This window comes from Lepus europaeus, chromosome 12 (genome assembly GCF_033115175.1).
Source record: "Lepus europaeus isolate LE1 chromosome 12, mLepTim1.pri, whole genome shotgun sequence".
NCBI classification, from domain to species: Eukaryota; Metazoa; Chordata; class Mammalia; order Lagomorpha; family Leporidae; genus Lepus; species Lepus europaeus.
The window spans coordinates 51,888,535-51,960,623 of record NC_084838.1 but is presented as its reverse complement, the minus strand read 5'-3'; positions in this window follow the sequence as shown (position 1 = coordinate 51,960,623).

Genomic DNA, 72,089 nt, shown 5'->3' with positions numbered 1-72,089 from the left:
GGATCCATGTAGAGTTGCTTTTCTGTAATATAAACAATAAAAGGAGAGTGGGAGAAGGGCGACATAAACTTAAAGATGAAAAATGAGATTACGATTGATACAACAGAAATACAAAGAACTAGTTTTAATGTCCTGTGATTACTTTAAAATGTACTGTACATGGGTGAGATGGTCATTTTTCCATTCAATTATTGCTTATAGCCAGTGTTTATATTCCCTCTAATATAGGGTCTTTTTACATCTTACTTGTTAAACTTCTTCAGAGAAAAATTAAGCCTTTTTAGTGTAAAGTAAATTTAAAACATGTTGTACAAAAACCAAAAAGACAGAAAGGGAGGATGAAAGAAGGTGGAAGGGAGAGGGGGGAGAGAGGGGTAGAGAAAGGGGATACCATGATGTGCTTAGGATTGCATCTTCAAAGCACACTGAATCTGCTAAGAACTACTTTTTTTTAAAATTTTAAAAACAAAAGCAAAATATTGTTTAAGAAGATAACAATCTGTGTAACTTTCTTTGCTACTAGAATTACTATGTTTGATATATTAGATTTAAGAGTATCATTTATGTTAAAAAAAAAACCTCAAAAACTTCAATACAAAAAAAAATCCTAGGAAATGGACAAGAGATCTTTACAGACTTTATTTTATTTTAAAAACTTATATAAAGAGAACAAATTTCATGCATTTCATATATGCAGTTTTAAGAGCATAATGATACTTCCCACCAAACCATCCAACCCTCCATCCTTCACTCCGTCCCTCTTCCTTATCTTAATTTTTACAATGATATACTTTCAATTTACTTTAAAATCACAAACTTCATCCTCCATTAAATAAAGAATTCAACAAGTAGAAAAAACACTGTTCCGGGCCGGCGCCATGGCTTAACAGGCTAATCCTCCACCTTGCAGCGCCGGCACACCGGGTTCTAGTCCCGGTTGGGGCGCCAGATTCTATCCCGGTTGCCCCTCTTCCAGGCCAGCTCTCTGCTATGGCCCGGGAAGGCAGTGGAGGATGGCCCAAGTCCTTGGGCCCTGCACCCCATGGGAGACCAGGAGAAGCACCTGGCTCCTGGCTTCGGATCAGCGAGATGCGCTGGCCGCAACGGCCATTGGAGGGTGAAACAACGGTAAAGGAAGACCTTTATCTCTCTCTCTCACTGTCCACTCTGCCTGTCAAAAACAAAACAAAACAAAACAAAACAAAACACTGTTCCTCAAGAGTATAGACAAAATCTATAAACAATAATCAAATCTCAATGGGTCAATTTTGCTCATGTACACTACATTTCTTAAGGAAGAAAGGGCCAACAAATACATTAAAAAATGCTGGGTATCACAAGTCATCAGAACAATGCAAACAACATGAAAATGAGGTATCAATTCATTTCAGTTAGGATGACTGCTATCAGAAAGAAAAGAGGAAATGCTGGCAAGGATGTGGAGAAGAGAGAAACCTTCTACACCATTGGTGAGAATGCAAATTAGTACAACCATTATGGAAATGTTTAAGAGTTTCCTCAAAAAGACCCCAAAAATAGGTTTACTAAATAACACAATTATTCCACTTCTGAGTGCATATCTGAAGGAAATGAAATCACTCTGTTAAAAATACCTGAGCTTCTATGTCCATGCACTACCTACAATAGCCAATATCAAGCCAGATATCCACTGATGGGTGAATAAGAAAATATAATGGGATATTATTCAGCTATGAAAAAGAATAGATTTGCAGAAAAAAAAAAGATAGTAGCATGGAGATCATTACATTAAGAGAAATAAGACAGAAATGATCCTTCTCATATAGAAAAATTTTTAAAAGTCCATCTATCTCTCTCTCACTATCTAACTCTGCCTGTCAAAAAAAAGTCCATCCAAAACAAATAATTCATTACTAGAGAACAGGGATGTGCTGAGAGAAGTCGCATTACATATATCAGTATGCAGTCAAAGAGAAGTAACAAATTACCCAAATGGATAGCACAGTCAGGTGAGTACAGATCATAATAATGTATTATGGTCTGTAATTGCATATTTTGTGTTAAACTTTTTAAACAAAAATATTTAAGGAAAAATATAAAATATAAAGAAAAATTGAAAAGATGATATCAATACTGAAAAAGAAACACAACGTAGCTTCCCTTCTAGATAAAGAAGCACCCACTTGAAGATGTTCTTAAGATTTAAATAGTTCAGTTATTTTTAAACGAGGATCTCATTTTTTTGTTGTTGTTGTTTATTTTTGGAGGATAAATGATTATGGTAAAAAATAACAATTCTTTTAGCTCCCTCCAGTTGCCCTTGTCTATATGGTATACTGGGGGAAACATTAACAGACATGAATTCCTGTGAATAAGGTCAGCAAGTTTATTTCTACAAGTGATTATTACTGGCACATGGTGATACTCCTTTAGATACTATATTATGTTCTCATATTTCACAATACCTTGCCATGATATTTTTCTGTTGAGGTTTCCTGGAAGAGTGAGCAGAATTTCAGTAATTTTTTGTTGTTGCTCATTTGATAAACCTTCAAAAATTGTAATTTCTCTAGAAGAAAAATAATTGAATATACTTGATTTTTTCAGGTTTGATTGTGCATTAGAATTACCTTGGTAAACTCAAAGTATTTTTAGTTCAACCTCAAGAAATTCCGATTGAGTAGAAGCAACTCAGATGATTTTTGAGGCCAGAGTTTTCAAGATCTAGAATTGGAGAATTATTGTTTCCTATTTTTGGAATTGCTAGCAGAGAATCAATCAAGTATTTTCTGCACAGTCTGCATGATCCTAGCCACAATGATTCCAGATAAACATTCTTTTCTAATCTTTAACTTAAAAGAAAATGCTCTTAAAAATCAAGTGTCTGAAAATCTAAGAGACTACATGTGCTGGATCCTCTGATACTCAACCTAATATTTAAGCAAATGATCATAATGATGACTGCCTGTTCAACAGTATTTGAGCTTTGGGTCATTATATGACAGATGGATCTTTGTGACTCAAGTACTACCTTCAACTTTCTCCACTGATTATAGAATCAACTCTAACTTATACTTTCAGAAATATTTCCATGAGGCCTTTCCTTTCACCTGCCACTAGAACTGCAGGCTTGTATTGCTGAGAAGTATCATCATAAAAGGATTTTAGAACGGTGTCCCAGAGAGCTTCTTCTCCCATGAAGCCTAAAGAAGCAGAAATAACAATATCTGCTGCTAATGATGGTGAAGTTCAGCAAGACAAAAACATAGGGCTAACAGGAAAATCAGTGACATCATTTTAGTCTTAATGGTGAAAAATATTTTAGAAAATACCTTCCATTCATTCTCTGGGAAGAAAAACACACACATATACACAAGACAGAATGTTTCCATGAAACAAAAACTGCTGGAGATTTTTCATTTTTGGAATAAATTTGATCGTCAGGGGAAACACTGGATAGTAAAAACATTTCTGAATAAATCTAGGTCAGTGAAATAGAAAATAGGCCCATAACTATATCCATATCTAAATCAATCTCTCTATATATATTTATTGCACACACATACATACACTCACACAAGGAGCTTTCAGAAAGTTACTGGAAATACATACAAAAAATTATGCAGACTTCAAAAATTCTTTCGCTCAAAAATACTTTTAATTCTATTTTCCATGAGATTTTTGAATTGTAGATATGTGTATATATATGATGTGTATATTTGTGTATATCTATATACACAGATATATACACATTCATTAAGAAAAATCCATGATTATTCACTTAGACAGGAGTGGGAAACATTGGGTCTGTGGACCCAATTAGGCCCACAAAATCATTTAGTCTGGCCCTCCCAAGGCAACTGTGGCTAGGTTTGAAATTCAGTCTACAATTCAGTCTTCAATTATTTAAGTGGACAATTTTGTATGACCCATGATGATGTTATAAATATCCAAATGGCCCTTGGCAGAAAAAATTTTCCTCACCCCTGACAGAATCTGGAACCCAACTCACAAGAACAGCTTACTAACCATATCACCTCAGGCGAGTTAATTAATGTCCCCAAATTTACTTCTGAATAAGATGGAAATTATAAATCTATTTGACATGACCATTGATAAAAAATAGATTCAAAATTACAAAATGTCTGGTATCTGGCATACAGAAATTTTATTAAATGATAGAAAATTACAAACATAGAGGAGAGAATATTAAAATTTACCACATTTAGGTTAAATTACTAAAAAGATAAAAGCGGAATATGAAAGGTAGTAACAGTTTACTAATTATCTGAAGTTCTTTCCATATTTTAACACTTTTGAAACTTATGCAAAACTCTAAATGCTATTTCACTTTACAGATGAGGATATTGAAACAAAGAAGCAATGCAAACTGGGCTAGCACTGTAGCACAACAGTTTAAGCTGCCTAGGATACCAGCATCTTCTATGAGCCAGACCAAATCCTAGCAGCTTCGCTTCAGATCCAGCTGCCTGATAATGTGCCTGAGAAAGCAGCAGAAGATGGCCCAAGTATCTGGTCCCCTGCCACCCACCTAGGTGATGTGGATGGAGTTGCAGGTTCCTGGCTTTGGCCTGGCCCAACCCCAGCTGTTGGGGACATTTGGGGTGGCAAATGAGTCTGTCTGCCCCTCACCAACTTTTGCTTTCAAATAAATAATTTTTAATGTCTCTCTCTCTCTCTGCCCCCCACCAACTTTCACTTTCAAATAAATAATTTTTAAAAATGTACTTATTTATTTGAGAGGCAGAGTTACAGACAAAGAGGGGGAGAGACAAAGAGGTTTTCTTTTTTTTTTTTTTTTTTGACAGGCAGAGTGGACAGTGAGAGAGAGACAGAGAGAAAGGTCTTCCTTTTGCCGTTGGTTCACCCTCCAATGGCCGCCGCGGTAGCGCGCTGTGGCCGGCGCACCGCGCTGTTCCGATGGCAGGAGCCAGGTGCTTCTCCTGGTCTCCCATGGGGTGCAGGGTCCAAGAACTTGGGCCATCCTCCACTGCACTCCCTGGCCACAGCAGAGAGCTGGCCTGGAAGAGGGGCAACCGGGGACAAAGAGGTTTTCTATCCGCTGGGTCACTCTCTCAGTAGCCTCAACAGCTGGAGCTGAGCTGAGCTGATCTGCAGCCAGGACTCAGGGGCTTCTTATGGATCTCCCACATGGGTGCATCTTCCAATGCTCTCCTGGGCCATAAGCAACTGGGTTGTAAGAGGAGCAGCTGGGACACAAACCAGCACCCATGTGGGATGACAGCACTACAGGTAGTGGCATAATCTATTATGCCACAGTGAAGTCTCCTAAATAAATAATTTGTAAGGGAAAAATTTTGGAAAAATCTGTAATTCATGAAAATAATATTGATGTTAGCATATTGACAAAACAATACCACTACCACCAAAAACACTAACCATAAAAACATTTTCATAGCTTCTAACATAAGAGTAGCTTTGAAAATCTTCATGGACAAACATAACTAATCATAAATTCATTTGTAAAATGGAGAGGCAGCCATATACCATTGAAGTTTCTACAGGTAGAAAATTCACTATTGGTCAAAATTATAAAATCAAGTCCTATTGCTGAAATCAATAAAAATGACCAATAAAAAATGTGTTGCCAAAGAATAGTATGGTGTTATTACACTATTCACTAAGGGTTAGTATATAAATAGCTCCTCAAAAGTATATTGACATTATTCCACTCATTCCTGCTCATGTAATGAAGGCCCTAGGATGCAAAACACATACCTACTCCTACTTTTCCTTGGGATAATCTAGAACAGTGGTTTCTTCTTGAAAGCACATATTTATCCTACAGATCATTTTGTAAACTAAAATTCCATGAGAATGGTTATGTTTTCCACTCATATTTCCTATATTTTGTGAAGGAAATGACCATGTGTCAACAATTTGGTTCAAATCCTGAGACCTGCCAGCACTGCTTCTCAAGCCGAGACCAGAGTCACTGGGCAGAGGCTGTCCTGTAAGGAACATCCACTAAGTTGTGGTTATGTTTCTGTAATGCTTGTGGGACACTCCAGAATACTGCATAATAGCATGGCTTGTATTTCAATGAAAAATTTTATTTTGACATCCTTTATACATATACAATTATCTTCATTTCCACAATCTTAAAATCCATTCAGGTGGATGATGATGCTTTCCCAGTTTAAATTTGCAAATTTGATAGTATTGATTTATTATGCAGGACCCTTGGTATTTAGGGGTTTACATCCAAAGCAGTGTTTAAAGACCATGAGATGGTGCAAAGATTAACTCTGACATAATAACTGTTTTTAGTTCAGCTGGGTAACAGTTTTCATTTTATTTATGAGCCTCATATTTTAAATTGACGTTTATGCTGGGCAATGTGTGAAATTATTTGACTGTGACCAGACTTATTTATAAATTCAATGTGAAGACTGACACATTTCATATGCTATTTGTATCTTAAATGTATTGGAAATGCTACAATATCCGAGCTTAAAGAGAGAAAAGAAGAGATGCAGATCCAGTTAAGAAAAAAAAAATGTTTCAGCACACACATATTTAAAAAGTTATAAAAGGAAAAGATGCAATATGAACTACTTATCTCGGTGCCTGAAAATATTCAGGAAGCAAAAATAAGACCTGCTAAGGCTGGCATATGAAAAGGACTTCATGAAATGTTAACTTAACACATTTGAAACCATATTATAATTAGTATCGTGTGAGCCATAAAATGTTCGTAAAAACACCTAGAATTTGATAAGTTTTTTTCTCCCTCTCTCACTTTCTCACTCTTATGCTCTTGCCCTTGTCATCTTCATATCATCAAGCATCAAGGTCTTAATTGACAATTGTGTTCAATCTTTGTCAAATGGCCAAATGTTACAACCTCAGATGAGATTCTCCTCAGCTTTGGGAGCTGAGTGCACTGGGAAGACCTGGGGTTAGGTTTTGTACTTGATGCTATGCCATTTAATCTGGTGTCTTTCAGATGACCTGATCCCCTGCATACAAGGCTACCACACAAGGGCAGGACTAGATAGTCAAGGGTTTCTAACAATTTCATCTTATAACTCTTATGATTCTGAGGCATCTAGGAAAAAGGAATGATACTATAATTACCAGCAAGAAAAATTCTAACAAGGTACACACAATTTGTTCCTTTATTTGTGACTCAAATTTCTGACTCACATTTAGCATAATTCTTTCCCTTTCAGTGAAAGTGTCACTGCCATTCTTTTCAAAATATTCCTTCTGCAGAATTCCCCTCTGCATTCAGAAATGACATACAATAGTAATAATAGCAATAATTACAGTAATAACAATATCATGTATTTAGTGATTTAGGGGAGAGTGATTGACACCAGAGACAATTATTGCTAGCATATAGTAAAGAAAAACTGATTTGTTGGTAGGTAGAAGCATAAGACACTTGGCAACTAGTGAAATGATGAAATCTGTTATCAAACACATGGCTGACTGGAATCAGGGAGTTCGTTCTGCAGGGAGTCAGGGCAAAGCAGTGTGGATGTCTACCGTGATCATTTGTCTTACTCTAGGTCACATAGAGGTGCTTACTGCATTTACATTTTTTTATGATTTACTTATTTATTTAATAGGCAGAGTTGCAGAAAAGGGAGGAGACAAAAAGACACACACACACACACACACACAGAGACAGACAGAGACAGAGAGACAGAATCTTCCATTTGCTGGTTCACTGCTCAAATGGCCACAACGGCCAATGTCCAGTGCTGAACCAGGTATTTCTTCCTTGTTTCCCATGTGGGTGGCAGGGGTCCAAGGACTTGGGCCATCTTTCACTACTTTCCTAAGTGCATTATCAGGGAGCTAGATTGCAAGTGGAGCAACCAGACCATGAACCAGCACCCATAAGGGATGCTAGCATTGCAAATGGCAGCTTAACTCATATATCACAGCACTAGCCACTTATAGTTGCATTTTACCAGTGGTGAATGCAGAGTAAACTTCTGGGATGATAAGAGTTGTGGGTCTGTGCCGCGGTTCAATAGGTTAATCCTCCACCTGTGGCGCCGGCACACCGGGTTCTAGTCCCGGTTGGGGCGTCGGATTCTGTCCCTGTTGCTCCTCTTCCAGTCCAGCTCTCTGCTGTGGCCCAGGAGTGCAGTGGAGGATGGCCCAAGTGCTTGGGCCCTGCACCTGCATGGGAGACCAGGAGAAGCACCTCGCTCCCGGCTTCAGATCAGCGTGGTGCACCAGCCACAGCATGCCAGCTACAGCAGCCATTGGGGGGTGAATCAATGGAAAAGCAAGACCTTTATCTCTGTCTCTCTCTCACTGTCCACTCTGCCGGTCCAAAAAAAAAAAAAAGAGTTGTGAAATCATTGAGAATTAGGGAATAAATTCTTAAAAATGCTTTGAAAAAGAAACAGGATGGGATAACGGAATCAACCTATACATAAGAACAAGGCTGAGTTAAAGGAGCAGGTCGAAAACTCTGGCAGACAAATCACAGATTAAGATGCATATACAAGGAATCAAATGTTAGGTGAAAAATCCACTCACACTGGCAGTAACTTACCATCACCAGATGCTGAGAAAAACATATGAGAAGGCAAGTGATAGGTAGCATACTATGGTCCAAATATCACTCTACTCTAATATTTAGATATGCAGTCTAAAGGAGGCAGACCATGGCAAAGCCAGAGCTGAGGGTGGAAATGGACACTAGTAATAAGCCACATGGGCCAGCATTGTGGCACAGCCTGTTAAACCACCATCTACAATGACAGCATCCCTTGTGGGCGCTATTCAAGTCTCAGCTGACTTTTTTTTTTTTTTTTTTTTTTTTTTTTTTTTTTTTTTTTACAGGCAGAGTTAGACAGTGAGAGAGAAACAGAGAGAAAGGTCTTCCTTCCTTTGGTTCACCCCCCCCCCCCAAATGGCTGCTACAGCCAGTGCTATGCGAATCCAGGTGCTTCTCCTGGTCTCCCATGTGGGTGCAGGGCCCAAGCACTTGATTCATCCTCCACTGCCCTCCCAGGCCACAGCAGAGAGCTGGACTGGAAGAGGAGCAACAGGAACAGAATCCAGCACCCTGACCGGGAGGATTAGCCTAGTGAGCCACGGTGCCGGCCTGCTGATTCACTTCTGATTCAGCTCCTTACTAACGCATCTGGGAAAGCAAAAGAAGACATAACAGGTCCCTGGGCAGCTGCTTCCACATGGGAGACCTGCTTGTTTTCCCAGTTTCGTGGCTTTAAACTGGCCCCATTGCTGCAGTTTGCACAGTGAACCAGCAGATGTAAGATTTCGCCTTCTCTCTGTAATTCTGCCTTTCAAATAAATAGATCTTTTTAAAAATAAGGCATGACAATATTAACAGAACTAATACCACTACTACACTAATAATTAATAATAATGAAGAAAAAATGAAAGCCATTTGACAGGAACCAAAAAAAACAAAGATTTTCAAATTGTTGTAAAGTTTACTTACACGACTTTTCCTTCTCCTCCGCTGCTGCTGCTACATCTTCTTCATTCTTCTGTATTATCTCCTTCTTTTATTTCTATAAAGAGAACAAATTTTACATATTTTATACATCCAGTTTTAAGAGCACAATACTTCCCACGCTACCCTCTCTCCCTCCCTCACTCCCACCCTCCATTCTCCTTTTCTTACTTTTGATTTTTACAAAGATGCATTATCACTTTTCTTTATAATTGCAAGTTTATCCTCCCACTAAATACAGAATTCAACAAGTAGAAAAATCATTGTTCTTCAAAAATATAGACAAGGGCTTTAAAAATAATAAAATCTCAAAATGTTAATTTGACTTATATACATTGCATTTTTTGTACTCTATATTAGTGACCACAAATCAGGGAAATGTGATATTGTATATTTGGTACTGGATTATTTCAATAATACAATGGTCTCCAGTTGCATCCATTTTACTGGAAAAACAGGAATTCATTCTCTTTTTTACAGCCAAGTAGTATTGGTGTACTTTGTTGAATAGATAATATTACTCTACTGACAAGTTATATAAATAATAAAAGTTACAGTAGCAGACATTCAGTCTAGCAATTGGGACACCCATATCCCACATGGTTCTTTTCTCAGCTTGGTCTGTAATTTCCGGCTTCATGTCATTGCATTCTCTGGAAGGCAGCAGTAATGGCTGAAGTACTTTGTTCAAGAGACTTGGGTTTTATGTTACCAATTTCCAGCTTCAAGAACTTGCCCTGGCCATTCCAGGATTTGGAGAGGACAAACTAATGAGTGGGAGTTCTGTCTGTTTCTCTGCCTCTAAAATAAATAAAAATACTGTTCTAAAAATCAGTAATAACAAATATGGTAAAATTTATGCTACCCTTTTCTTTCATTAGTAATCTAATATCTATAATAATTAACTTGATAAAATTTCCCTGAACTATTGAATCATAACTAGTGTCATCAAGTTTATCTTCATACACGACATTTAGAATTCTGAAACTAGTAGGCATTCCATGCAGAAAAGGGGAAAGTGGTGCCCTAAGTGTGAGCTCCAATTCCCTTGAATGAAGGAAACAGGGGAGAGAGAAGGGGAAGAAAGGCAATGGTGATAAAAAGATGAACAAGTGTGAGGATAGACTGATCTTTGCATACAGCAATCTCTTCTGACGGACCACACAAGCCATATGATTTCATTAGCAATAAGTAGCTGCTCTCTCCAATTCATTAAGAATCAATAATAACAACAAAGACGACCTAGAGTCATTTAACAGTGGTGTTAATATTTTTCAGAGATAGACAGGCTGGCATTGTGGGGTAGTGGGCAAAACTGCTGCCTGCAGTGCTGGCAGCCCGTATGAGCACTGGTTCATTTCCTAGCTGTTCCACTTCTGATTCAGCTCCCTGCTAATGTGCCTGAGAAAGCAGTGGAGGATTGCCCAAGTACTTGGGCCCCTGAAGACCCAGAAGAAGCTCCTGGCTCCTGGTTTCAGTCTGGTCCAGCCCTAGCCATTGCAGCCATTTTTGGGTGAACCAGCATATGGAAGACTACTCTTCGTGTGTTGTGTCTCTCTGTCTCTCTCTCTCCCTCCCCTCCCACTCTGCTTTTCAAATAAATTAATCTTTAAAAACATTTTTGTCAAAGATCACAAAATATCCAAGTCCATATACAAAGGGAAGATGCTATAATTTTCTTTAATCTTTCCTCTCTGCATTGCCATTTACTGGAATGCCCTCATCCTTTACGCATCTTATTTAGTGCTCAAAATGTTGCTTTACCATCTTCAGCAATCAAATTATTTTCCTAAGGTTGTATACTCTACTCAGGGATTAGAGGGAGGGAGGGAGAGAGAAAAAGAGAGAAAGAATGCCGGCGCCGTGGCTCAATAGGCTAATCCTCCACCTTGTGGCGCCGGCACATCAGGTTCTAGTCCCAGTCAGAGTGCCGGATTCTGTCCCAGTTGCCCCTCTTCCAGGCCAGCTCTCTGCTTGGCCCGGGAGTGCAGTGGCAGATGGCCCAAGTGATTGGGCCCTGCACCCCATGGGAGACCAGAAGAAGCACCTGGCTCCTGGCTTTGGATCAGCGCAGTGCGCCGGCGACAGTGGCGGCCATTGGAGGGTGAACCAACAGCAAAGGAAGACCTTTCTGTCTCTCTCTCTCACTGTCCACTCTGCCTGTCAAAAAAAAAAAAAAAAGAGAGAGAGAGAGAGAGAGAGAGAGAGAGAGAGAGAGAGAGAGAAAGAAAAAAGAGAAAGAAAGTAAAAGAGACAGAAAAAAAAGAAAGGAAGGAAGGAAGAAAGAAAAAGAGGGGCCGGTGCTGTGGCGCAGTGGGTTAAAGCCCTGGCCTGAAGCGCCGGCATCCCATATAGGTGCCAGTTCTAGTCCCGGCTGCTCCTCTTCTGATCCAGCTCTCTGCTATGGCCAGGGAAAGCAGAAGATGGCCCAAGTCCTTGAGCCCCTGCCCCAACGTGGGATACCTGGAAGAAGCTCCTGGCTCCTGGCTTTAGGTCAGCACAGCTCTGGCTGTTGCGGTCATCTGGGAGTGAACCAGATGGAAAAACTCTCTTTCTGTCTCTACCCCTCTCTGTAACTTTCTTTAAATAAATAAAATAAATCTTTAAAAAAGAAAATTTCAGCAATGCAAGTCACATATTATTGAATTCTGACTACCTTTAATGACTCAGTCATACTCTGCGGACACCAAATGAGAATGAATAAAAAAAATCCCTACTTACAAGAAAAGATATGACCACTGTAAGATTAAGAGAAACATTGTCATTGTCATCATATATAGAAATATCAATAAGTTCCAAAGACAATAAAATATTCTTTTACTAGATTGATCACCATAAAAAAGAGATAAATCTGCATTCTGCCTATTTTCTTTTTTGGGTTTGTTTTTTATTTTCACACTAATTGCTCTCAACAATCTTGAGAAATCATTGACCTATGTGATTTAATTCATTTTTTATCTTTAAAAGAGTATTCCTTATTTCTGTTCTCGACATGCAAGAGTACATTCCTCACAAATTGAAACTTCTGCAAATAACATCTGTAAATTATGTGTAAAAGTATTAATAAAACTACGTACGTACATATACACATTATCTTCCTAGAGACAGAAAATAATTATCAGCTTTTAGAAGGGAACTCTAACTTTGCACAAGCAATGAAGATGGAGTAAAGTGTTCCTGCCTCGATTACTCTATCCTGAAGACAAGTTGACTGCAGTGAAATGGGGAGAAGGAAAAGTAAAATACATTCGCATTAATCTTGCCTTCTTTCAAGTCTGAGTCTCTCCTAACTCTTTACCTGTACATGCATAAGGAAAATTGAAAGCAATATGCAATTAAAATTTAGAGAATTGAATTGGTTTCTAAACCTCAGACCACTACAGGTGTGAAAGACTTTTGCGTCCAATCAAATTAATTATATGCTAAAACAGAAACATCAACAATCTTTGGAGTAATATATTATAACTGCAAATCTTTGTAACACAAATTACATCTCTGATAAAATCCGAAAGTGAGTGACATACAAAGAGCCATGTAAATGTCATTAAATCTCAGTGAAAAACAATCAAAAGATGAGATGACAAATCCAACGTGATTAGACAAGAACTTCAAAGTTACTTTAAACAGTCACCTTGCAACACCATCTGGCAATTTCTTAAAGTGCTAAGCCACTTTTCCCATTTTATCATAAATTCCTGGCCTTTATGAAACAGAGCATTAAAGCAGAACATCCCCCTCTTTAAAATAATCAGTGTAGTGATTTGTTTTTAGCAAGTCCATGGAGGTGCACAACAATTATGCTAACTTAAGATTTTTTTATTTATTTGACAGGTAGAGTTACAGACAGTGAGAGAGACAGAGAGAAAGGTCTTCCTTCTGTTGGTTCACTCCACAAATGGCCACAACAGCCAGAGCTGTGATGTTCCGAAGCAAGGAGCTTCTTCTGGGTCTCCCACGCGGGTGCAGGGGCCCAAGTACTTGGGCCATCTTCCACTGCTTTCCCAGGCCACAGCAGAGAGCTGTATTGGAAGATGAGCAGTGGGGATTAGAACCAGCGTCCATACAGGATGCCAGGTGGAGGATTAACCTACTGTGCCACAGTGGCGGCCACTGTTATGCTAATTTAGGAATAATTTTTTTTTTTCTTGACAGGCAGAGTGGATAGTGAGAGAGAGAGACAGAGAGAAAGGTCTTCCTTTTTGCTGTTGGTTCACCCTCCAATGGCCGCTGCAGCCGGCGCACTGTGCTGATCTGATGGCAGGAGCCAGGTGCTTCTCCTGGTCTCCCATGCGGGTGCAGGGCCCAAGGACTTGGGCCATCCTCCACTGCCTTCCTGGGCCGTAGCAGAGAGCTGGCCTGGAAGAGGGGCAACCGGGATAGAATCCAGTGCCCCAACCAGGACTAGAACCTGGTGTGCCGGCGCCGCAAGGCAGAGGTTTAGCCTGTTAAGCCATGGTGCCGGCCTAATTTAGGAATAATTCTTAACCCTTCAAATAATATTCCACACAAAATAGTAATCATTCCCCATGCTCTTCTCATACCAGTCTGTGGCAACAATAATCTTTCTATTTTTATGAAATTCCACCCCAGATATTTTTTGTAAATAGAGTCACACAACATGTGGTCTTTAGTGTCTGAATTATTTCAGCTAGCACAATAAGTTCATGGTTTACCCACGTCGTACAGTGTGTTAGTATATCTTTCCTTTTTTATTGCCAAATAACATTCCTTTGTATGGATGCACTACATTGTGTTTATCTAATCATCCCTTTATTTACATTTGAATTACTTCCATTTTATGGTTATTGTTAATATGGTGCTATAACAATTTATGTGTAAATATTTTAGTGGAAATGTTTTAATTCTTTTATGCCCATGAACAGAATTGCTGAAAATTAATTTTATATATTTGACATTTCAAGGGGCTGTGAAACAGCTTTCAAGGTGGCTGCACAATTCATATCCCTTAGCAATATATGAAGGGGCTAGTTTTTAGACATTCTTATGAATATTTCTTATTGTCTGTATTTTTTTTTTTTATTTTTGACAGGCAGAGTGGACAGTGAGAGAGAGAGACAGAGAGAAAGGTCTTCCTTTTGCCGCTGGTTCACCCTCCAATGGCCGCCACGGTAGTGCGCTGCGGCCGGCGCACCGCGCTGTTCCGGTGGCAGGAGCCAGGTGCTTCTCCTGGTCTCCCATGGGGTGCAGGGCCCAAGGACTTGGGCCATCCTCCACTGCACTCCCTGGCCACAGCAGAGAGCTGGCCTGGAAGAGGGGCAACCGGGACAGGATCGGTGCCCCGACCGGGACTAGAACCCGGTGTGCCGGCGCCGCTTATTGTCTGTATTTAGAGATAATTATTTTATTCATCTTATAGCTGTGAAGTAACATTGCAATGTGGTTTTATATGCATATCCTTAAAAATAATGGTTTGTGCATTTTGACCCTTTATATATATATATATATATCCTTTGGAGAAATGTATGTCCTGATCCTTTGCCAATATTTTAATTGATTTTTAATTATGAGTTGCCATCATTCTTTATATATTCTCCATGTAAATCTTGTGTCAGATACTATATGACTTTTCAGGTATTTTCTTCCATTCACTGAGTTCCCTTTTCACTTACTTGCTAGTGTCGTTTGAAAAACTTTGACAGGGCATAGTTTATCTATTTTCACTTTTGTTGATTGAGCTTTTGGTGTTATATCTACAGACAACGTGTAATCCAAAGACATGAATATTTAATTCTAATTTTTACTTCAAAATTTTATGGCATAGTTTTTATTTTATTTTGAGATGGAGGAAAATTTTATTAGCATTGAAGAAACATAATGTTGTTATCTTTGTAAAAACACATGAAATCTACAAGTTGGCAAATTTTTAAATGTACAATACAGTACAATTGTACCTCAATACACTTGGTGGACTGAACCAGGGCTTCCATAGATACCAAAATTTACACATGTTCAATTGACTTACATAAAATTATACAGTTTTTGTGTATAATCTATATAGATCCTCCAATATACTTTAAATCAACTGTAGGCAACTTACAATACCTAATATAATGAAAATTTTATCTGAGGAGTTGTTATACTGTATTATTTAAGGAATAATAATGTAGAGTTCAGATGCATTTTTAAAAATATTTTCCATCTGTGGTTGGTTGAATCACCAGGTATGGAAACTTGGAAAGAAAGAGCTAACTGTGTTAACTACAGTCACAATGCTATACAGCAGTTTGCTCAACTCACTCATCTGGCTTAACTGAAACTATATATTTATTGTAAAGCAACTCCTCATTGCTACCCCTCTTCCCTGGCAACCATCATTCTAACCACTATTACCATAAATTTTCAATATTTCATATAAGTGAACTCATATACTGTATGTCTTCACTTATTAACTTATTTCCTCTAGTATAATATTCACTTAATAACTTATTTCCTTTAGCATAACAGTCTGTAGGTTTATTTCTACTTGTCACATATGGAATTATTCCATTCTTAAGTGTGGATAATATTCCATTGCATGTTCATACCTCATTTCTTCATCCTTTCACCCACCAGTGGTATTTAGGTTATTTCCATACCTTGGCTATTATTAATCATGCATGCTGAAATGAAAATAGGAATGCAGGTATCCCTTTAAGATCCTATTTTCAATTCTTTTTTCATAAAAATCTGGAGTTGAGACTTCTGGGTTATATTGCATTTCTTTTTAATTTTTTAAAGACTCTACATTCTCTTTCTTAAAGGCTGCACTATTTTACATTCCCAAAAACAGGGTATAAAATTTCCAGTTTTTCCATATGCTAACAACTGTGATCTTTTTAAATATAATAGTACTCCTAAAAGGTATATGATGATAACTCATTGTGGTTTTGACTGCCATTTAACCACTGATTAGTGATGTTGAACATATTTTCATACACATTTCAACTGTATCCATGTCTTCTTTGGAGATGTATTTATTCAATATTTGTTCATTTTAAAAGTGATGTTGCTGTTGTTTTATAATAATAATTGTTATTATGGTATTGAATGGTATGAGTCCCTTGCATAATTTGTAGGATAATACCATATCAGATATGGTTTATGAAGATTTTCTTCCATTATACAGGTGGTCTTTTTATGTTATTGATTTATGACTTTGCTGTGCATAAGCTACTTTGATATAGTACCACTTTTCTGTTTTAGCTTTTGTTGTCTGTTCTTTTAGTTTCATATGCATGCAAACATTGCTAAGTTCATGAAGCTTTCCCCTATGTATTCTAGGCTTTTTATAGTTTCAGGCCTTGTGTTTAAGCATCTAATCCATTTTGAGTTGATCAGCTATGTATAAGATGAGGGCTCAATTTCATTTTTATTTGCCTGTGGATATATCCAATTTTCCTAACCTGTTGGTGAGAAAATTATCTTTTATCCATAACTTCTTAGAAAATGTCAAAGATTACTAGGCTATATGTATTTATCACTCTAGTTTGTTCCACTGGTCAATATATCTTTATTGCTGTCAGTGTCATACTGTTTTAATTACTCCATTCAAAAACATTTTTATTAAGATATTTTATTGGTTATTATGTATGTATACACACACACATATTTTATAGGATGCAGTGTGACCTATCTTTGTGCTTCTAGATCAACTGGAAACAATAATGCTTAGTGAAATAAGCCAGTCCCAAAAGACTTAGGTTTTCTGTGATATGTAGCAGTTAATATAGAATACACAAACATATACAGAAATGAAACAGAAATATTATGATTACTATTTTTAGCCCTTGTTTATTCCCCTGTGGAATCGTGGTTTTCCTACTTTTTACTTGCTGAATATTATGGTTAGTGGTGTGATAATCCAGTTCCACAGGAGTACGAACAAGGGCTAAAAATGAAATTCATATCACAAGATGTCCTTTTCATTACAATTTTTTGTTTTCTCTATTAATGTCCATTTATCAGAGGAAACATATCATATTTGTCTTTTAGGACTGGCTTATTTCACTAAACATTGTTTCCAGTTATTAAAAAAAACACAGATTTCATTCTTTTTTATGGCTTAGTAGTATTGCATAGTATATATGTACCAAATTTTCTTTATCCAGTCATCAGTTGATTGACATCTGGCGTGATCCCATATATTGGCTATTGTGAATTTAGCTGTAATAAATACAGAGAAACAGATCATCTTTCATGCCGGAGACCAGCTCCAGCCAGTTCAGGGGCCACAAGGTATGAGAGGTGTTGGCGCTCGAAGAAATGAGAGACACAGCAAGGCTGATGGCATGGCTCTGGCTTTTGAGCACCAGACTTTTTTTTTTTATATATTATAAGCCACATAATGATTTTTTCTTCTTACAATGAAAAGCCTGTTGTCCATTTTTTCTAATTACATTTTTTTTTTAATTTTCAAGGGCATACTCAGAGCATGGGTTACAATCACAGACAGGTGCAAGATAACAGGCTGCCCACACAAGCCAAGGCCTCGAGTGCTGCTGAACTATGCAGAAATTGGCTACACAAGCTAGAATAGTACCTTCCTAATCTAATCTTTACTAGAAGCCCCAAGTTCAAAGCAGACCCTTTTTAAAATGTATCCTATCTTTGAATTTTTTTCTGTAATTCTTGAATTTCTTTATTGCACTTATTTAAAGGTTTACTTAGATCTATTCTACAGTTTTGACATCCTAACCATTGTAGTATTTGTAGCATATAGTGAATTAAAGCTTTATTAACATCTGTCTTTATTCTAGTGGGAAGTATATACCAGAGAGCCTGTTGCCTTTTAATTCTTTTCCACAAACAGCTCAACCTTGCATAAGGCATTAACCCTTTCTTCTACACTAACATTCTGCTTGATTCAAATTCTACAAGGCAATGGACATTTTGGAGGTTATGAGACTAAGTGCTCTTCTGTAAAATTAGGAATACAGCAATCATTAGCAGGACCACCATGAAGCTCCAGCTTGCTTATGCAGAGTGTAGTTCCCATCAAACCTAAAACCACCAAGAGGACCACAGCTGAGACAAACCTTCTGCTGTGACCTTGTCAGCCAGCCAAAGTTGCCTTGGCCTTGTCACTTTCATATGCTGAATTCACTTCATTTGGGTAAATTTCCATGAGTGGAATGTCCGGGTCATATGGTAGATCTACTTTCAGATTTCTGAGTAACTTCCATACTGTCTTCCATAATGGTTATACTAGTTTACATGCCCACAAGCAGTGTATTAGGATACATTTCCCCACCTCCCCAGAACTCTTTGTTTCTGTATTATATCCCCTCTAACAGGGGTGAGGGGAAACTTCATTGTGGTTTTACTTGCATTTCCTTGATGGCTAGTGATCATGAGCATTTTTTCATGTGTTTGTTAGCCATATAAATTTTATCCTTTGAAAATGCCTATTCATGTTCTTTGCCTATTTCTTAATTAGATTGTTTATTTTGTGGTTGTTGAGCTTCTTGAACTCTTTATAGATCCTGGATATAAATTTTTTACTAGTTGCATAGTTTGAAAATATTTTCTCTCATTTTGCTGTTTGCCTCTTTATTTTGTTGAGTGTTTCCTTTGAATTGCAGATGCTTCCAGCTTGATGTAATTCCATTTGTCTATTTTGGATTTGATTGTCTGTGCTTCTGGGGTCTTTTCCAAGCAGTCTTTGCCTATGCTAACATCTTGCCAAATTTTTCTGATGTCCTCCTCTATTAATTTCATGGTACCAGAAGATAGATATATATCATTGATCCATTTTGAGTGGATTTTTGTATAAAATATAAAGGAGGAGTCCTGTTTCATGCTTATGCAGACATAGATAATGTTTTCCCACTACCATTTGTTGAAGAGACTTATCTTTATTCAGGGATTGATTGTAAGCTCCTTTGTCAAATGTTTAGTTGGTTTTAGATGTGTGTATTTGTTTCTGGGGATTCTATTATGTTCCATTAGTCCACAAGTATATTTTTGTGCTAGTATCAGGCTGTTTTGATTGTAACTGCTCTGTAGTATGTCTTGAAATCTGGAATTGTGATACTTCTGGCTTTGTTTCTTAACTGGATTGTTTAATCTGATGTTGGGTTTCTTGAGTTCCATATATATATTCTAGATAATTATCCTTTATCAAATAAATGGGTTGCAAATGTTTTCTCCCATTCTGTCAATTTTCTATTTACTATGTTAATTTTCTCATTCCCTGGGCTGAAGTTTCTGCACTTGATACAGCTACATGTGTCTATTACTGCTATTAATTCCTGTGTTTTGAGTACTTTCCCAAGAATTTTTGCCTAGGCTGATGTCTTACAGCATTTCTCTCCATGATTTCCTCTAGTCATCTGATAACTTATATATATAACAATAAGGAAAACAACATGACTATTCAAAGAATACAATACTTCAATATTAGAATGTGAAGATGAAGAGATTGATAGCATGCCTGAAATAAAATTCAAAGAATTATAGGATTACACACAAGCAATGAGGAGCAAATCCATGAACAAAGAAATCTATGAAAAATTATCCCTGAAATTGAGATTTTGAAGAGAAATCAAAATGAAATATTAGACATGAAGAATTCAATATATCAAGTAAAAATGCAGAGGAGAGACTGAACAATAGATTTGGTGAGGCAGAAGAAAGAAAATCCATGATAGAAGTCAAATAATTGGAAATTTTTCATCCAGGAAAAAAGAGGAAGAAATTAGATAAATTAAAAATAGTGTTGGAGATATATAGGATATCATCAAATGACCCAAATTCAGGTATTAGGGATTCCTGAAGGTGTGGAAAGAGAGAATGGATTTGAAGACCTATTTAGTGAAATAATTACAGAAAAATTCCCTAATTTTGAGAAAGAAAGGGATGTCCAAGTACATGAAGCACATAGAACTTACAGACATGACCAGAAAAAATCTTCAACACAACACATTGTACTCCCGGGTCACACAGAGAGCTGGACTGGAAGAGGAGCAACCGGGACAGAATCCGGCCCTTTGACCGGGACTAGAACCCGGGGTGCCGGCACTGCAGGAGGAGGATTAGCCTGTTGAGCCGCGGAGCCAGCCTACATCTTCTCATTTCAACTAGCAGTTCTTTTTTTCTTTTAAATGTACAATTGAATACGGGAAATTTTATTTTTTGGCCAACATATTAACTTTCAATTAAAAGCTTTATTGTTAAGTGATGATACAATAAAATATAGCTTTCTTCAAATAAAAAAAGAAAAAGAACAGAGTTGAAATTTACATTATCGGATTAATGCTTACCATATTTGAAATAGTACAGCCCTTGTGCAAGGAGAAAAAGATCAGCAGAACAGAAGAGGGGGTAGCATTGTACATTTAGTGCATTGTTTTATGGCAAAGATGTTACTGCAAATAAATAAAGAATGTTAATTACTTGACTATCTACTAGGGAAACCAATTTATACAATAAATTTTTTCTCAACAAATCACATACATAAATGAAACATAAAGAATGGAGAATGTACGAGAAGATTTTCGGCTGGTGCCATGGCTTAACAGGCTAATTCTTCGCCTTGCGATGCCGGCACACTGGGTTCTAGTCCCGGTTGGGGCACCGGATTCTATCCCGGTTGCCCCTCTTCCAAGCCAGCTCTCTGCTATGGCCCAGGAAGGCAGTGGAGGATGGCCCAAGTCCTTGGGCCCTGCACATGCATGGGAGAGCAGGAGAAGCACTTGGCTCCTGGCTTTGGATCAGCGCGGTGCACCAGCTGTAGGGCGCCGGCCGCAGCGGCCATTGGAAGGTGAACCAACGGCAAAGGAAGACCTTTCTCTCTGTCTCTCTCTCTCACTATCCACTCTGCCTGTCAAGGAGAGAAAAATAAAGAAAAAGATTTTGATGATATCGGTTAGGAGAAAATTCCTAAACAGGACACAACAAAATTTCCATAAAAGCTATTAAGTTCATTGAATTGAGTAAAGACAGTTCATTGAATTAAGACAAATCAGAGATGCAAATGATACTGAAACACCTATATGATATATATGTTGGACTTAAGTATAGATGAATAAATGTGTCCTAGAAACCAATGTGAAAAAGATAAAGTATAGTGGAGGAACTTAGATTTCCTTTTTCCACCAAGATGTAATAACAAAGATGGATTTACTCTCCCCTTAAGAAATTTGCAATATAGGAAACAACTAGATTATGAAATATTCAACCACATGAAGAAACTACACAAATAAAATATATGAAACTACTGAAATATACCAACAATATATTTGCAGTTGAACAATGCAGGATTGTAAGCCATAGAAAATACCAAAGGAAGAAATTAAGTTTTATGGTGGAACCAGCTTAATGTCTTAAATCAGTTTCTAGAACATATACAGGGAAGGGCGACTGCAAACAGTGTTGGCCTCTCTGAATTGATGAGTCACATTGCAGGTCAGCAGCCAGGTAGTGAGAATTAGGGACAGAATACTGGAAATAAGAAGACTCTACAGAAAGAGAGCTCAAGATATCTTGAGGGTATCTTGAAGTCGCCTTCAATTTTTGGCTAAAGACTGGTCCACAAATTGAAGTATGGAAAGTATTGAAGCACAAAGGGGAAAAACACAAAAAATCACTAAGAACCATGGTCAAAGAGACTTAATGAGGGCTGAAAATAGTTCATGTCTCCACTTCACTACAGTACAATCATGACACAAACATACAATCAAAAACTTTTTTTTTTTTTCATTTTGTTGCAAAGGGAGAGAGAGAGAAACAGAGTTTTTCTGTCCACTGGTATACTGCCCAGATACCCACGGCCATTAGGGCCAGCTAAGACCAAAGCCAGGAGCCAGGAACTCAACTCGTGTATCCCATGTGTGTGGTAGGGATCAAGTACTTGACCTCTCTTCTGCTGCTTCCCAGGGTGCACATGAGCAGGAAGCTGGGTTAGGAGCAAAGCCAAGACTTAAGCCAAGCACTTCAGGATGCAATGTCGGCAGCCTAGGTGGTTCTTCACCACTGAGCCAAATGCCTACCACCAAAATCAATTTTAAAATGACAGAACAGGGGCCGATACTGTGACACAGTGGATTAAAACCCTGGCCTGCAGCACTGGCAATCCATAAGGGCACTGGTTCGAGTCCCAGCTGCTCTACTTCCCATCCAGATCCCTGCTAATGTGCCTGGGGAAAGCAGCAAGTATGGCATAAGTCTTTCGGCCCCTGCACCCATATGGGAGACCCCAGATGAAGCTCCAGGCCTCTGGCACTGGCCTGGCCCAGCCCGGGTCATCATGGCCAACTGGGGAATAAATCAGCAGGTAGAAGATTGCTCAATCTCACTTTCAAATAATTTTTAAAAACATATAGATATGAAAAACATACTATATAAAAATAATCAAATAAAAACTGGACTAGCTCTATATTACTTTCAAAAAATTATGCTTTAGAACCAGAATGATTATCAGGAGTAGAATGACCTTACATAATAATGAAAGAGCAAAGTCTTAAAGAGGACAAGAATGTAAATGTGAACACACATCAAGAGGCATCAGAAGCTGAATGTGCATGCACATTTCAGAATTTCAGAACACTTATGCTTTTCTAGGTATGGCTAAAATCTATCTTCCCTGTTATACTGTAGCTACATAAAATGTTTAGTAACTGTCATGGCTAATAGTCTGATGTTGAAAGTTTTCCTTTGGAATAGAAAATGTATTTAAAATGATAGCTATAATAAATTATACTCAGTATTAGATTGAGCATCTCTGCTAGCCAAATAAGGTGCAATAAAGAATGGAGATAAACATCAAAGAAACAAGTCATTTTTATAGATTATAAATTCAAAACAGCCTAAACATAAATACATGAATAGTGCAAGTTTGCTTGAGATTTATTTAAATAAAATAATCAAATGGTTATGTATCATTACTTAGGAAAAATAGGCTTAAATATGGAATTAACTATTAACAATATTTGAGTGATATACTTGAAGGATGACATGTAAGTTTTCTATTATTTTATAAGAATTATGTATCCTTACTGGGAAGAATGAAATGAAATATATGGAGATTTTTGCCTTGTTAATGGACTGGTACACTCACCATGGGAAGATTTCAGTACTTACATAAATATTTAAGTAAATCCTCACACACACAATTTTTCTCTCTTACACACATATATATGCATATTATATATACATAACTGACAAATAATTATAAAACATGTCAGAAATCATGACTCTATTAATGATGAATATATCAAGAGGACTTGTACTATTTGTCCATGATTATTCAAAGCCTCAGTAAGATGAAGACTAAACAAATAACTAATGGAAAAAAAAAAGATCACCAGTGTTTAATTTGTGATATATTTGACACTACAGCATTCATGCAGAAGACAGATATTTTAAAAGTATAACTCTATGCCAACTGAAAGCACTTATTAAACCAATCCCTATTTTACATCATATATATATATATATATATGTGTGTGTGTGTGTGTGTGTGTTTCAAGTGAATTATAAACATAAATGTGAAGTAAAAAAAAAGCTTCTATAATAAAATATGGTACTGCAAGTACCAGAACAAAAGCTTTTATAAATGGTGTAACATTTAAAAAAAAAACATTAAAAATAAGAAAAAAAATCAATAAATTTTTCAACAATAGAGATATGCCAATCAAAACCTCCTGGTTATATTTTTAAAATATGCCAGTAATGTGTCAGAATTTATAAAACTAAAGACAACTTGAAGTGTGGAAAGCAAGGAGACCACTGAAACACTGCGGTTCTAAATGGTACACTCACTCTGGAAGCTATTTGAAATCATATCCTAAAGTTGAAGATTATTAGATAAACAAAAGATAAGTACAATAATACTTACAGTAGTATAATTAATTGTAATCTCAAACTGGAAACAACTAACTCCTCATCAACCACTGAATAGATAAATAAAACATGAGACACTAGCAATAGAGTATTACAAAATGCAAACAAATGAACTACAGATACATATAACATGGATGGATGTCATAAAAATAAGACTGATCAAAGGGAACCATGTGCAAAACAGCATATACTGTGTTATTTCACTGATCTAAAACTCAAATTATGAGGAAATTCAGATTAACTGTAAGGCAGAAATGACGCACAGTGATTACACAAGAACAGCAAGGCAGATCCTGATTGCTGGCAATATTCCATTTCCTCTTTCAGGTGATAGTTACATCATCATTTGTTTTACAATAATTGTTTGGCAGTGTGATTATATTTTGTAAAATTTCATTATGATTATTATGCATCAAAATAAAGAGTTAATAAAATCCAAAATAATCTTAGAATTGGATTCATACCTGGTAGAAATTCAAACAACAATAAACAAAAAATTCAAGACATTGTTGATTTCATAGATGAGAGGCAGACAGCATATTCAGGCTAGAACATATAAGAAAGTTTACCAAAAATAGTGATTGCTGGTATTTAGGGATTTTGTAAACAGCTGTAACAAGAGGCACCATAACAAAGGGCTTAAAAAATAAAAAAGGATTTCTAGTCTCTCTCCTTATTTTACTCTCATTTATACTCTCTGTGGTCTACATAGCAAAATATGAATCAGACAGGACGGCACAGAATTAATAAGCTACAGTTCTTTAATCTACTTGCAATTTTTGAAGATAGCACAAAACTACATCTTTCTACCAGCATTTAAGAGTGAGGAAAAATAAAGGGTAGAAAAAAAAGGGTATAAACCATCATTCTCATCTTTCTAAATTTAATGTTTAGAAGATTAATTGAACACGTCCAAGATTACCATTTTGCTGAGAACCTAATCAGCATTGAAATTAGATTTCAAAGTAGATTTGAAATTATAGAGTATCTTTTAAAAGAATTATTTGCTTATCCAAAAGACAGCTTATGCAGAGAGTGGGATATAGAGAGAAGGACCAAGCATGCTCTGGTTCACCCTCACAAATGGCTACAACTACTGTAGCTAGGCCAGGCTGAAGCCAGGAGCATAGCACATCCAGGTTTCCCACATGAGTGCAGGAGACCAAGAATTTGGGCCATCCTCTGCTGCTTTCCCAGGTGCAATAGCAGGAAGGTTAATTGGAAATGGAGCAGCAGAGACTTGAACCTAAGCCTACACAGGATACCAGAGTGACAGGCACAACGTCAACCCAAAGCATGACAACGCTGGCCACAAATTGCAGTCTTCAGCTGAGCATTTTTTTTAACTTTTGATTAATAAATATAAATTTCCAAAGTACAACTTTTGGATTACAGTGGATTTTTCTCCCCATAACCACCCTCTCAACTGCAACCATCCTATCTCCCACTCCCTCTCCTATCCCATTCTTGATCAAGATTCATTTTCAATTATCTTTACATACAGAAGATGAATTTACTATATACTAAGTAAAGATTTCAACAGTTTGCACCCACACAGAAATACAAAGTATAAAGTACTGTTTGAGTACTAATTATGCTGTTAATTCACATAGTACAACACATTAAGGACAGTGATCCTAAATGGGGAGTAAGTGCACAGTTGATTTAACAATTGACACTCTTATTTATGACATCAGTAATCACCCGAGGCTCTTGCACAAGCTGCCAAGGCTATGGAAGCCTCTTGAGTTCTCCAACTCTAATCTTATTTAGACAAGGCCATAGTCAAAGTGGAAGTTTCTACTCCCTTCAGAGAAAGATACCTTCTTTGATAGTCCGTTCTTTCTGCAGGAATCTCACTCACAGAGCTCTTTCATCTAGTTGTTGTTGTTTTTTGTTTTTTTTTTTTTTTTTTTTTTGCCACAGTGTCTTGGCTTTCCATGCCTAAAATACTCTAATTGTCTTTTTAGCCAGATCCAAATGTCTTAAGGGCTGATTCTGAGGCCAGAGTGCTATGTAGAACATCTGCCATTCTATGAGTCTGCTGTGTATCCCACTTCCCATGTTGGATTGTTCTCTCCTTTTTAATTCTATCAGTATTATCAGACACTAGTCTTATTTATATTTGACACTTAATCCTATCATTATAATCTATTATGAACTGAAATTGTTCACTTTGACTCGTGTGATGGCATTGGTACATGACACCCAGATGAGATTGATTTGGAATCCCCAGGTACGTGTCTAACACTACCATTAGGGGTAAGTCCGATTGAACACTAACAGATTGTTAAGCACTGAACTGCACATCCCCTGTCTCTCTTATTCCCACTCTTATATTTAACGGGGATCACTTTTCAGTTAAGTTTCAACACTTAAGAATAATTACATGTTAATTAAAGAGTTCAACCAATAGTATTAAGTAGATAAAAAATACTAAAAGGGATAAAGTATTACATTTTTCCTAGATAGTAAGGACAAGGGCTGATCAAGTCATTGTTTCTCAGAGTGTCCATTTCACTTCGACAGATTTCTTTTAGGTGCTCAGTTAGTTGTCACCGATCAGGGAGGACATTTGATATTTGTCCCTTTGGGACTGGCTTATTACACTCAGAATAATGTTTTCCAGATTCCTCCATCTTGTTGCAAATGACCGGATTTCATTGTTTTTGACTGCTGTATAGCATTCTATAGAGTACATGTCCCATAATTTCTTTATCCAGTCTACTGTTGATGGGCATTTGGGTTGATTCCAAGTCTTAGCTATTGTGAATTGAGCTGCAATAAACATTAAGGTGCAGAGAGCTCTTTGATTGGCCAATTTAATTTCCTTTGGGTAAATTCCAAGGAGTGGGATGGCTGGGTTGTATGGTAGTGTTATATTCAGGTTTCTGAGGAATCTCCATACTAACTTCCATAGTGGCTTTACCAGTTTGCATTCCCACCAAAAGTAGGTTAGTGTCCCATTTTCCCCACATCCTCACCAGCATCTGTTGTTGGTAGATTTCTGAATGTGAGCCATTCTCACCGGGGTGAGGTGAAACCTCATTGTGGTTTTGGTTTGCATTTCCCTGATTGCTAGTGATCCTGAACACCACTGCTATTCAATATAGTACTGGAAATTTTAGCCAGAGCCATTAGGCAAGAAAAAGAAATTAAAGGGATACAAACTGGGAAGAAAGAAGTCAACCTATCCCTATTTACAGATGATATGATTCTTTATTTAAGGGATCCAAGGAACACTACTAAGAGACTATGGAACTCAAAGAAAAGTTTGGTAAAGTAGCAGGATATAAAATCAATGCAAAAAACAATAGCATTTGTATACACAGGCAATGCCACAGCTGAGAAAGAACTGCTAAAATCAATTCCATTCACAATAGCTACAAAAACAAATACCTTGGAATAAACTTAACCAAGGACGTCAAAGATCTCTACGATGAGAATTACAAAATTTTAGATAAAGAAATAGAAGAGGATATAAAAAAATGGAAAAACCTTCCATGCTCATGGATTGGAAGAATCAATATCATCAAAATGTCCATTCTCCCAAAAGCAATTCATAGATTCAATGTGATACCAATCAAAATACCAAAGACATTCTTCTCAGATTTGGAAAAAAAATGAAGCTGAAATGCATATGGAGGCACAGTAGAGCTCGAATAGCTAAAGCAATCTTGTAACAAAAACATAGCTGGAGGCATCACAATACCAGATCTCAGGACATACTACAGGGCAGTTGTAATCAAAACAGCATGGTACTGGTACAGAAACAGATGGATAGACCAATGGAACAGAATAGAAACACCAGAAATCAATCCAAACATCTACAGCCAACTTATATTTGATCAAGGATCTAAAACCAATTCCTGGAGCAAGGACAGTCTATTCAACAAATGGTGCTGGGTAAACTGGATTTCCACGTGCAAAAGCATGAAGCAAGACCCCTACCTTACACCTTACACAAAAATCCACTCAACATGGATTATAGATCTAAATCTAGGGCCTGACACCATCAAATTATTAGAGAACATCGGAGAAACCCTACAAGCTACAGGCACAGGCAAAGACTTCATAGAAAAGACCCCGGAGGCAGAGGCAGTCAAAGCCAAAATTAACCATTGGGATTACATCAAATTGAGAGTTTCTGTACTGCAAAATAAACGGCCAGGAAAGTGTAGAGGCAACCAACATAATGGGAAAAAATATATTTGCAAATCATGCAACCGATAAAGAATTAATAACCAGAAGCTACAAAGAAATTAAGTAACTCCACAACCACAAGACAAACAACCCACTTAGGGCCAAAGACCTAAATAGACATTTTTTCAAAAGAGGAAATCCAAATGGCCAACAGACACATGAAAAATGTTCAGCTGTGTGTTTCTTTCAACTTGGATTAACATTGAAAATGAGGGAAAATATGGAGGATAGAAGAGCAGTGTTTGACAAGGGTAATATAAATCCCCAGCTGAATATTAGGTTTATGTTTTAAAATTTCTGAGTTTGTGGCATCTCCCACTGAGTACTCACGTCTCAGGCACTCCCTGAGTTCTCTCACACACCCTCAGCTTTTTTTTTTTCCACAGTCTCAGTTCATAAGCTCGACGCATTCACTAAATCTTAAACTCCTCTTATTTCTTCCCACCAGAGTCAGGGCTTCCTGCTTGGCTGAGAGCAGGCACAGCCCTCAGATGGCGCAGCTTTTATGTATATCCAAAATGGTGCCTGCTCTTTTTCTTGCCTTTGTAAGGTGAGTGGAGAGAGAGAATCGTGTCCATACCAGTCCCTTTATTTTTTCTTTCTCCTCTAGTTAGCCTGGTGAACTTTCCCCCACTGGGCTTCAAACCTTGTTCCCTCTAGGCTCTTCCTGCCGCTTCCCTTCCAGTGTCTCAGGCTACTGAGGTTTTGCCTCACCTCCCTTTCCAGCGCTGGTGCACAGATTCAGAGGCTGGGGTCCCGAGCCGTGGGTGCCCATGCCTCCACGTAGGTCCACTGTGTCCCACTAGTTCCGGAAGATTTTCCTCTGCAGTTTTTTTCCCTAACTCTTCCCTGAAACTACAGTATCTCCACTTTCATTAAACTATCTTTTCCCAGATTATCAGTGTGCTCCCTCCCAATTCCGCCATATATTTTAAAATTTCATAAATTATATATTTGAGGATTCTGTTGTGGTACTGTGTTAAGTCACCATTTGGAATACCTGTAAACCATATCAGAGAGCCAGTTCAGCTCCAGCTACTCTGTATCCAAAGTGCTGCTAATGCATCATGAGAGGCAATCGATGATGGCTCAAATACTTAGACCCCTTTTTAAAACCAAGGGTTTTTTTTTTTTATTTTCAATTATCTTTATATATAGAAGATCAATTCAGTATATACTAAGTAAAGATTTCATGAGTTTGCACCCACACAGAAATACAAAGTGTAAAGACACTGTTTCAGTACTAGTTATAGCATTACTTCACATTGGACAACACATTAAGGACAGATCCCACCTGAGACGTAAGTACACAGTGACTCCTGTTGTTGACTTAACAATTTGACACTCTTGTTTATGGCGTCAGTAATCTCCCTAGGCTCTAGTCATGAGTTGCCAAGGCTATGGAAGCCTTTTGAGTTCGCCGACTTTGATCTTATTCTGATAGGGTCCTAGTCAAAGTGGAAGTTCTCTCCTCCCTTCAGAGAAAGGTACCTCCTTCTTTGATGGCCCCATTCTTTCCACTCAGATCTCACTCGCAGAGATCTTTCATTCAGGTCTTTTTTTTTTTTTCCAGAGTGTCTTGGCTTTCCATGCCTAGAACACTCTCATGGGCTCTTCAGCCAGATCCCAGTGCCTTAAGGGAAGATTCTGAGGCCAGAGTGCTATTTAGGACATCTGCCATTCTATGAGTCTGCTGTGTATCCCACTTCCCATGATGGATCGTTCTCTCCCTATCAGTTATTATTAGCAGACACTAGTCTTGTTTGTGTGATCCCTTTGACTCTTAGACCTATCAGTAAGGTCAATTGTGAACTGAAATTGATCACTTGGACTAGTGAGATGGCATTGGTATATGCCACCTTGATGGGATTGTATTGGAATCCCCCAGCACCTTTCTAACTCCACCATTTGGGGCAAGTCTGATTGAGCATGTCCCAAATTGTACATCTTCTCCCTCTTTTTTTCCCACTCTTATATTTAACAAGGATCACTTTTCAGTTAAAATTTAAACACCTAAGAATAAATGTGTGTTAATTACAGAGTTCAAACAACAGCACTAGAACAAAAAAAATATTATATGGATAAAGTATTGCATTGTACATTAAATTGGAAATTGCATAGAAAGTTAATCAATTTTTAAAAAATATCATGTAGGATCTCTGTCCTTAATGTGCTGTACATTGTGATTTAATGCTATAACTAGTACTCCAACAGTATTTTTCACTTTGTGTTGCTATGTGGGTGCAAACTGTTGAAATCTTTACTTAATATCTACTAAACTGATCTTCTGTATATAAAGAGAATTGAAAATGAATCTTGATGTGAATGGAAGAGGAGAGGGAGTGGGAAAGGGGAGGGTTGCGGGTGGGAGGGAAGTTATGGGGGGGAAGCCATTGTAATTCATAAGCTGTACTTTGGAAATTTATATTCATTAAATAAAAGTTTTATAAAAATACTTAGACCCCTGATACCCACATGAGGGACTCTGATAGGTTTCCAAGCTACTAACTTAATCCTAGCCCACTCCTGGCTTTTGTAGGCATTTTGAGAGAGGAGGAGCAGCAGATGAATGTTTCTCTCTCTCTCTCTCTCTCTCCTTCTCTCTTTCAAGTAGATGGAAACAAATAGACATGAAAAATATACATTTGAGGAGGTGGAACTGTGGCATTGTGGATAAGGTCAGCATCGCATATGGGCACTGGTTCAAGTCCTGGCTTCTTCTATTCCATTCTAGGTCCCTGTTGTGGCCTGGGATAGCAGCAGAAGACGGCCCAAGTACTCGGGCTCCTGCACCCATGTGGGAGACCAAGAAGAAGTTCCTGGCTCCTGGCTTTGCATCTGCTCAGCTCCAGCCGTGAAGACTGAGTGGGGAGTGAACCAGTGGATGGAAGACATTTCTCTCTCTCTCTGTCTGGAACCCTACCTCTAAAAATAAATAAATCTTTAAAAAACAAAAACAAAATATATATTTGATTTACATATCAATTATTATATCAATTTTAAAAATAGAAAAATCATAATCAATTTAGATTAAAATTTATGAATCCAACAGAACAAAATTTGAATTCATTAAGAGAAACATAGCTAAAAATTCTAAGTTCTGGAAATAATAAGAGCCATTGAGTTAAATAGCAAACGAGGAAGAAAATCATAAAGGCAAATAGTTTGCTCAGCTACCTGGTGCAGTTCTACCACTTTCAAATAATTTTTCCTGTTATTTTTCTCTTTTTGCTCATTTATTTTTATATTGCTCTTTATCTTAGATGATTTAAATTACTGGTTTTATTTCTATTTTTTGATTATTTTATCTTCTTATGAATTTAGATACTGTATTATAGCTTTATCTTTCTAGTTATGTATACTGAAATTTTGTCTCTTCATTTCAGATATTATATGATTATCTTAATATTTTATCTCAATATTCCCACTGTTAATTTTATTGATTTATTATCATATTGTTTATCATCCTTTTCTGTTATTATCCAATAGGAAAACCATTTTGGAACAGGAGTCATGTCCAGTGTTGTTCATACCCTGAGGAATTTTGGATGCATTTATTTGCAAATATACTTATGCAGACTCTTCCACCATTCAACAGTTAATTTCTACACTCCCCACCCCCCAAAAATGAATCATCTCATTTTAAATTTCTTATAATAAGCAACTTAGTAGATGTAGACATCAAAGCCATCTCCGTAATCATACTTCAACTGAGGAAAACTGAGTCATTGAAATGGTATTTTCTTTCTAAATAAAAATTTCCTACTCCATTTATAAAAATATTTTAGATGAAGTTTCCTTTTTTTAAGATTTATTTATTTATTTATTTGAAAGTCAGAGTTACAGAGAGAGGGAGAGAAAGAAATCTATCTGTTGGGTCACTCCAAATGTCCAGGACTAATCAGGTTGAAGCCAGGAACTTCATTTGGGTCTCCCACATGGGTTCAAAGGCCAAAGCACTTGAGCCATCCTCTGCTGTCTTCCCCAGGCCACTAGCAGGGAGCTGGATTGGAAGTGAAGCATCTAGGACACAAACCAGGGCCCATATGGGATGCCTGCATTGCAGGCAGTGGCTCAACCCACTACTCCTAAAAAAAAAAAATTGTAATTTATATTTGGAAAATTGACATTTTGAGATTTGATTATTGTTTATAGCCCTGTCTCTACTGTTGAGGAACAGTGTGGTTTTTGTTCTTCTTAATATTTTTTCAATTCCTTACTTTGGGGGGTAAGCTTATGATTATAAAATAAACAAAGTATTTCATGGTAAAATTTTTAAAAAATAAAGGAAGGAGATAGAGGGTACAGTGGGAAGTATCACTAGGCCCCTAAATCTATATTTATGAAATACATGAAATTTGCACACTTTATATAAATCAAAAAAATTGTAAACATTTACAATTTAAATCATGTATCTCATTTTCTTCCTCTTGTAAATCCTGATGAATGGTTAACATGTGCACAACATGTATTAGACCAGGGGAAGACAGCAAACAATGAGATTTGGGATGAGAGATTTAGAGAGGACTGGGATTTGGAAACACTCTTTACTAACAGGCTGACCTAAGAAGCACTAGACTTCTGCCAGACTTTAATGAATTCCTACAGAGTAGGACCCATGTCTTGATCATTGCTGTTTTCATCATATTTGGGACAACACCAAACATCAGAATTCAATAAAGGCATAATACACTGATGACATGAATGGGGCACATAGAACCCACAGGCCCTGTTAGGCTCCCCAAGTCATTTGCTCTGGCCTTGCCAAGGCAATAGCAGGTAGACTCAAAATTCAGTAAATCAACGGCAAGCTAATTTTTGATAATTTTGTATGGCCTGCAAATGATGTTCTAAATACCCAAATGGCCCCTGGTGGGAAAAAATTTCCCCAACCCTGCCAGGATGGAAGGAGGCAGTATTTATCAAAACTAAGATTGCCAAATTCAGAGGTGGGAAAGAATGAAGCCATGCAACTTTAAACCACAAAATGCAATGACCTGGTAGAGTCATTGGAATGTAACTGCCAATGACTATAACCCTCTTCTGAAATGAGTAGTTAGAGTCTGAGAAGCAGAGGGCTTAAACTTTTCAAACAAATGTAAATTTATGCTATTAATCTGCAAGAGGTCAGCCTACATATTTCAGAAATTTATAATGAAATTTCTCCACATAATCATCAAATTAAATTACATATACTCTGGTTGTGGTTATTCTTTCAATCAGAGAAAAAAATCTTTCATGAATACAATGAAAATAACAACCAATGAAGTTGTATATGACCAAATTCTTCCATACTACTTAATAAGTAAGTTTATTTGTCTAGGATATTACTTTATTTCTAAAATGAATAGGCTAATTCAGATCAAGTTTTCTAAAACTCAATTTTAAAAGACTACCAATACAATCAAGTAGGTGGTAAGTCAGTATTTCAGCATTTTTTTAATGAAATGTAAGAGAAGATCATTATAGGGCATCATTCATATAAGAATAAGTAACATATTATGAAATAAGCTATAAATTCATCTGTGGTGATTCACAGTGTTGTGTATGACAATGTAAGAAAACATGGTGTCATTGTCAGTTATGATTAAGGGAGAAAAAAGACCAGCTAACCTCTGAATTCATCTAATCCTGATTTAAATATTCTATAAGGTTAAAAAATTCTATTAGCAATAATTGTATATGTTTATAGGCCATGGTGTACCATTTCAATATACAATGTGTCCTGTCACATCATGACAATTAACATTTCCTCTCCCTTGACATGACTTTATGATTGGGGACGGGGGCATCCCTTCTCCACTTGGTTATAAAATACATTAACAGTTCATTGTGGAGTATAGTGACACCACCATGCCATGTAACACTGGGAATTTATTCCTCTGATCTAAATCAGGTTTGGTACACATTATCAAAACCACCTCACAAACCATCTCAGCCTCTAGTAATCACTACTCTGTGTTCAGGCTATGCATGGCTATTTTTGCTTCCACATATGAGGGATAGATTGCAGTATTTGTCTATGTCCACTTTACTTCACTTAACATGATGTCCTCTATTTCCATCTGCAAATAATAGAATTTCATTATTTTATGGTTAAATATTATTCCATTGTGTAAATGTGTGTATACATATATACATACATACCTATATATACATGTGTATACACACACACGTTTTCTTAAACAGTCATCGAATGATGGATACCTTGGTAAACTCCATATCTTGGCTATTATGAACTGCTATATAATCCAGCAATCCCACCCCGGGGTATATATCCAATAAAATAAATACACTGTGATATTAAAAAAAAGAAATGTTTAACTTTTAAAAAAGAAATTATGTTGTCTATACTCTAACAAATTTTAGAGATAGAAAATCACACTTGATTTGAATATATCATCTGATTGGGTTACTGAGTATTTACTAAATATTATCTAATAATTTACACACCTTTCTACACTTTTTGTCATTAAATATTTTAATGTTTACATAAAAATGAACAGTATGACTTAGAAATTGGAAAACAGAAAAGTGCTAAAAAGAAACCTTTGATAAAATTTCTGTTTTGTGAAATTCTGTTAGATTGTCATATGGTTTGATGAGCTTTCAGATTCAAAGGTGGTTTTTGAATGGTGTGAGTAACTTTTATACATTATCTAATGATTTAATTTACCTGTTTATATAAAGTGTATGATAGGTACATTGCTAAAATTTTCAGTGAAAAAACACTGTCTTAGCCTAACAATGATAGGAAGTATGAATATAATTTCTTTTAATTTTCCATTTTACTGTAGATAACTTTACAATAAATTTCTGAACTCTACATTTACATTGAATATAATTTTACAGTATTCCAAAAATAGCAATTATGAAAAAGTTTGTGTTCGCTAAATAAACTCAATTGAATTTTGTCACAAGGAAGATCTATAAATATAAATAAAGGGTACCAATAACTTTAGATTACTTGCTATCAGTGTAGATCATTTTGGGTCTTTGTATTTTTAATCCATAGAATATTCTGGTATTCCATTCTTGGGACACTAATTTTCTATTTACTGTGTTTTCTAACTCTTCAAACTGTTGATTGATTTCCCTTTATAAATGACAATATTGTCATTGTGAGGATATTTTTACTTTGCTTTTAATAAAGCAAATATTGTTCTAGAATTGAAAGCAGCTTTACAAGCACTCTCTTGTATGCTTTTACACTTAAGGAGTCACTTTGCTTTTTAACTTAAACACATGCACATATAAAAATTGCAGATAATTCTGAGGTACTATATGATGTTTTGCTATTATGTATACATTGTGTAATGTTCAATCAGGGTAAGTATATTTATCCTCTCAATCATTTAACATTTCTTTACAGTGAAAACATCTGAAATCCAATCATCTGGAATTTTCTATGAAGAAATACGTAGTAAATTAATAGTATCTATCTTTGCCTTACTGTAACAGTGTCCTAGAACTTCATGCTCCTATCTAGCTGTAGCCCAACACACTTCAGTCAGCTTTCCCATTCCTCCCTCCCCATTTTCTCCCCAGCGTTTGGTAACCTCCATTACATTTTTAACTTCTAAGAGACCACCTACATTTTTGGACTATACATGAGTGATATCATGAGATATTTGTCTTTCTGTATTTGGCTTACTTCACTTAACATCATGACTTCCAACTCCACCCATGTTGTAAATGACAAAATTTCATCCTTTTTTATACATACTGACAAATTCTACTTGGTTCTTCACAGGTGACTTTTGTGGCTCAAAAACATAATGTGCACATAGGTTAATTCCTGATAAAAGAGCAAGAAATATTTCTAGCTCTTATTCACAGGTGATTCAGCTTTTAAGTGCTCTAAGTTTTATTTTCAGGACACCCTTCCAAAAGCTTGCTTTCCAGCATACAGAACAAAACGTCAATCCCCAGGGAACAAGAGTCCATATCTAAGTCAAAACCCCTGAGGGCCAGCAGCATTATCAGTTTCCAGTTCCAGAAATGGTTTAATTTTGCTCTTTCTTTTCTACACTTTAATTTGCAGAAAGATAGGGACATCTAAGTACAGGAAGCAAATAGAAGCTCTAACAGACATGGTCACAACAGAAAAGATTATCACAACACATTATGGTCAAACCTGCAGAAGAAAATTAATTCTAAAATGCATACAAAAGAAATGCCAGGTAATTGTCAAAGGATCTCCAACTACACTTACAGCTAATTCCTCATCAGAAACCCTATATGCTAAAAGAGAATGGACATAGTCTAAGTTGTAAAAGAAAAAAAAAAATTAACCCAGAATTCTGAACCCTGCAAAGCTCTCATTTATAAATGATGGTGAGATAAAAATCTTCCAAAACAAACAAATTTGAAAGATTTTTGCCACTGCAAGTTCAACCTTACAAGTAATAATTAACAGTGTACTATAGGTAGAAACACAGAAATATAGTAAGCATCATGAAAGAATGTGAAGACAGAAAATCTCCCAGTAAAATACAAAGGACATCCAAAACAAACAATAGGAATATTTATGGAAAAAATGGCAGGAGCAAGTCATTACTTATCAATAATAACCTTGAAGGTAAATGACCTAAATTATCCAATTAAAAGATACACACTGGCTGAATGGATTAAAAAAAACAAGACCCATCTATATGCTGTCTATAAAAACACACCTCACCAATAAAGATACACAGAGACTCAAAGTTTGGAAGGAAAGTTTTAAAGTGAGAATATAATTTTCCTCATGGGCATTGTCTACCTTAGAAAAACTACTACAGAACATGCCTGTGACTATAGACTTGTAGTGCAGGCCACCGAAGATTAGAGATGGGACACGGGCACTCCCTTGACTTGCATCCTCTGGTCTGCTTTAACACAAACCAGGAGGAAAAGAAAGCTCGGCATCAGAAGCAATGGGTGGCAGGCCTATTAATGGCTGATCTGTACAGTGATCTGCCCTCAAGGAGACCCAACAGGCCAGTCCACTGCAGTGGCTTTCAAAGTGGTAAGCCTGGGCTTCAGCAGAAGTCAGCTTGTGAAGAGCCCTGGCAGCTCTGCCAAGAGTTGGATCACTGGAAATGGACCTGCCCTGGAGTCGAAGGATGCCCAGGTCAGAGCCACAGATCTTATTGGCTCTAAGCTGAAAAGCCCTTCACTCAGCCCAACTTCCAAAGTGACCACTGCAGCTGAGGGTGTGGTCAAGTAGGGTCAGCAACATTGCAGGCAGAACTGTAAATTTCTTGTTAGAGATGCCACCTGCCTTTACCTGGCCAGCTCTCCTCCCAGGCCAGCCAAGTAATGAAAGTCAACAGAGTGCCTTCCCCTAGGAGGTTCACACCTCCCTTAAGATATACCCCATGTGAAGAGATAGATAGGTCTGGGCCTCTTAACTTACAAGGCCTAAAGCCCACCAGATTATCAAGCCCCTTCTATCAGGTTCTATTTGCCTATCAATCAGAAAACTTAATTGTAGCTTAGACAGCATCTTTCTTAGCTCCTCTAATAATGACTCTGTCCTTTGTTCTAGACCCTGTCTAGCACACTTGGGCCTCATTCCTTTATAATCATAACCTCTACTCTACCTCCAATGGCTCTACTCCCAACCTGTGTGTCCTGATGGTCCTCTTCCCCACTTAATGCTGTATAATTGTTCAAACCTGGTAAATGCCACTCTTAGGATCATTGGTTACTATCCTCACCCTGTCTTTTATGACCTTGTCTAAATATGATCAGAGTCGGCCAACTTGGAAGGCTTCCATAGCCTTGGCAACTCATGACGACAGCCTAGGGTGGTTACTGGCACCATAAACTAGAGTGTCAATTTGTTGGGTCAACAACAGGAGCCACTGTGCACTTGCTCCTCATGTGGGATCTCTGTCCTTAATGTGCTGTACATTTTGATTTGATGCTATAAGTAGTACTCAAACAGTATGTTTCACTTTGTGTGTCTATGTGGGTGCAAACTGTTGTAACCTTTATACTAAATTGATCTTCTGTATATAAAGAGAATTGAAAATGAATCTTGATGCAAATGGAAGGGGAGAGGGAGCGGGAGAGGGGAGGGTTGCGGGTGGGAGGGAAGTTATGGGAGGGGGAAGCCATTGTAATCCATAAGCTGTACACTGGAAATTTATATTCATTAAATAAAAGTTTTTAAAAAAAGGATAGAAAAACATCCCATGCTAATGAAAGCAAAATGAAGAATGGCTATCCTAATCCCAGACAAAATAGACTTTAACACAAAGATTGTAAAAATAGACAACAAGTATCATGTAATGATTAAGGGATCAATTCAGAGGAAGATATGACTCTAACAAATGTATATGCATCCAATGCCAAAGTGCCTGGCTACTTAAAGCAAATGTTAATGGCTCTAAAGGGAGACATAGCCTCCAATAGAACACTAATGGGGGACTTCACCACTGCATTTTCATCAGTGGACAGACCAACTAGACAAAAAAATCAACAAAGAGCAGAGCTAATCTCCACTGTGGACCAAATGGAGTTAACTGATATCTACAGAATTTTTCTTTCCACAGTTGCGGAATACTCATTCTTTTCATCAGTGTGTGAAACTTATTCTAGGATAGACCATATGCTAGGCCATAAAGCACGTCTAAAATATTCAAAAAAATTGAAATCATACCATGTATTTTTCTGACCACAATAAAATTGTACTTTCTATTAACATAGTTACTCTGTTTAAAAAATGTGGTATTTTATATTGATACTGCTGCTTGCCTGAGGCTCAAGTCACTTTAGAAAAAAAAGTCAACTTTTAGCATTATCCAGGGGAGGGATTTAGCACACATATTCACTAATTAAAAGTGCAGGTGATAAAGTTCCAGTTCCAATAAAAACAAGGTGGATTGATTACACCCCACACAAGATAAATCCTACAATAAAATAATGTGTTTTTTAAAAGGTATAGTCCTCAAATGAAAAGGTCCCACAGACTTCTAAGCAAGATAATGTACCAGGAACCAATGTTATGATATCATGATAAAATTTTGGAACCCTGTAGTGCAGAGAAAAATTGTAAAGCCTCCTATGAGAAGTAATAGACTAGTTAAATAAAAAGAATCACATTGACCCTAGTTTTCTTATTCATTATATTGAATGCAAGAAGACAACAGAACATTTTTTATATTCATGGTAATATTATAACAAAGTGATATTTTTGTATACATTAATAGTATCTAAGCTATCACTAATGTGTGGGAGAATATAGATCTTTGTCACACCTGAAAAGATAATGAACATTATCAAAGATGCATTTTAGAGAGAAAACATATACAGTCGGAAGTGGGCCAAAATAAGCAACCACTAGTCAAAGGATGAACTATTATTACATATAATGTCGATAATAATAAATACAACTTCAAAGCTAAAATCTCAGAGGGAAAAGATTGTCTTTCATCATAGAATATAAAATGTATCAGTCAGAATTAAATTCAGTGCATATAGCTATAAGAAATTTCAAAACAGCTATTTCTAAAGATTTATTTATTTGAAAGTCAGAGTTACGGAGAGACAGGGAGACAGAAAAAAGATATTTTCCATCTGCTGGTTCACTCCCCAGATGGCTGCAACAGCCAGGGTACGCCAATCCAAATCCAGGTGCCAGGGTCTTCATCCCGGTCTCCCACATGGAAGACAGAGGCACAAACACTTGAGCCATCCTCCACTGCTTTTCCCAGGCTATTAGCATGGAGTTGTATCAGAAGTGGAGCAGCCAGGACTTGGACGTGGGACTTGGCCCATATAGGGTGCCAGCATCACAGTTTAATTTGCTCTGCCACAATGCTGGCCCTCAAAGAGCTATTTCTTATGTTAAAAAAAAAATAACTTGAAGTAAGGGATCTCATGCTAATGTGGTGATTCCATCCTTATTTATTTAAAATTTAAATTAAACATTTATTTAATATTTAAGCATATTTTCTATCAACATGGAGAATTAATCAGCAACTATAACATTTCCTTCCAAATAAAAATACTTTTTGCAAGCTGTCACTTTCTCCTTCCAATATCCCATATTTTGTTGAAATCCTCTGGAGTTTTCTATTTCTGGTTTTTATTATATTTTCAATATGCTTCTACTGACATAGATGTAAATTTAACTAATTTTTTCTTAACAGTCATACTCTCAATGCACAAATATCTAAATATTTCTATATTCAACAATAAATTCTGCTTATTATTTGCTCACTCTTTTCATATTTTATAGCTTTTGATATCAATTATTTTTATTTTGCATAAGTAAGTCAAAGTTACAGAAAAAAAAATTCTGACCATCCTGCAGATTGGTCAATGTCATTACCTTATCCTCAAAAAGTGAGTGATACTTTCCAAGCATGTGGATTTCTAGGGTTATAATTTTCCTTTAAATTTTAAGAGCATTTCTCTATTTTTTCAAATGTTCTGACTTGAAAAATATCAATCTGATATCACTCTTATTCTAATCCTTTTGGAAATAATCAAACTTGATAGTTTAGTTTACTTCAAAAGAAGTTGCTATGAAGCTTTTAAGCTTTACACAACTAAAATTTTTGCATTATATATGCAGATCTTCCCAATGAACTTTACCACCAACCACCATTCTTTTGATTTTTTCTCTTAAAACTTGAGGTTTTATTGAGCTCAATAAAATTCATTTTGAATTTCCTCTTTTCTGCTTCATTTATTCACTTTTCAAAAAACTCCAGCTTGGGGGATTGTTCAAATTTTCGTGCTATCTTAATTTCCTCTTTAGATTTTCCCAGTTAATCATGACAATCTATTGACCTCATTTATTAAATCAGATTCAGTTCTCAGGCCCATCTACCCCACTCTGCTCAAGTTTTTTGTGTGTTAATTTTTTTTTAAGATTTTATTTATTTATTTGAGAGGTAGAGTTACAAACAGTGAGAGGGAGAGACAGTGAGAGAGGTCTTCCTTTCTGTAGGTTCACTCCCCAGATGGCCACAATGGCCGGAGTTGCGCCAATCCAAAGCCAGTAGCCAGGAGCTTCCTCCGGGTCTCCCGCACAGGTGCAGGGGCCCAAGGACCTGGGCCATCTTCTACTGCTCTCCCAGACCATAGCAGAGAGCTAGATTTGAAGAGGAACAGCCTGGACTAGAACTGGTGCCCACATGGGATGCCATCACCAAAGGTGGAGGATTAACCTACTGCACCATGGTGCCGGCCCCTTGTGTGTTAACTTTTAAAAACTCAGCCACCAAGTTTTTGTTTTTCTGTGCTCTGTTTACTCCTAGTATAACAATAGCTTCTTGTTTCATTGGTATGATTATCCCTCATTAATTTTGATGTATTTGAAAGTATACACAATTATTTGACACATACTCTTGTTCTGCATATCAATTTTTCTTTTTTAGTAACTACCTTTTTCCCTGTTTCACAATGCTTATCAGTGATTTTGTTATGTTTCCATGCTTAAAATAAAGATATGCATTTGATCGCTACTTGGTAGCTAGAATGTATTTTCCCAAAATCCCATGAAATTCTCTGGTCCAGTCTTAACAAGAGCAAACTCCATTACAGCTCTGGTTGCTGCAAGTTCAAGGCCACAAACCTAAGGAGCCAAAGGTAATCTTCAGCTTGTGACACTTGCTGGTGCTGAGTAAGGAACTCCCTCTCTGTGGTGGCTACAATTTAACTGGATCTAACACTTCCCTTTTCCCACACATCCATGGAAAGTGGATCAGGATTTCTCTCTTCTTTTGAAAAGTTGGGCTGAATGATTTAACTTGGATATATACAAAGAAATTTTTTTTTAATACTTGATCCTTTAAATTCTTAAACAGGTTTCTTTATGGGGTCTCTTCTTTCTGTCCTATCTCCTGCATTTAATTCTGAGGATATATTGTTTTTCTTCTGAGAACACTAAGGTACTGCATTTTATTTCTTGTTTTCATTTCTATCATGTATTAAGCTCTTCATTTTCATATATTTCTGATTACATCTCATTAACAGTCATAACTTCCAGAAATTCCTCATGATACTGATGAGCAATGGCATTATTAAAGGCTTTCCATTATATAAATTTGATTTTTGTAATTGTTATATTATTCTATATAAAATTTTAGAGCAAAGAAAAAAATGAAAAGATTCATAGTGAGCAGTACAGTTAGAGACCTCTACGCTTTATCACTGATCACTGCTTCCTTTGTGATTGCTTTAAGTAAGGCAACATGGGGTCAGAGTCACATATGGAAAATAAGGGATGTGGAATGAGAGAGGGATCCTAATATGATTGTGCAACTTGCTGTGCTCTTTGTTGTGACAAAGAGTAAGTCATTTAAACTCCACCAGACTCAGTAGCCATTATTCTACAATGAGGGTATTGTTATCATAGAGGTAGAGTTATAAAAGGAGTATAGAAGATAAATATACAATTAAACAGAATGCTTGTTGTTCTGATCAAACAAGTTATGATATTAATTTTATACATCTTGAAAACAATTATGTTTACTGTTTCAGATCTTTGTTACCTTGATAGGTTAATGATTAATGGCAACATATTTTAATGTATACTTTTGTAACAATTGACCATGTATGTTTATTTTGCAAATTAACAAAGATACCCTTAGCATTATGTTCTAAAACTATTATTCATAAATATGAGAATGCCCATGTTTCATTCCCACTTAATTGACTTTAGTATTTTGAGCACAAGTTTTAAGTGTGTATTCCAAAATATAAAATTTAAAATTTATTTTTGTCTACATCACTTTCATATATAAGTAAAAACATTTATTCTGAATATTTCATGGATTTATTAATATTTCTACATGTTAATAATTAGTAAAACCAAGAATGCATTATATATAATGGAATTATTTATTAGATAACTATTATGGCTGGCCTTGTGGTACCACAGGCCAAGCCTGCAACACCAGGATCCCATATTTGTGCTGATTGCCATTTGGGTACCTGTGGCTCTGCTTCTGATCTAGCTCCCTGTTAATGTATCTGGGAAAGCAGTTGAAGATGGCCCAAGTGAGTGAGGCTTTACCACCCACATTGGGGACCAGGATGTAGGGGATGGAGTTCCAGGATTCTGGCTGCAGCCCGCACCAGCCCTGCCATTGAGGCCATCTGTAGAGTGAACCAGTGGATGGAAGATCTGTCTCTCCTTATCTCTTAATTCTTTCAAATAAAAAATAAATCTTATTAATCACTTACTGAGAAGGTAGCTTTGATGTCACTTAACATTTACCACATTTTAATGTTCCAAGAATTTGTAGAGGACATTCTTTCCTGTTATTATCTATGTGTCTATCCTTGCATCAAAGATCATTATCTCAAATTATTAAAGTTTTACAAAGTAATTAACAACCATACATAAAATATTTTCCAGCATTTTTTACTATAGTCACCTCTTTTGTTAAGGATTTACTTAATGTTTTTCTTTAAAGATTTATTGATTTTGAAAGAATTAGAGAGAAAAAGAGATCTTCCATCTGCTGGTTCACTCCTCCAGATTGCTACAACAGCAAGGGCTGAAGCCAGGAGATTCAGCAGGTCCTCCCATATGGGTGGTCAGGACTCAAATACTTGTGTCTTCCTTAGCTGCTTTTCACAGGTCATTTGGGAACTGGATCAGAAGTGTAGCAACCAGGATCTAAATTGGCACCCATATGGGATACCAGCATTGCAGGAGGTGATTTACCTACAATACCATAGCACCAGTCCAGATTTACTTAATTCTATTATCATATTTCATTTATTTAAGCTGACTTCTTTAAGTTTTCTAGGTAAACAATTATAGTATCTGTATACTATTTTTTTTAGTATTGTATTTTCCTATGAGATACAGAATTCATATTAGTTAGATTTTCCTATTTTCTAGAATCAGATTTCAATGAAAATATCACTACTGATTCATTATCAAGTATTAAGTTGGACTTTTTTTCAGAACAAAACATCATTTAAGACCTTTCTATTCCTGATTTTAGGCAAATAGATTTATTTTTGTTTTCTAATCAGGAAATTTGTTCAGCCTCTAGAGGCTATCCACATTGTTTCTTTTTAATGAAATATAGGTGTAAGCTATCTTACTGCATTTCTTATCATTTTTTCAAAAGTTCAATAAAATCTCTTTGGTTAAAATTTAACAGTTTTTTTTTTATTTTATTTATTACAATTACATTAAGCTACATTTATATAATGAAATTAAGGAGATTGGTTATTTTTAGGATTGCGTATCTTCAAGTCCCATATCCATTTCCAATTCCACTTTCAGTCAGCAGGTGGTGGCTCAAGTATTTGGGTCCCTGCCACTCATGCATGAGACCCCTACTGATTTCCATGCTCCTGGTTTTCATTTGGCCCAACCCTGGATAGCACTGTTATTTGAGGAGTGAATTAGCAAGTGGAAGATATATCTGACTACCTCGAATTTCCTGTCTCTCTCTCCTGCCTTTCAAATAAGCAAATATAAAATATAGATAATTGTTGAAATAAGTCATTTTTAAATTCTGTAAATATAAGCAATTTTTGGTAAGATTTTATTTTATAATTTTATTAGTTGGAGGAAAATGTTCACCTTGTACTATTTTTAAATATATTGGTATAGATATAGAAAGGATGGATGATATAGATATTCAACATTACATGCCTCCTAAATGGACTTTAACTGCTGTAACTATTGAATTGCTTAATTCCACTAACAGTTTAATAACCATTTTCACAGAAAATATTTAAGAGTTTTTTGTATGCAAGACATAGAGGTTTATATTCATCTGGATTATATCTTAACTTAATGAAATTTGATTCATTTTATCTTTGTGTTCTGCATATTTGTGTATGTGTGTATAATTATTATTAATGTATGCATTCATAACCTCTTATAAGTCATGCAAGGAAATATGTTTTATTAATGTTTAAAGAACTACTAACTATTTATTGTCCCTGTCAGTCAAAGGCAAGATTTTTAACATGATGGTTTTTCTTTCATTGGTTTCCTCTTAATGAATCCACCTAATTTGCAACTATTTATATCCTTCATTTGCTTTTTTGAAAAAGTTTAATTGAAATGCCTTAGTACCCATAAGTTTTTTTCTTTCTCAAAAATCACCATATAAATAAATTGAGTGGCAATACTTCCTAAATCTGGTGCATTTTGGATATTAAATATGGCTTTTCATAATAAAGCATTAAAATAATGAGACTATTGAAATTATACCAGTTGCCAATGATCCATCTTAATTATATTACTATAATAAGTTGCTACTCACACAATATCATATCTTTTTATCATATATTTTTTCAGATATATTTTCTTTTTGGTTTAAATATTTATTTGAAAGTCATTGAGAGAAATGAAGAGATGGAGAGATTTTTCATCTACTGTTTCCTACCCCAAATGGCTACAACAGCCAGGAGCCTTTAACTCCATCAGGGTCACACATCAGGGAAACAGGTGCCCAAGGACTTGGCTCATCTTCTACTACTATCCCAGACACATTAGCAGGGAGCTAGATTGAAAGTGGATGAAAGTGGAGTGGCAGGGACGCAAACCAGTACACCAATATGGAATGCTGATGTCACAAGAGGCCATGTTAACCCACTGTGCCACAGTATCAGCCTGAGATGTATTTTCTTACTTAATGTGATTACTGGGTTATACATGAAATAATTTTAATACCTTAGAAAATAAAGCTTTTTTCAGTGTAATAGTGGTCTATTGAATTAAGGGAAATTTCATTGATTTTATACATAAGTTTAAATGTGGATAAATTAAATTGCTAAGCATATAAACTTTCAGGACACTTAACCTATCAATTCTAACTTAAGACCTGTGTTGTCAAGATTTTAATTCTTTTGCTTTTGCTTACTAGTTTTCCAAAAAGAAAATTTCCATTTTGCAACAACTGTTTTCCCAAACTTAAAAATAAATGACTTACTATAAGAAATAACTATGCCAGTTTTATAAAAGAAATTAATATATATAACATTTTCCTGGCTTCTTTGCCAATCTCAGGGGAAAAAAATGGCCATAGATTTCAACTGATAAACGCCCCAGACATTCTTTTAAGATTTATTTATCTATTTGAAAGAGTTATAGAGAAGCAGAGGCAGAGAGAGAGAGAGAGAGGTCTTCCACCAATTCACCCCCCAGACAGGCGCAATGGATGGAGCTAAGCCGATCTGAAGCCAGGAGCCAGGAATCTCCTCCGGGTCTCCAGGTACAGGGGCCCAAGGATCTGGGCCACCCTGCGCTGCTTTCCCAGGCCACAGCAGAGAGTTGGATCAAAAGTGGGGCATCCAAGACCTGAACTGGCACCCACATGGGATACTGGAAACACAGGTGGCAGCTTTACCTACTACCCCACAGCGCCAGCCCCAGCCCTTCTTACATGCAGCTTCCTCACACAAATATTTCAGCAAATAAGCTATTTAATTTTTCTATAAAAAGTTTACACTTAAGCTTATACAAGTTGTAGTGGTTTTATGCAGCACTATGCAAAATATGTGCAGTTTGAAAATACTGAATTTAGACTGAAACAATTATCAGCACCATGCCCAAGTGGGTCAGCCTTGGAAAAGTTGCACTGCCAGCTCTGAGTAAGACCCAAGAGGCAAGGGCAAGAGCACATCATGTGGGTCAACCTTGTTTGATTATTTTCAGTGAAGTTCTTCAGTTACTGCTACAGAAATCTTCATTTAGGTTGGCACTTATACTAGGTCCACTGTTTTAATTACGTTCGGTTTTTAAAGATATTTTCCTGACAAATATTAAAATATCTAGAACTACTTCTAAATCTCAGTAGGTCCTTTGATTGCTTTCCTCATATAGGCACATTTATAATATGCTTTTTTTTGTCTTTGAGTAACCCCAAAAATGATGATGCAAATTATTAAGTCACTGCTTTTACTAAAGGAAATGTAAAATTTTATATGTATAACTATGCTGCACTAATTAGACACCATTCCTGAATTTTAGACCTTGATCTATGAGAAACTATTGCCAATTGCCAGTAGGCAGTAAAAATTTAAGATCAAGGAACTACAAAGTGTACCCCCTGACCAACAAGATGACATAGATTTCTCTCCTTTTTTTTCTTTTTCCTTCCCTTATCTCACAGGCAATATATTTGAGGATTCTGGAACCTTAGCTAATGATTCAGCTATAGATATGTACAGAAATAAAACACAATAAAAATCACAGATATTTCTAAATCTAATTTAAAAATTGAATTCATTGGGGCCAGCATTATGGCATAGCAGGTAAAACCAATGCCTGTGAGGCTGACATTCCATATTGTTGCTGATTTGTGTTTTGGCTGCTCCATTTCCAATTCAGCTCCCTGCTAATGGCCTGGGAAAAGCAGCAGAAGATGTTCCAATGCTTGGGCCCCTACCACCCAAGTGGGAGACCCAGATGAAGCACCTGGCTTCAGCCTGGATCAACCCTGGTTGTTGCAGCCATTAAGGGAGTGAACCAGCAGATGGAAGATATCTGTGTGTGCAAGTAACTCTTTCAAATAAATAAGTAAAACTTTTTAAAACTTGAATTCATCATTTTAAAAATGCACTGATCAACAGCCAACAGTGTGGCATACCACATTAAGCCTCTGCCCACAACAGCAGCATCCTATATTGAAGCCAGTTCAAGTCCCAGCTAATCCATTTTGGATCCAGCTACCAGCTATTGTGCCCAGGAAATCAGCAGAAGATGACCCAAGTCCATGGGCCCCTGCATCCACATGGGAGACTCAGATGGAGTCCCAGGCTCCTGGCTTCAGCCTGGCATAACCCTAGCAATCACTGCAGCCATTTGGGGAGTGAATCAGCAGATAGAAGTTTCTCTTTCTTTCTATCTCTCCTCCTTTCAAATAAATAAATATTTTTAAAATTTCATAGAAAAAAGATTATTCCAATGACATAATTTCATTGAATTCTATCAAACTTCTAAAATTATCAATTGCACAAAAATCTTTCAAAAATATAAGAATACTTCAACATCTTCAATGAAGACAATATGATCACACTACTGACATGACAAGAAAATTAGAAACGAATCTCTCTCCTATAGGTGACTCCAAAGATATAAATATATTAGCTACAGAATCCAAGATGGCAGATTAGGGAGTGAGCTGATGCACTAGGCTAGGGATAAACAGTGAAAGAAAAAGATGTAAGTAGTGAACTTTCGGGTGAGAATAGGAGAGAAAACCACAATGTTAATCCAATAAGAGGAGGAGGAACCCTTTAGACCTATATGGAGAGTGTGGACATGCAGCATTAACGTGGGCGCAGTGCACAACTGCAGCAGTTAAGAGATGGAGCAGGTGGCAGCTTAGAGATGGAGGTAAAACCTGACTTCTGCAACTCACGGTGATATAACCAGAGGGAGGCGTAGGGAGGGCATGGCATGAATCTGGACTGGGGTCCTGGGGGCTAAATGACAAAGGGTGGTTGCAATTTTGGGTCTAAGTGGCAGCTGCGCAAGCTTTTGTGCACATGCATAGCAACTGGCTCAGACAGGACTCTACCTCCACAGTAGCATTAGTGGTAGTGGAAGAACAACATTTGGCCAGTGGCTGTTGTATACCTGTGTGACCCATTGATTCTAGCTGAGGGAACAATTCACAGTCCCCACTGACTTTTAGCCTAGTTGGGAGGTGGCTGGGTGATCACATAGAATGGTGAGGTGCCTGCAGCCTCCCAGGATCAAGACACCTAGGTGGAGCTGTCTTGGGGAACATGTGGCTCTCTGTTGACTGAGTGGCTTGCAGAGCAAACAGAAATCTCCACACTCACTAACTGTAGGAGCATTGAGTGCTAAGACTGTGGGGACTCAGTGGTTACATGAGAAGGTGTAAAAGTAGTTGAGTCTCTGAGCAATCACCAGGAGCAGCTCTACAAGCTCACTGTGCTTACAGTGAAAACTGTGCAAATAGTCTCTGTAGTTTATATGGTGGCACAGAATACACTGGGGGCTAACACCCGGGCACTGAGATCTGCTACACCCAACTTGGGTGTTACCCTGAATATTTACCCACCCTGGCAATGATGAGCACTGTCTGGCAACACCCACCACATCTTCACATTCACTGAAAATGCAGACACCCCACTAAGCCACAGAAAAATAGTTCAAAGATAAAAGCCAACAGAGGAGAAAAAAACAAAAATTAACCTCTAAAATGTCTAAAAACACAGAAATTCAAGAAATAAGAATAAGGATGACACCATGACTTCCCCAAAGTAACACAACAATATTTCAATATTAGAATGTGAAGATGAAGGGATTGAGGAAATGCAAGAAATGGAATTCAAAAAATTAATCACAAGACTACTCAAAAGCAATCAGAAGCAAATACATGAACTAAAGAAAACATTACATGATATAAATGAAAAATTTTCTCATGAAATTGAGAGTTTAAAGAGATTTCAAAATGAAATATTAGAAATGAAGAATTCAACATATCAAATTTAAAAAGTGGCGGAAAGACTTAATAGCAGACTTGTGAAGCAGAACAAATATCTGAGCTAGAAGACTAACTTTTGCAACTCTTACAGTCAAATTTAAAAAAAAAAAGAAAATTTAAAAAGTGTTGGAAATACACAGGATACTATAAAATGACCAGATATACAGCACTCAGGAGTTCCTAAAGCTGTGGAAGGTGAAAATGGACCAGGAGGCCTATTTAGTGTATAATTACAGAAAACGTTCCTAATTTGGAGAAAGAAAGGGATGTCCAGGTACAGGAAGCACATAGACTACCTAACAAACATGACGAGAAAAGATCTTCACCATGACACATTATAATCCAACTTTCCTCAGTAAAACATAAAGAAAGGATTCTAACATGTTCACAAGAGAAACACTAGATTGCTTTCAGAGGATCTCCAATTAGAATCACAGCTGACTTCCCATCAGAAACCCTACAGGCTACATGGGAATGGAGAAATATAGCCCAAGACTTGAGAGAAAAAAACTGTCAAACCAGAATACTGTACTTTGCAAAGCTCTCATTTGTGAATGAAGATGAAATAAAGACCTTCCACAACAATCAGAAATTGAAAGAATTTGTCGCCAATTGCCCAGCCTTACAAAAGATGCTTAAGGATGTGCTACACACAGAAACACAGAAAGACAGTCATCATTATGAAAGAATGGGAAGACAGAAAATCTCCCAGTAAAAATTAAAATGAAATATAAATAATAAGAATTTTATGGGAAAATGGAAGGGCCAAGTCATTACTTATCAGTAATAACCTTAATTTTAAATGGCTTCAACTCTCAGGTTAAAAGATTCACGCTAGCTAAATGGATTAAAAATAAGACCCATCCATTTGCTGCTTGCAAGAAACACACCTCACCAACAAAGGTACACAGGAACTGAAAGTTAAATGATGGAAAAAGATATCCCATGCTAATAGAAAGCCAAAAAGGGCAGGTGTTGCCATCCAAATATCAGACAAAATAGACTTTAACACAAAAACTGTGTAGAGAGCCAAAGAAGGGCACTATGTAATGATTAAGGGATAAATTCCACAGGAAGATGTGACTATAATAAATGTATATATACCCAATTAGAGTGCCTGGCTATTTCAAAGAAATGTTAATGGATCTAAAGGGAGAAATAGACTCCAATACAATAGTAATAGGGCACTTCAACACCCCACTTTGTCAATGGACGGATCAACTAGACAAAAAAAAATAACAATAGAGCTAACTGACACTAGACCAAATGGACCTAACTGATATCTACAGAAGTTTTCACCACACAGTATCAGAATACAAATTTTTCTCATCAGTGCATGGAACTTTCTCTAGGATAGACCATATGTAAGGCCATAAAGCAAGTCTCAACATATTCAAAAAATCAAAATCATACAATGCATCTTCTCTGAACACAATGGAGTGAAGCTGGAAATTGACAACTCAAGAATCTCTAGATCAGATGCAGACACATGGAGACTGAACAATATGGTCCTGAGTCAACACTGGGTCACAGAAAAATTCAAAAGAAAAATAAAAAAATTTCTGGAAACAAATGAAGATGACAAATACATCACATCAAAACTTATGGGATCCGCCAGCACCATGGCTCACTAGGCTAATCCTCCACCTGTGGCACTGGCACCCCAGGTTCTAGCCCTGGTTGGGGTGCTGGATTCTGTCCCAGTTGCTCTTCTTCCAGTCCATCTCTCTGCTGTGGCATGGGAAGGCAGTGGAATATGGCCCAAGTGCTTGGGCCCTGCACCCACATGGGAGACCAGGAGAAACACCTGGCTCCTGGCTTCGGATCAGCACAGCACGCTGGCCATAGTGGCCATTTGGGGGTGAACCAATGGAAAAAAGGAAGACCTTTCTCTCTGTCTCTCTTTCTCTCTCGCTGTCTAACTCTGCCTGTCAAAAAAATAAGGAAACCTTTCTCTCTGTCTCTCTCTCACTAACTCTGCCTGTCAAAAAAAAAAAAAAAAAAACAACTTATGGGATACAGCAAAAGCAGTGTAAAAGGGAAATTCATAGCAATTGATGCCTAGAAGAAGAAATTGAAAAGGTACTAAATAAGTGAGCTATCAATGAATCTCAAGGACCTAGAAAAACAACAAACCAAACTCAAAATTAGTAATATGAAAGAAATAATCCAAATTAGATAATAAACAAAATTGAAACCAAAAAACGTATGAAAAGTCAATGAAATGAAGAGCTATTTTTTGATAAAATAAACAAAATTGATACACCACTGGCTCAACTAACAAAAAAAAAAAAAACACAGAGATGACCCAAATCAATAAAATCAGAGATGAACAATTTGGAACATGCTCAATCGGACTGGCCACAAATGGTGGAGTTAGAAATGTGCCAGGGGATTCCAACACAATCCCATCAAGATGGCATGTACCAATGCCATTGCACTAGTCCAAGTGATCAATTTCAGCTCACAATTGATAGCTCTGATAGGTCTAAGAGTCAAATAGATCACACAAACAAGACAAGTGTCTGCTAATACTAACTGATAGAATCAAAAAGGGAGAGAAAGATCCAACATGGGAAGCGGGATACACAGCAGACTCATAGGATGGCAGATGTCCTAAACAACACTCTGGCCTCAGAATCAGCCCTCAAGGCATTCAGATCTGGCTGAAGAGCCCATGAGAGTATAGCAGGCATGGAAAGCCAGGATATCATGGAAAAGGAAAAAAAAAAAAAGACCTAAATGAATGATCTCGGTGAGTGAGATCCCAGTGGAATGAACGGGGCCATCAAAGAAGGAGGTACCCTTCTCCGAAGGGAGGAGAGAACTTCCACTTTGACTATGACCCTATCGGAATAAGATCGAAGTCAGCGAACTCTAAAGGCTTCCATAGCCCTGGCAACTCATGACTGGAGCCTAGGGAGATTACTGACGCCATGAACAGGAGTGTCAAATTGTTAAGTCAGCAACAGGAGTCACTGTGTACTTACACCCCATGTAGGATCTGTCCCTAATGTGTCGTCTAAAGCCAAGTGATGCTATAACTGGTACTGAAACGGTATTTTTATACTTTGCGTTTCTGTGTGTGCACAAACTGATGAGGTCTTTACTAATTATATACTGAAGTGATCTTCTGTATATAAAGAGAATTGGAAATGAAAAAAAAAAACAACCTGGTGTTAAAATGGAAATGGCATAGAAAATTAATTAATTTAAAAAAAATTATGTAGGATCTCTGTCTTTAATGTGCTGTACATTGCTATTTAATGCTATAATTAGTGATCCAATGGTAGTTTTTTCACTTTATGTTGCTATATGGGCAAAATGTTGAAATCTTTACCTAATGTATACTAGACTGATCTTCTGTATACAAAGAGAATTGAAAGTGAATCTTTACATGAATGGAAGGGGAAAGGGAGCGGGAGAGGGGAAGGTTGCGGGCGGGAGGGAAGTTGTGGGAGGGGGGAAGCCATTGTAACCCATAAGCTATACTTCAGAAATTTATATTCATTAAATAAAAGTTTAAAAAAAATAAAAATTAAAAAAAATAAAATCAGAGATGAAAAAGAAAATGTAACAAGAGATAGCACAGAAATAAAGAGAATCATCAAGAATTGCTACTAAGAGCTGTATGCCAGTAAATTAGGAAACCTAGAAGAAATGAGTAGATTCTAAGACATATACAATCTACCAAAATTGAGGTATGAACATATAGAAAATCTCAACAGATCAATAACCAAGACAGAAATTGAATCAGTAATAAAGACCTTCCCAAAAAAGAAAAGCCCAGGACCGAATGACTTCACTGCTGAAATCTACCTGACATATTCAGAACTCCAATTCTTCTCAAGCTATTCAAAACAATTGAAAGGGATAGAATCCTCCCAAACTCCTTCTATGAAGACTGTATCACCTTCATTCCTAAGGAAGAAAAAGATGCAACAGAGAAAGAGAAGTATAGACCAATATCCTTGATGAACATAGATGCAAAAATCCTCAACAAAATACTAGCTAATCAAATCCATCATACATCAGAAAGATCTTTCACCAGGATCAAATGGGATTTAACTCTGGTATGTAGGGAAGGTTCAACAGTCGCAAATAAAAGTAGTACATCACATTAATAAACTAAATTTAAAAAAAACATAGGGTTATCTTAATGAATGCAGACGGCCCAGCCCTATGGTGTAGCCCCTGTTTGGTTCCCAGCTGCTCCTCTTCCGATTCAGCTTCCTGCTGTTGCATGGGACAGCAGTGGAGGATAGCCCAAGTCCTTGACCTCCCCACCCACCCACATGAGAGATCTGGAGGAAGCTACAGGCTCCTGGCTTTACATTGTACAATTCTAGCCATTGCAGCCATCTGAGCAGTGGACCAGAGGATAGAAAACCTCTTTCTCTCTGTCTATCTCTCTCTCACTCTCACTCTTCCTCTCCCTCAGCCTCTCTGTAACTCTGCCTTTCAAATAAAATATTTTTTAAAAGTGGAATGTAGAGAAAGCATTTGATAAAATACAAATGATGAATGCCTTCAGCAAATTGAGTATCGATAGAACATTCCTCAACACAATTAAGGCAATTTATGAAAAATCCAAGGTCTGCATTCTATTGAATGGAGAAAAGCTGAAAACATTCCAACTAAGATCTAGAAACAGACAAGGATGCCCACCCTCACCACTGCTGTTGAATATAGTACTGATATACTATTGAATAGCCAGAGCTATTAGGCAAGAAAATGAAATCAAAGGGGTACAAATTGGAAAGGAGGAAATCAAAATATTTGCATAGGACTTGATCCTATATATTGCAGATCCAAAAAAAATATCCACTGACAGACTGTTAGAAGTTGTAAAAGAGTTTGATAAAATGGCAGGATATAAAATCAACACAGAAAAACTGATAGCCTATGTTTGTATATACAAACAATTTAATGGCCGAGAAAGTACTTTTAAGATCAGTCACATTCATAATAGATTCAAAAAGAGAAAAATAAATTGGAATAAATTTAACCAATGATGCCAAAGATCTCTACAGTAAAAATTATAAAACACTAAAGAAATAAATAGAAGACATTAAAAAATGGAAAAAATCTTCCTTGCTTAAGGATGGGAAAAATCCACATTATCAACATGTCCACACTACCAAAAGCAATTTAAAGATTCAATGCTATCCCAAACAAAATACCAATAATATCCTCCACATATCCAGAAAAAAATGATACTAAACTTCATATGGAAACAAGAGAGACTCCAAATAGCAAAACAATCTTAAACAACAAAAACAAAGCCAGAAGTATCACAAAACATGATTTCAAGACATACTGCAAGTCAGTTATAATCAAAACAGCTTGGCTAACACAAAAACAGATTTGTGGTCCAATGAAAGAGAATAGAAAATCCAGAAAACAATCCTGGCAGCTACAACCAACTTTTCTTTGACAAAGGAGCTAAAGTCAATCCCTGAAGCAAGAATAGTCCCTGCAACTAATGGTGCTGGGGAAACTAGATCTCCACGTGCATAATTATGAAACTAGACCCTTACCTTATACCTTACACAAAATTCATTCAAAATGGATCAAAGACCTAAATCTACAACCTGATACCATCAAATCATTAGAGAACATTTGGGGCACACTATAAGACATTGGCATAGGCTAAGACTTCTTGGAAAAGACTCAAGAAGCACAGGCAATCAAAGCAAAATTGACAAATAGGATCACATCAAGCTGAGAAGCTTCTGCACTACAAAAGAAATATTCAGCAAAGTGAAGAGGCAACAAACACATTGGGCGAAAATATGTACAAACAAGGCAACTGATAAAGGGTTAATATCCAGAATCTATAAAGAGTTCAAGAAATTCAACAATAAAACAAACAACCCAGTTAAGAAATAGGCAAAGGAATTAAATAGGCATTTTTTTTTCATGAGAGAAAATTCAAATGGCCAACAGATACTTGAGAAAATGCTCAGGATCCCTAGCTACACAAATCAAACCCATAATGAGGTCTTACCTCACCCCAGTTAGAATGGCTCTCATATAGAACTCAACAAATGACCAATGCTGGTGAAGATGTGGGGGAAAAGCTACCATGGTTCACTGTGGGTGGAAATGTAAACTGGTGTAACCACTGTGGAAGACAGTATGGAGATAGCTCAGAAATCTGAATATAGACCTACCACATGATCCAGCCATCCCACTCCTGGGAATTTACTCAAAGCAAAATAAATCAGTATGTGAAAGAGTTATCTGTACCCGCATGTTCATTGCAGCTCAATTCACAATAGCTAAGATATGGAATCAACCCAGGTATCCATCAACTGATGACTGGATAAAGAAATTATGGCATATATGCACTATGGAGTACTACTCAGCTGAAAAAAAAATAAATCCCATATTTTTCAACAAGGTGGATGCAACTGAAAACCATTATACTTAGTGAAATAAGCCAGTCCCCAAAAGACAGATATGTTTTCCCTGATTTAGGTGACTATTACAGTACCTGAAATGTACCAGAATGAAATAGACATTTTGAGAAGCAATGATTGTTTATAGCCCTTGTCTCTTCCATTTTGAACAATGGTTTCTTTTTTTTTTCTCTCTCTTTATACTATTTGTTGAACTCTTTTACTTAGGGTAGGGTTAACTATACAATTATTAAGTACACTGAAAGTGTATCATTGTAAAATTAAGAGTGTGACTCTGAAAGGGAGGGAGATGAAGGCTAGAGCATGGGTGGGAAGGAGGGTTTTGGGGAACTGCCACTATGTTCCAAAAGCTGTATATATGAAATATATGAAAATCATATGACCTAAATAAAATTGGAAAAAATGAAAAGTTTGTTCACCCTAATATTTTAGAAACAAAAAGTCAATATATTACCTAATGAAAATCAGCAACATATAATGTGAAATAATTATTATGTAGTTTAACCATAGAAATAGAAGAATGCTTTGACATTTAAATTTTTAAAAAATCACTGTAATGAATGAAGAAAAATGATATGAAAAATTTTAAGGAAAATTAAATGATTGCTATTTAAATATGAAATAGATCAAACTCTTCAAAAGACATAGAGGCACCAACACATTTAAAGGTGAAATTTGGAAGCTACTTTCTGTAGGAACAGATACTTTCATTATTCCTAATCAACATCATACTGTAGGTTCTAGTCAGGTTAACCAACAACAAAATGAAATAAAAGGCATAAATGCAGTTAGGAGTAAGAAGTTCTGGGATTCTATTGCACAGTAAGGTAACTATAAAGAATACTAAATAATGTATATTTATCTACAAAAAATAAGGTAGGAATTTTTTTTTGTTTTCACTGTAAGGAAATGCTAAATGTTTCTAAAAAAAATATTTACCCAGGTTGGACATAACACAAAGTACATATGCATCAAAAATATCATCTAGAACCTCTATTTATATATAAATTTATATATGTATTTTTATACTTTAAACACTAAAACAAAACTTTTAAACATGATCTGGATAAAAACCAAATAAAAATAACAGAAAACTAAAATGTCTTCACTCACATTTGAAAGTTACTAACAATTCTAAAAAATAACCTACTAGAACTTTTAACTGAATTCAGCAGTGTAGTAGGATGCAAAGTCAGTATATAAATATCAATTGTACATCTATATGTAGTAGCAGGAAATGAAAAAAATATCTCTTACAATGATATCACAAGTATTAAATACTTACAAATCAATTTCATAAATACATGATTTGACAATAAAAGCTATAGATCACTGCTGGGTGATCTAAGTAAGTGCAGGAATACCCCATATTTACATGTTTGAAGCTTCAAATTCCTCAAGATATCAGTTCTTCATAACTGTGCAATTTCAACTCATTCCAAGTTATCAACCTACTTTTGTGAAGGAGCAATTAATTATAAAAAATCTAATATATCCAGAAACAATAACAATTTTGGAAAAATGCAGAAATTTATATGACTCATAATACTGGGTTTCTATACTTGTAGCTTATACCTATAGCTTACTACAGATTTACATGTCAATATTGTATTAGCATAAAAACAGAAAGATAGATCAACAGGCCAGTGCCATGGCTCACTAGGCTACTCCTCTGCCTGAGGCACTGGCACTCCGGTTTCTAGTCCCAGTAGGGGTGCCAGTTCTGTCCCAGTTGCTCCTCTTCCAGTCCATCTCTCTGCTGTTGCCCGAGAGGGAAGTGGAGGATGGCCCAGGTCCTTGGGCCCTGCACCCTCATGGGAGACCAGGAGGAAGCACCTGGCTCCTGGCTTCAGATTGGCGCAGCGTGCCAGCCATAGCAGCCATGTTGGGGGGTGAACCAACAGAAGGAAGACCTTTCTCCCTGTCTCTCTCTTTAACTGTCTAACTCTGCCTGTCAAAAAAAAAATAGATCACACATTAGGGACAGATCCCACATGGGATGTAAGTACACAGTGACTCCTGTTGCTGACTTAACAATTTGACACTCCTGTTCATGGCATCAGTAATCTCCCTAGGCTCCAGTCATGAGTTGCCAGGGCTATGGAAGCCTTTAGAGTTCGCTGACTTTGATCTTATTCCGATAGGGTCATAGTCAAAGTGGAAGTTCTCTCCTCCCTTCAGAGAAAGGTACCTCCTTCTTTGATGGCCCTGTTCTTTCCACTGGGATCTCACTCACAGAGATCTTTCATTTAGGTCTTCTTTTTTTTCTTTTCCATGGTATCTTGGCTTTCCATGCCTACAATACTCTCATGGGCTCTTCAGCCAGATCCAAATGCCTTAAGGGCTGATTCTGAGGCCAGAGTGTTGTTTAGGACTTCTGCCATTCTATGAGTCTGCTGTGTATCCCACTTCCCATGCTGGATCTTTCTCTCCCTTTTTGATTCTATCAGTTAGTATTAGCAGACACATGTCTTGTTGTGACAGGAGTCACTGTGTACTTACATCCATGTGGGATCTGTCCTTAATGTGTTGTCTAATGTGCAGTGATGCTATAACTAGTACTGAAACAGTATTTTTTTTTTTACAATTTTCACCTTTATTCTATAAATATCTAGGAACAGCATAGTTAAATCATAGTGTACATGCACATTTAATTATTTAAGAAATTGCAGAACAGTTTTCTGGAATGGTTGTACCATATTACATTCCCACAAACAATAAGTAAGAATTCTAGTGTCTCATGCCTTCTCCAAAATTTGATTTTCCATTCTTTTTTTATTTTGGATTTTCTAGTGAGTATGCCTTTTCTTCCTTCAAATATTCTTGTCCTTCTTTGATGAAACAAAGCTACTATGATTTCTATCCTATCTCTCTGGTGATTTCTTTTTTATGTCTTTGCAGGGTGGCTATAAGTTGAATAGCCACCCTGAAACAGTATTTTTACCACTTTGTGTTTCTGCGTGGGTACAAACTGATGAGATCTTTACTAATTATATACTGAATCGATCTTCTGTATATAAAGATAATTGGAAATGAAAAAAGGAAAAACCTGGTGTTAAATTGTAAATGGCATAGAAAATTAATTATTTTTTTTAAAAATATATATTATGTAATCTCTCTGTCTTTAATGTACTGTACACTCTTATTTAATGCTATAACTAGTACTCCAACAGTATATTTTTTCACTTTGTGTTACTATATGGGGGCAAACTGGTGAAATCGTTACCTAATATATACTAAACTGATCTTCTGTATATAAAGAGAATTGAAAATGAATCATGATGTGATTGGAAGGGGAGAGGGAGCAGGAAAGGGGAGGGTTGTGGGTGGGAGGGAAATTTTGGAAGGGGGAAGCCATTGTAACCCATAAGCTGTACTTTGGAAATTTATATTCATTAAATAAAAGTTAAAAAAAAAGAAAACAGTGTTCCCAAATAGGAAAGGACTATCTTTGGTCTAAGTTCCATCAGTAACTTTATCTACTTCCTATAATGCCTGTGTAGATTCTTATTCTTCAGTTCTATATTAGAAAAAAAAATAGATCAACAAAATAGAGTCCAAATAGATACATAATCAATTGAATTACCACAATTTGTCAAGACATTTCAATGGAGAATGTAAGTACTTTCACAAATAATGTTGAATCAATTGGATATAGAAACAAAACATTTAACCTCTAAGTCACACTACATGCAAAACTGTGCATCTTGAACTTACATATCAAAGTTAAATAAATATCTAAAAAGAAAATAGAACAAAAAATCTTCCTTACTTTGACGTAAACACATATATATAAAACAAAACAAGGCAAAATATTTTTAAAACTTGATGAATTAAATATCATAATGGTTTAAAATACATCGATATGAAAACCCATGCCACAAACATAGAGCAAAATACTAGCTATACATATATGAGACAATGACTTGGATCCAAAATATAGAAGGTACACTTTTAGCTCAACAATAAGACATTAATAGCATTAAAATGTCAATACTACCTAAGGGAATTTAAAGATTCAACTCAATACCTATCAAAATGCTAATGTAATACATTATGTAATTTTAAAAAATCCTAAAAATTCATATGAAATCACAAAAACCCAGAATATCGAAGCAATCCTAAGCAAAAAAAAAAAATCAAGTTTAAGGCAGCGTAGTAACTGGTTTCAAAGCATACTACAAAGCTATAATAATTAAAACAGCATGATAGTGGCATGAAAACAGCACATAAATCAATATACGGAATAGCTACCCAGGAATTAATCCACATGTACAGCCAATTGATTGTTGATGAAGATGTCAGGAACATACATTGGAGAACGGACAGTCTTTTCAGTAAAAGGTTCTGGCAAGACTGAACGAATATGTGTAGAAGAATGAAATTAGATTTCTCACTATTTACAAAAATCAACTCAACATAAATCAAAGACTTAACCTGAAACAATGACAATGCTAGAGACCAACAGAGGAAACACATCCAAGATATTGCTATAGTTGATGATTGATGATATTTTGAATAAAACCCCAAAAGAACAGGCAACAGAAGCAAAACTAGACAGATAGGATTATATAAAACTCACAAGCTTCTGCATGGCAAAGGAAATGGTGCAAAGAGACATCCAACATAATGAAAAAGATTGATTGTAAATCACTTATTAGACAAATGATTAATATCTAATCAGCAACAAAAAAGATTCAACAACAAAAAAATAACCAGTCAAGAAATGGGCAAAGGACCTGAATCGAGAGTTCTCAAAAGAAGAAATACCAGTGGACAAAAAATATATTAAGAAATATTTGATATCACTAGCCATCAGGGAAATGCAAATCAAAACCAGGATGAGTGACTGTCCCACCCCTGTCAGAATGGCTATTATTCAGAAAACAGAGAACAGCAAATGCCTGGCCAGGATGCACACTATTGGTGGGAATGTAAATTAATGAAGCCACTGAAGATGTTTTCGAAACTTAGATGGAACTGCCATGTGGTCCAGCAATCCCTCTACTGGTTATATACCCACAAGACATGAACTCACTTCCAAGAGATAACTGATTCACTATGTTTATAGCAATTATGTTCACAATAACCAAAGTGAGCCATCACCTCAGGTATCCCATCATCAAATGAATGGAAAAAGTATGGTATTGAGTGGAGTACTATTAATCTATTTTTAAAAAGGAAAAATCTTGTCATTTGCAGCAAAATTGATGGAACAGGAGGACATCATGTTGAATGAAATAAGCCATACACAAAAAGACAAACACTACATGACCTCCTATATGTGAGACAAAAAAAAAAAAAAAAGACAAAAATAAACAAACCTAAATGTGAACACAGAATGTTGATTGCCAGAGGCTGGGAAGGGTGGGAGGGATAAAATGAGTTTGGATTTAAAAATAGAGGATGCTGGTGGAATTCATTAATTATGATAAATATACTAAGATGTGATGCTAGTAGGGGAAATGGGATGAGGTGTATCTGGCAAGTCTTAGTATTACTACCTGATAATGTTTTTGTTTTGTAAATTTAAAGCTACTCCAAAAAGAATGTTTAAAAATAAATCAACATACATTCTAGCAAAAATGGACAAAGGTTTTGGTGTATATGACAAAAATATAGTACATAAATGTTGAACAGCCAAAACCACATGAAATAAGGTATACTGTAAATCTACCAGAATATTCAAAACTAAGAATACTGAGAGCAGGGTCCAGTGCTGTGGCACAAAGGGTAAGGCCACCATCTACCATCATCGCATACAGGCATCAGTTCAAATCCTGATGGCTCCACTACTGATACTGCTCCCTGCTAGTACGTGGGAAAGCAGTGGTATTTGGCCCAAGTCTCTGGGTCCCTACCATACACGAAGAGAATCTGAAAGAAGCTCCTGGCTTTGGGCAGGCCCAGGCCTGGCCACTGCAGCCATATGAAGAGTGAACCAACAAATGGAAGATTTCTTTCTCTCCTTCTCTCTAACTCTGCCTTTTAAATAAATAAATCTTTTTAAAATAACACTGAGAGCAATAAATATAAGTATATGAAGTAGCTAGAACCCTTATGCAATGATCATGGTAGAATTAAATGATTTATGATGACACATTTCATACAGGCTCTTTAAAATTAAACTCATAGTCCTAGGACAGTAATTCTATCTTGGAGAAATGAGATTATAGGTCCGCAGAGGAATCATGCAAACATATTTTCAGAATTTTATTCATGATAACTTAATACTAAAGATAATTGAAATATATAGAAACAAAGTAATGAGTAACATGATATGCTTACAAAACACTGCTATGCAATAAAGAAGAGTGAACTATCAATACAACATAAATTTCAGAAACTTTGTGTTAAGCAGAATAAGCAAGACATAAATATTTGCATGCATAAAATACAAATTTATATAAGAATAATCTAAGTGGTTTAAACAAGATGTTATTTACACTAAGGAGGACATAAGGATTGAAAGTAAGGAGCACAATGGAGGGTTTTATAATCAATGGAATGTTCTATATTTTCATTGTATATTTTATCAAAATAGAGAGAAATCCACCGATGGAGCTCTGAGGACCCCAGGATTGAAAATCCATGGTAAGAAACAGACATCAGTAAACAGAGTGGCACTGAGATATTAGGACAATCACATGTTCTGGAAGCCAAATGAAAAGCAGTTTGAAGAGGAAAGGCTTTGCCATGTGATGGCCACTGACATGGAGATTGGCCCAGTGTTGGTCATGTGACTCAGCAATGCAGGTTTTTGTCTAAAAATTTTTAAGCTCAAAACAAACTATTTTCAAAAGGGATCATTAGTGATTTGATAGAATGGGGATATACCTAAAACTAACTTTTTAATACATTATCACATTATGTTAGATAACTCACCCCACACACATTTCAATCTTTATAATGTGGGACTTAGGCATTAACCATTCCATTCATTCTGAGATAGTAATAGAACTATAGAGATAGGGTATGTCAGCTTTATAACACTAATTGCAAAAATCTGTAAGAATGCAAACTTCATAGGAACCAAACTAGTAATAGACAACACATGACAATTTTGTTCAGAAAATTTTGGTTGACATTTCAAAAGCAGTATTACTAATATTCACAGAGCATATCTTCTTTATTTCCACAATTGGATACCAAGCAGAGAGCAAAGATGTCTCAGAAATAAGAAATGTAAGTTGATTAAATATAACTCATTTTCATATTTCTACCATAATAATCATATAATTAAAGATGAAACAGTTATGCATGTATTTTAGTCTATTTTATAGATATTCTAATAGATGAAACTCATATTTAGTTATAATTAAAAATTATCTTACTATGAAGTTCACAGAATTTAAAGATATATTTTGATGTAAAAATTTTTTAAAATTTTGTGCAGTTTTTCATAATATATAATTTTATGAGCCTTTTAAAGTCCCCTTATATTTAGTACAATAAGTCATCCAAATTTCATTTAATTCTTTATAACTGGATCAGTTGTGATAGTGAGTTTTGTTGGGCATGACTCAAAGTTGTACATGCAGTAGAAACTCAAACTTTAGATGATAATTATATTGAAATAGAGTAGCATCTTGACATGGAGTAATCTCTAGTGCTTGTGTTAGACAATCCTTTGACACATTGGAACCCACAACTAATGGATCCCTCCACCATCTTCTCCTGTAGCACTACACCGTCTTCTTTCTCCTCTCATGATTGTTTATTTTTCTTTTCAGTGAAATAAGAATCAATATCAATAATCACAAAGGACTTCCACAATCATCCACCAACATCTACTCACCTAGCAGTTTCTGTACTCACTTTCTCTTCCTTTCCTCTCATAATGCTCACGGTTCCTCTCTAGGACCAACCATTCCCCATGTGCAATGGATCCTTTTCCTCTTGTGTCCTCAAGGACATCACACTGGCAATTCTGTCTCCCCTAAATCATTAATTTTCCCATCAACATATAGATATGCTTATTCCTCTCATTAAGCAAACCTGTATGTTGTCTCCTTTTCTCCCTTTGGCAACAGGCTTGCCCACTCCTCTGTGTATCAAAATATTTTGAAAGCATTGTATGTAATCACTGCTGGCAACTCCTCCCCTGCTTTCTAGTAACACACCCTAGGCAAGCTTTTCCTGTGCATCTGCAACAAAAACATCTTCGTGAAAAACAAGTAATGAGCTCCATATTATGAATATGATGGTTAGCTCTCATTCAATTGCCCTATTTAATCAGCTTCATTTGACAGGGCATATCAATCACCCAGCAGGAAACATATTTTTCCTAATTTTTTCTAGGACATATGGTCTTATGTTCCTGTATTTGTCCCCAAAAAGCCTTTGAAGTCATCATTACCTCTGCCTGAAATGAATTGTTGAATTAAATGGTTTTTTTTAAGACTAACAAAAACCACCAAAATGGAAAGGAACAGTTTCATCTTCAAAAAAGGAATTTAATGGTGAATGAATCATGCCATTCTCAACTGTCTTGGTTTCTTTTTCAGAATTATTTATTTGGAAGGCAGTGTTCCAGACAGAGAGACAGAGAAAGACTTTCCCACTGCTTGTCCACTTCCCAAATGGACATAACAGCCAGAGCTGGGATAGGCCCAAACCAATAACTACATTTGGGTCACCCACATGGGTGCATGGGTGCAAAGATGTGGTCCATCTGCTGATGCTTTCTCAGGTACATTAGCAGGGAGCAGAATCAGAATGGAGCAGACAGGACTCAAACCAAACCACCGCCTGTATGGGATGAGAGCATTCTAGGCAGTAACAACCTGCTTAGCCACAATTCCAGCTCCCCCACCCCCCTTTTTTTTTTGCCTATGAATGAGTTTTACAAGGCTTCAACATTAATTTTGTATGTAGTCTTGAATCTGATCTACATGGTTACACCTTACTAGTTCCTTTTTCTTGATTTTCAATACAGAGTACTTGCATTGTTACACAAGAAAGGATGGACAGTTATCACAAAGGGGAAAAAATATAAAGCCTGAAAACAAAAGTCTTAGTTCCTTCACAGAACATGCCATTTTATATTTTAGTCCCAATTTGTTTTACCCACATTTTCTGATTGATTTTGTCTTAGAGTGTAAACAGACTCCATAACAAAACTGAGTTTAAAAACCTTTAAAGGGACCGGCGCTGTGGCATAGCGGGTAAAATCGCTGACTGCAGTGCTGGCATCCCATATGTGTGCTGGTTCAAGTCCCTGCTGCTCCATTTCCAATTCAGCTCTCTGCTATTGCCTGGGAAAGCAGTGGAAGATGGCCCAAGTCCTTGGGCCCCTGCACCCGCAATCGAGACCCAGAAGAGCATCCTGGCTTCTGACTTTGGATCGGCAAAGTTCAGGCCATTGCGGCCATCTGGGGAGTGAAACAGCGATGGAAATCCTCTCTCTCTGCCTCTGCCTCTCTGTAACTCTTTCAAATAAATAAATAAATCTTAAAAAAAAACTTTAAAAATATAATCAACTAATTAGTATTTCATGAATGGCAATGGAAATAATCTGAGGATTTATTTAAAAGAGAATGTGTGTATAGGTATGGATTTACAGTAATTTAATGATGTAGAAAAAAAGCATATACATCCTCAAATTTTTTAAGATAAGTTTTCAAAAAATCAGCATTGATTTGTCGTAAGGATTTATGGAAATTGTTATTTAACAGAAGTCTTAGTTCTTAAATAAAGAACTGTTTATAAATGAAAATTTCTTTGGTATTTATAGTAAAGAGTCGACCATGACTACAAACTCTGTATCAGGAATGTCACTGTGGGTGAAGCCTTTTTAAAATAATAGATAATTGAGAAAGATGGACTTTTCCAATGTATATACTGTTCAGAAATGGAAAGACAATGATAAGGAAAAGTTATTTGAGTCTTGTCAGAGTGATGAATTTGGACAATAAAGGAAAAATATAAAAATTGACACAGGGAATATTGTATTTGGAAATTTTCAGCAATCCATTTTAGGACCTTATTGAACTTCATATCACTTCCAGTTTAACATTCATGTCCACTTCCAGTTTTGTATTTATATCCATAGGAAAAGTCTTATATGCATGCCAGGCAAATGTGTCATATTACAATACAGTTCACCTATGTGATATAAAATAAATTTTTTTCTAGTTGGCTTTGCACTTCCAATGTCCCTTGCCATTTTAGTCTAATTTTCACTACAATGCTTGTGTATTATCTGTATCCTAATTTGAAGGACACATACTTGATGTATGATAGATATAGGATCTATAGGGAGATCTATGAAGTTGACCCAAACAATGTTACATTGCCAATGCAATATTTGTACTTTAGAATTATTTTTAGCTTCATATTATTTTATCAGATATATGAAATAAAGTTCTCTAGTGAATTCTGGAAAGTGGTTTGTTGGGCTTTGAATTTCAAATTGTTTTCATTCGTACATAGATGCCCAGACACCAAGTGCAGCCTGAGTTTTATTTTTAAACCAACACAAAACAAGTTCCACTACAAAATTTTATCAGTAAACTCAGGGAAAAATACTTACCAGGTATTTATAAAGATGAGTAAAGATTAAAGGTTTTTAATATACATTCAAAATTGATATATAGCTTATAAATCTGACTACTTCCTTTGCATATTAGTATGCCATTTTATTATTAATCATCATTAATCTTACAGGTCTTATTATATATACTGTTATGTAATCCATTTCCTTGACAATGAAAACCAGATACTATTAAAATTTACTTGAGGTTCTTATTAGTTATAGAACATTCTTTATTTCATGAAGATAAGTATATTCCTTTCATTTCTGATGTAGAATTTGTTTGAAATTCAAGTCTATCCATCTATAATTGAAAATGGGTCTATCCAATGTATATATTTGACAAAAGTAGTGTGAGTGGGCTTTCGTTTGTTCCTCTGCCACTTATGTAATCTGTCAGTCAGATCATAAACCATCAGACCATAGGATACAGTTCTATATCATTTCAGTACCAAAAGCCTTGGTAGGGTGAGGGGCAATAAGCTGGATGTGTAAGCCATTCTAAAAGAGAGGTCATCCCTGCATGATTTCTGACCTCTGTCTTTTTGACAAAGCTGAGTCTGTGACCAGCTATCCATAATGAGTTTTCAGGGTGGCCTGGGATCTTTACAGGGTGCCCATGTATCTGACACTGGCATTCTCCATGGTGTTATTCCCTATTTAAAGAGCGCTTGCACCATTAAGAGAAGATTGTACTCCACTGAAAGATTAAAATGAGGTAATCTAGAGTGAAAAAGCTTCATTTGAAGGGAAGCCCTTCAAACCAAGGGTTTCCAGTTTGACAGTTAGTCATGCCCTTATATCCTAGGTACAGCTTCCAGCAAGTACTACTAACCTCCCCTGGAAAGTGGAGTATAAACAATGCTTACTTTAAATGCAATCATAACTGAAATCCCTGATCCTTCAAATTATAGGATAATTGGCAAATTCTGTTAATGTTTTTAATCCATAATCAATTTTACTTACTAATTACTATGTCTCATTCATTAAGTACATTAGTAAATTGACAATTATTATTGAATTGGTACTATGTTCCAGGTAATGTATCACTGGAGATACAGTAGGGAACAAAAAGGGACAAATCCCTGCCCCATAGTGCTTGCTTTCAACAGAAATATCCATCTACTTTCTCAGGAAGAATTGTCATTCAACTCAAGCACTTTATCTAGTAGTAAACTCTTAAAACTTTTGTTCATTATACTTTTATGCTGTTATTGTACTAATGTATGATTTTCTATGTGTTTTATGCTTCGATCACATAAGTAGTGTATGGAGGATTTAAGCCAAAGGGCAGATTTCAATTTTTCCAGAAAAGAGAAATAATATCATTTGAAATTAGTAAGATGAGTAATACAACCGTTTTTTGTCCTCAATTGGGTAGAAAATTAATCATAAAAATACTCCCATTCTGTTCCCTTCATTTTCCTTCGACTCTTCCCTTCTTCTCCATTGAATGATAATTTATAGCCCAAAGATTTGTTGCTTTAACAAAAAAGAAACATTAATGTTTTGAATATAAAATATCACATGATGTTTTATACAAAAATTTCATGTCAGCAAATACACTAGGATACGAATTCATTTTTTACTGAAAATATAGCTATAGTATATCTATTCTAATATGCCAAATCAGTAACATATGAAAATGGATCTGGCTCAACATATGAGCATTCATTTTTAAAAAATAATGCTGATGATTATTGGCCAACTAAGTTTAACCATCAAAAATAGACACTATCCTAAAATATATATAAATTAGTTACCAAGGGAGAAAAGAAAATAAACAGTCAGGCTGCCAAAATCTCTGTTGCAGGTCCAAGTTGGTGACAATGTTGAGATCTTCTGGAAATTAAAACTTAATTATCTGAATCTCTTATTAAAATGTGAGGATATTGCTGGCTGTGGATCGACTATGAGTAAAATCATTCAAACATTGGAATGGATTTAACAAAATGTTGTAGCATTACCACATTTTATCATTTTTTAATGGATAGAATTTGGTGAAAGGAGAGACCTATTTCTTATTAGGGACAGGGAGGTAAAATTTTCCCATATGAAATGTTGCATCAAAAATGAAGTATTAACCACAGTCAAATTTTAATAAAATCATTACCAAAATATAAGGAAACAGGCACTGGGAAAAAATTAGTGTGGGGACTGAAACAATTTCCTAACGACTGAGGCTGATGAAGCAACATGTGTACAGGCAGACTTTAATCTGAAGGAAATCTGGAATGGTGATACTTGCATAGTAAACTTCTCTGTATTATGTGTTATAGATTGAATCTTTTAAGGTGAAGATATTCTAAAGATGTTAACATATGCCATAATATTTGATAATAGAATATTTACATAGAATCTTATAAAATGCTTCTACATTCACCACCTCATTTGAGGGCCATATGAGGTAAGGCAGGAAAGGTATTTCAAGATTCATGGAAATAATTAACTGTCTAGTAAGAACTGGAGCAAAAATTCAAGTCTAAATCCTCATTCCAAGACGACTCACTATGTCTCTATATATGCTAAAGTGTTTGAAAGCTTAATAAATGTTAATTGTAGACAGGACATATAATCCAAATTTTTATTCCATAAGTGAAAGTGACAAGGAATTTGTACAACATTAGGTATCTTGGAGAGTCTTCATGGAACTATAAAAACTAAGAACTACCTAGAATTGAAAACTTATCCAGGCAAAGGGTTCATGAGACCACTAAAGCTGTATGTAATCTCATCACCCTTCCCTCAAAAAATATGATTAATATCTCTCTGAAGTGTTTTTAAATATCCTTTTATTCCTCATCTCTGTAAGTCTCATTTATTGTAACAATGGTTTACAATCTTAAAATTCAGTGTTTTAAAATGGAAATGCTTATTTTCTAAGACAGCCTATCTCAAAAGTTCCATTATTTTCTCCTTCTCTCACACCAACTGTTTAGATGCTCTGCCTCTTACAATGTTTGATTTCCCATTTCTATGCTGATTCATTGTCCTTGGACTTCTGGTTCTACCTTAGGATTATTTCTCATCTGTGTGTTTTGAACCACTTATTTTTTATATATTTCTGACAAAACACATATATATCCAGGGCTATAATTTACTCTGTTTGCTCTTTTGCAATAAATACCTTCTGTTCTCATTACAAAATTACAGTATCTTCCTGTCTTTGTGAGATATTAATTATGATTATTTGCAATAGTCTTCTTCCTGTCTTATTTCCCCCCTCTAGAAAATAGGGAAAGAGAAGGAATCTTGGACCTTGCATTGGAAGTTAGAGCTGGCCAACTGCTCTGAGATTCAGGCCCCAGTAAAGCCTAAGTCTACTCCCACCCGTGCTCACAGATTCTCCAGACTTGCCCTGACACCATGCAGATGCATGCTGGTGGGACAGATTCATCTCAGTATGTATCACTGCCAGCCTCAAGTGGGCCTGATGTGCACTCCAAAGATTGAACAATGTTTGGTGACTGTGAAACCCAAGTGTGATACAGCTTAGTGCCAAGTTAGATGTCCAACTGGCTCCCTTTATCAGCTTTCCTTATCCTTTGATGGAAGGCAAACAACCATATACCTATGTCCTGGCCAGAAAAAAGCTGACATTGTGTATACCCTAATAGTCCCTGACCACAAACCAGTTTCCTTATATGGAAGTTTTGGACCTGCCTTAGTGCCAAGTGGGGTCATGTGACCCCATCTGTCTACTTATGGACAATCCAGCATCACCTATAGCTAGTTGCAATAACCATAGGCTGTGAGTCCATCTCTAGCAGAAAAAGCTTAGTATTGTGCGTTTTGATCCTTTTCCCCATGCTGCATTTGTCTGGAAATCTGGGGGCTCTGGAGATTATCTATAATTGCAACATCGATGGCCACATAACTGGGAGTTTGAGTCTGGCATGGTCCTGGGTGAACACTTGTGAGGATGAACCACCCCTTGTTCAATACCTCCTTACTTTATTCTGAGTGCATATCAGCTGTGAATTTGGAACAAACCTGAGCTCAGAGCATCACTGAGACAGTAAATACTCTGGTAGTGGACTTGAGGCAAGCTTCAATTTAGGGTGCCACCTAGTGCCAAGGTGGCAGAAAAGTTCACAAGCTCAAAGAAAATAGACTGCTTACTTAGATTTTCTAAGACAGACATGAAGCCAAATTTTGAACACAGGGAAAATATAACTAATCCTCCAATGCATCACATGCCAGCAAATATCAAGATCTCAAATTGTGATCTCACATGACAAAAAAAAAATGTTTCCAGAACCGACTACTGTGTTCAGAAATTTTCAAATGCTCAGATGAAAAATTTAAAATAGTATTTGAGGAAAATCAATAAAGTTCAAAAGAACTCAGTGAAGTGATTTAAATACTCTAACAGGGAGACTCGACATAGTTGAGAATAATTTTTTAAACAAAGAAATTCTTCAACTGAAAAATATACTTTTCAAAATTAAAAAGGTGATAAAAAATATCAGCTGCAGAACAGATCAAACATAAGAATCAGTAAGCTTGACAATAGGGTATTTGAAAATATGCAGTCAGAGGACAAAAAAAGAGGAAAAAGTTTCAAGACGAATAAAGTTTATGGGAACATTGGAACAGCATAAAAAGAGCAAATACCCAAGTATCGGGGGCTAAAGTGGATCTTCAGAATGTTAAATGAGTAGAAAGAACAAACAAACATACAAAAACAGAAAACTTCCCAAATAAACACTAACTATCCAGGTATAGGGAGGTCAGAGCTCACCATTTAAATTCTACTCAACCAAGTCTACCTCATGTTGTATTATAACCAAGTTCTTTAAGGTTAAAGACAGAGTGAGTATTCTCAAAACTTGAAGAAAAAAAGACATAGAAGAGTCCCAATTCACTTCACTGCAGACTTTTTGGCAAAAATCTTACAGATCAGAAGGAGGTGAAGAGAAAGTGGGATGAAGCTTTCATAGTGTTGAAGGAAAACATTTCCCACTCATAACACTATATAATACTGCAAAACTGTACATTAGATATAATGTACAGATAAAGATATTCTCAAATAAAAACAGAGAATTTACCACCACAGATATGACTAATAAGAAATGCTAAAGGTAGTTCTTCAAATTGAAAGAGAGTAAGGTGAACCAATGAGAAAATATAAGAAGACAGAAAACTCACTGGCTAAAGTAGCTATCCAGATCAAT